The 70,106-nt window shown below is 58.7% G+C and overlaps 1 protein-coding gene across 5 annotated transcripts; it reads right to left on the reverse strand.

The window, feature by feature from the left end:
* Positions 1–3,838: 3,838 nt before the first annotated feature.
* Positions 3,839–55,695, reverse strand: ELFN2 (extracellular leucine rich repeat and fibronectin type III domain containing 2). 5 transcript variants are annotated; one of them, XM_032836603.1, is made up of 3 exons: positions 55,422–55,695; positions 45,581–45,748; positions 3,839–7,369 (listed from the first exon to the last, which is right to left on the reverse strand). In XM_032836603.1, the coding sequence occupies exon 3, from the start codon at positions 6,861–6,863 to the stop codon at positions 4,401–4,403; it is 2,463 nt and encodes an 820-aa protein (XP_032692494.1). In that variant the 5' UTR covers positions 6,864–7,369; positions 45,581–45,748; positions 55,422–55,695; the 3' UTR covers positions 3,839–4,400. The 5 variants fall into 5 exon arrangements, with proteins under 5 accessions (XP_032692494.1, XP_032692496.1, XP_032692495.1 ...); XM_032836605.1 differs by having other exon boundaries at positions 45,581–45,745; positions 55,422–55,448; XM_032836604.1 differs by lacking the exon at positions 55,422–55,695 and adding an exon at positions 54,980–55,178.
* Positions 55,696–70,106: the final 14,411 nt, after the last annotated feature.

Here is a 70,106-nt window from a genome sequence, read left to right on the forward strand (position 1 = left end):
TGGGCCGGAGGGTGGAGGGTGCTGTGCAGAAGTCTTGCTGGGGAGGAGAAAGCAGTCCTTCAGGTGGGCACACGTCAGCCCTGCCCCTGTAAGCCCCTTAGGAGCCAGACCCCCCTCCCTCAGGGCTTCTACCCAGAAAGAGCCCCGCTCAGCCACGAATGGGGTGGGATGCTGCTGAGGGCAGGCTCCCTCGGCCGGGGGTGGGGTGGGGTGGGGTGGGGTGGGGTGGGCGTGCAGAGTGGGGACACCTGAGGAGGTTCTTCGGGACATCCAGCCACCTGTCACCCTCTCCCTCTGGTCTGGTCCTCTTGGTCAGTCCTCTGGGCTCGCACCCCCCACCCCCCTCCCCCTGCCAGGGGGTCCCTGAGCCCCTCACCGCTCTGTCACCTTGTTTTAATTCTCTGCACAGTGTCCCTCACTGGGGAACTCTTCTCTGCACGGACGCCCCTTACAAGCTGGGACCTGTGACTTGTCCCCCATGCCTGGCTGCCATCTTGGACTCACGTCCCTAACTGGTTTCGAGAACCTAGAAGACTTCCTTTCTTCCCTTTTCTGAGCTTCTGTTTCCGCACTGTTAAATTTTCAGGAGTGGGGACGGACGGTGAGTGACGTCCTATCGGAAACCTTAAACAGACCCTCAGCCAGGCCCAGACTCTCCTCTGCGTCCCCGGTCTCTGGGGCTACACAGGCTTACTCTTCTTCCCAAGTGGGTCTCTCCACTCCCACTGCCCCGCAGATAGCTCCATGCCCCACCTCCCCCCAACCTGGACTCGGGCAGCCTCCATGGGCCTCCAGCACTGTCCCCTAGCAGGCGTGAGGAGGTGAGGGGCCTCCAGCAGGCAGGGGCGGGCCCTGGGACTCCTGAGGAGGTATCCAGAGGGGACTAAGTTTTTGTTTTGGTTTGGGGTTTTGTTTTTTTTTTTTCCCCCTCCAGACCTCCACATCTCACTCCAGGAAGGAAAACCATTAGCTCCAACAGACAGTTAGCAGTGCTGGCCCTCCAGGTGAAGGGAGGACCCCCCGCCCCGTGCCGCTCTCCCACAACAGGCACCCAGGAATTTCTTCTGGAGATTCTCTGACAGGGACAGCAAAGCCCAGGCAGGACCCAAGGCAAGAAGGCCTCCCCCGGGAGGCCCACATCTCCTCGGGCCAGCTTGTCCCCGATTCCTCCATCACCCCCTACTTCCCTTCTCTCCTGGCTGCCAGCCCTCCCCATCTGCCCCGGGCCCGCCGTGCTCATCGCTGTTACAAACACGGGGCCTCAGCTGGCCAGACTCTGTGACATAGGTGTTCATTTGTCTTTCCTATTTTGCTCCCTGTTGGAGAAGAATGATCCTGAAGAGGACACAGGACACAGATGCAGGAAAGCCTCCAAGGTGGGCTGCAGTGCACTGGCCCCTTTCCCAGATCAGAGCGACTGGCAGCTGAAGAAGGTCCAGCCTGGCCAGGAGGCCAGAGGCCCGAGTTCGATTCTATTCTGCCTCCAAGATTGGTGTGATCTAGGCTGGGAAGGTCAGTTCACCTCTTGGAGTGGCAAGACACTCACTGTTAAGACAGAGAACCCCAAAGAAAGATGGTCTGTGGTTTTTATAGGCCATCGTCAACCGGGAATGATGGGGGAATGGCAAGGGTGGGGGGCTTCTGCTCCCGCTGCCAGGAACCCTTTCTGTGGGAAGTGCCATCTCTGGTGAGACCAGGCCAACCTGGCCCTGGCTCCTTCCATGGGTTCTTCCCTCAGGGCCCCCAGCCTCCCCATGAAGCCCCGAGCTCTTAGCCCCCTGGATTTAGCTAGGTGACCGTGTCCTACCCCTCAGCCTGGTAGTCAAGTCACCCAGCCCTTCCCTCTTCGGGGGACCCCCAACGTCTTCATCTGAAAAATGACAGCAGGTGGGACAAAGAGGTCCCGGCACGCTCCCTTCCCTGGCAGGGAGGAGGGGAAAGGGGGAGGGTAGGAAACTGGGGGCCCCAAGGGGCAAGGCAGCACTTGTGGGCCCAACGTTCAGAGAGAAAGGAGACCAGGATGGGGCAGGGGCTGCGTTTCAGTGGCACCTGTTTTGGGTCTTCTGCAGAGCTGGACCCTCCCCAGGTTTCAAGAGCTGCTTGTCAGATCACGACAGAGGGAACGTGGGCAAGAGGGGGCGGCGGGGGGGGGGGACTGGGAGTCTAGACAAACTGGCACATATACGACAGATGTTTGCTCAGAAAAATACAGTAAAATCGTCATGCAAATATAACAGGAGTCTGCTTTCTCACACCACTGGCTTTGCCCGCTTGCTGTTCTCAGTTTTGCCAATCTGGTGTGAGGCAGGCTTGAGGGGGCAGGTTTCGGGGGTTGAGGGAGGTCTGCTCTGCACGTCCACGCTGGCCCCCTCCTCTCTACTCCCCAGAACAGTCTTTTCTTTGCAAATGTCACCCCCAAAGTGAGCCCTGGGCTTGGTCTGTCCCCCAAGTAGGTGTAAGAGAGGCACTCCTGTGAGCCTAGCAGCTCCCCCCAACAGTCCTGCCCCAGACTCTACCCCTGGCAGGAAGGTCACTAGACCCCCTCCAACCCAGGAGATGGCACTAGCTTTCCTGGTCAGCAACCCCCACACACAGTAAAGGTCTTAGTCTCACCCCAATGCCCACCCTCACCCCATAGCCATGCTCCCCAGATCTCAAGAAACCCAATGAGGTGATAAGCCAGAGGCTGGGGGGTCTCCAGCAGGGCTGTGGGGCGAGGTGAGTGGGCTCCTCCCCATCGGGAGTTGGGTGGGGAGCCAGGGAGCAGGTGGACAGGTGGCCAAGGCCATAGTTGTCCCCACCCCCACTGGCCCAGGTCCTTATCAAAGGTGAAGGGCTTCTCAGCACCCTGACAGTGAGCTCAAGACTGCAGTCTCAGGGCCCCAGATCTGCCCCACCTCCCGCCCCCACCCAGACTTGACCCTGAAAGCCCCTCGCTGTTGAGAAAGGCTGCAGCCACCTGACCCTGCTTTCCCTTACCACCCTCTGCTGCCCACACTGACAGACAACCTCCAGGAGCCCAACAGTCCCAACTGCCAGGCCCTGGGTTGCCATGGCGACAGAAGCTGGCCAGGCAGAGGGAGGGGCCCCACGAACCTGCCTGCTCCCGCCCCCTCCCACTCCAGCAAGGCAGGGGAGGGGGGTGCTCACTGTTTGTGCTTTGTTCGATGTTGGGTGGGGGTCGGCAAGCGGAGGAGTGGCCATTTCCATGGAAACATGGGAGCCCCTCTAGTCAGAGGACGGGGCAGGGATGGGCAGCTGAGAGGTGGTGGGTGAGTAAGCCTGGGAAAGCCCTCCTTCCCCTGGGCAGGCCAAGATGCTGCCTCGAGATCCATAACAGGGGATCAGGCAGGTGGGAGGCCAGGATGTGGGGACACAGGCAGGAAGACCCACCCCCCAATACCCTGCCTCCCCACTGCTCCCAGGCATCACAGTTCACTGCTGTCCTTCTGGCATAAGGAAGGGTCCTAGAGGCCAAGAGAGGCTAGGGGGCTGGGGTGAAGGGGTCTGCACCTGAGAGGCGGTGGGAGTGGGCCCACCTGCTCTCTTCTCAGACCCCAGAAGCAGCCCCCAGGCTACTTGGAAGACACTTGAAGGGGGCTGGTGGAATGGCCCTGTGCCTCTGCTCCTTTCTTGCAAGCCAGACCTCCTGTCTCTCTTGGGTGCTGGCATGGGGGGGGCATGGCGAAGGACCACCAGCGTAATCATAGCTCCACACTTGGGGGCGTGGCCATGGGGCTTTCTAGAAAGGAAAAGCACCTGCCTGATTCTCAAGTCCCTCAGCCCCAAGAGACCACAGCTCTGGAAGGGGGTGGCGAGTAGACGAAGGGGCGGGGGGACAGCAAAACTGCCTAAACTGCCATGTGGCCCTGGAGCTATCACTTTCTTTCTCCGGCTCTCAGATTCCCCAGCCATAAAAGAAAGGAAACAAGGCCTAATGTCTGTCTGGTGCTCAATCCCCAAGTGACCTGTCCCCAGAGTCCGGGGGGGACCCTCTCTCCGCCCCAGACTCTTCTGCCCCACACCTGTCCCTAGTCCCAGAGCCCCAGACCCCACACCCCCTTGGGGCTTCCTGGCCTGCGCCCCGCCCTCCCCAGCCCGGCACACCCCCGCAGAGTCCCTGGGCAGCACAGTAAAGACGACTGGTTTCGGTATCAGTGTGTAAACTTGAAGGAGAACGTGTCTCTGTTTTCCTGTCCGTTGTTGTCGGGTGGTGGCTGTTCACAGTCAGGTGGTGGTCAGGTGTGTGCATGGGTGCGTGTGTGCGGGTATGCGTGTGCGTCCGCTCCTCGGCCCGGCCCCCAGCGCCACCCCCTCCCCCCTGCCCGGCTGCCGGGCCCTTCCCCGTGGGGGCCCCCCCCCAAACCCTCCCCCGTCCGGCCTCACCGGGAAGGAGAGGGTCACAGCTTCTGCTGGGCCGAGACCCCCTTCCAGTAATCGAGGATGTCGTGCAGGTCCTCGTCCTTGGCGAACTGGACCTTCTTGCGCAGGGCGTGGCCGGCAGCCACGTACACCTCCTCCCGGGGGTGCTTCTTGTAGGGCCGGAAGCGTTCCCAGATCTTGTGCGTGCTCTCGGAGGAGTACTCGGGGCTGGAGGAGTACCCTGAGTAGTAGTGTCTGGGGGAGAGCTGCGAGTAGGCGGAGTCCCGCTTGGAGCGGGTCAGCGGCTTGAGGAAGGACACGCGCTGGCTGAGGCTGTCGGCGCCCTCCTCGTAGTACAGGGCTGGGAAGCTGTGCCGGTGCTCGCTGCAGTGGTAGGCGGGCTTCACCTCCAGGTGGTGGACACCGCCGCCCCCGCCGCCCCCGCCGCCGCCCGCGGGCACCAGCGGGAGCCGGTCCAGCGGGCTGTTGAGGGGGCTGCCCTTCTCGATGTACTTGGAGTCGCCCTTGGCCAACCCCGCGGCAGCCGGGTGGTCGGGCACGTCCAGGCTGAAGACCTTGGCGCTCTTGATGGAGCCGCTGGAGGACACGCTGCAGGTCTTGCGGGCCACGGCTGCGTCCGCGCTCAGCTGGCGCTGCAGCGGGTGGTGGGAGCTCTCCTTGTAGGGGGGCGAGAGGAAGCTGGGCCGCTCTAGCGCCCCGGGGGCGGCGGCCGAGGACACAGCAGCCGCGGCTGCGGGGAGGGACTGGCACTCGAAGGCCAGCTCGGGGTCCCCGCCGCCGCCTCCCCCCCCCAGGAACGAGGCCGAGTCCAGCTTGAGGGCATCGATGCAATTGTTAATGATCTGGTTGACCTTGTCCACCTCCTTGGCGATGGTGGAGATCTCGGCGGCCGAGCCCTGGCCGTTCTCCAGGTCCGGGAGGTCGTCCTCGGGCCGGGCCAGGCCATCCCCGCCCGCACCCGTGCGCACCTCGATATAGTTGCCCTTGGTGGCCACCTTGGGGGTGTCCAGCCCGGCCTCCAGCGCCTTGGAGGTGGGCAGCTTCTCCCCGATCATGGAAGGGATGGACGACATGCAGGACACGGGCAGCACAGGGGGTTCGCCCAGCTTCTGGGCGGCGTGGACGACAGAGCCGGCGTCCACGTCCGCCCCGTAGCGCATCTCCAGGATGGTTTTCTTGACCTTGACCGACTTCTGCTTCTCCTCCTGCATCCGCCGCTTGCGCAGACAGTAGTAGACGGCGCCCAGCACAATGACCATGCCGAAGAGGCAGCCCAGGATGGTCATGATGTAGTGGGTGGTGGTGGAGGTGCTGGGCGCCAGGTCGCCCGGGACGGGGTCCCGCGTGGTGAAGGTCAGGCAGGTGTGGTTGAAGCGGCGGCTGTTGCGCAGTGAGGTCACACAGAACGTGTACTCGGTGTGCGCCCGCAGCTTGTCAAGCGTGACAATCTCCTTCTTGTTCTTGAGCGTCATAACGTCGGAGAAGTAGCTGTTGTTGTACTGGACCAGGACGTACATCTTGCTGTAGGGGTGCGGGATGATAACCACCAGGGTGGCCGAGGTGAAGGTCACGTGGTGCAGCTTGATGGCGGGCCCCGCCGACGCGTCCGTGGTGGACGAGGCCGGGGGCTCCACCGAGAGGATCTCGTCAGGATTGAAGCCCGAGTTCTCATCGGGCTCCCTCTGGGCGTCGGTGGAGTAGGGCGTGGGGTGGCTGGCGGGCCGGGCGGGCAGCGAGCCGTTGCGGCACTTGGCCTGGAGCACGGTGATGGCGTTGAGGCTGTGGTAGGGCCGAGGCACCAGCAGCGGGTAGCCGGCGAACTCGCGCGGGGATTCGCACTGTAGGCGGTCGTAGTTCTTGGTGACGTTGTTGAAGACCACCAGCCAGGCCAGGAAGCCGAAGAGGTCGCACTCACAGTTGAAGGGGTTGCCGGCCAGCTCGCACACCATGAGGCTGGCCAGGCTGGCGAAGGTGGCGCCGTCCAGGCGGCTGAGGCGGTTGGAGGACAGGTCGATGCTGATGAGGCTTGGGCACTCGGAGAAGGCGGCGGGCGTCACCACCTCGATGAGGTTGTGCTGCACGAAGAGGAACTGCAGGCGGCCCATGCCGCGCAGCATGCCCTCCGTCAGGTTGCTGAGCTTGTTGTAGCCCAGCTGCAGCACCTGCAGACTCGACTGGCCCAGGAAAGCGCCGTCCTCGATGTACGAGATCTCGTTCTTGGTGAGGTTGAGGTCCGTGAGGTTCCCGAAGCGGTTGAGCGAGGAGTAGAGCACGGCCTTGAGCTTGTTCTCATTGAGGCGCAGGTCGTGCACGGTGCTGTTGATGTGCTGCGGGATGGTCTCGTAGGGCGGCTGGTTCTGGCTGCAGATGGCCAGCCACACGTACCCCTTGTCACCCTCGATGAGCCAGCAGTCAGCGCGCACGGAGCCTGGCCGGCACACGCACAGCAGCGCGGCGGCGCACAGCCCCAGGCGTAGCATGGCGCTGGCCACAGCCCCCCACCCCACCCTCCGGGGAAGGCCGGGCTGGAGGGGCGTAGAGAGGGGGGCCGGGGCGTGGGGGGGGAGGACCTAGCAGCGGGAGGCTGGGGCTGGCAGCACAGTCCTCCCTGGGGCCGCCACCATCTTGGGGGCGACCCCTGGCACAGGGGCCCCTGGTGAGGAAGACACGGCCGGCGCCAACCGTGTGGTGGGGGGTGGGATGGGGGAGTCCTTGGTGGGTGCTAGCAGCAGGTGCGGGCCACTGGGACAGGGACACACAGCGGGACACACCCCCACCGCTTGTCTCTGGGAAGGTGCACAGGCTCTCAAGACTTGACTTCCTCTCCCTCCTCCTCCTCCTCCTCCTCCTCTTCCTCCTCCTCTGGTTCTGGGCTCAGAACTTCAGACGATTTCCACGATTCCCACGGGCAGCTGGAGAGGGAAGCTCAGAGGAGGGAGCACGAGAGACGGGGCAGGAAGGACGAGACCCATCTGTCACCTGGCTCCTGAAAGGCAGCACCGAGAGGGGGTGACAGATCAGTGGAAACTCAGAACAGCCCCACTAAAGCTCTAGCACAGGCCCCTGTCCCTTCTCTACCCCCTCCTACTGGGGGTCCTTGGTGCCAGCAGCAAGCGGGGGGGGGGGGGGGTCTCTTTTATGTAAAAGAAGGGAGGGTGGGGGGTGGCAAGAGAGGGAGAAGGGACCAAGAGGTCTGGAGGGAAGGACACAGAAGAAACAAGTAGGGACGGGGGACAGAATTTGAGGATGGTGGGCAGAGAAGGGAGACTGGACAGTGACAGGTCAGGTGCGTGTGTGCACACGCACAGACACAACACACACACACTCCCCAGCACTCCTGTCCACACTTGTCCACCTGCCAGCACAGAGACCCACATGCCCTCCCATGAGCCAGAACACCACAGCATGCCCACGGACGGCCTTATGCTGGACAAATGGGCCCATATGCACATGACCCCGTAACGAGGCAGGAACCTTCCAATCCAGGAGAGGAATTAAGAAGCCTAGCAAAATGCCTCCTCCCCTCCATGCCCAAAGATAAATAATTCATTTGTTGTGTAACCACTCTTGTTCCAAAAATAATCCCCTTGTCTCAGCTTCCATGGGGGAGGGGGAGCAGAGCAGCACGACTGTGGGCCCCCCCAAGCTGGGGGTCTCCCACAGAGGGAGGGCACGGGGACAGCTTCTTCCACACGTGGCAGCAGAGCCAAGGGAGAGAGGACGAGAGTCTGGGAAGCCAGACACACACCTCCCAATATCACTTCCCCAAAGCGCTTTCCATTATTGGGCCCCGATCTTGTAGTACAAGGTCTCAGGCAGGCGGAGAAGCTGGCGGCATCCCGAACAGTGTGGCCGAAACCCCGCATCCCCTCTGTGGCTGGAGAGTCAGAGGCCCAGAGAGGGGCAGGGACTTGCCCCTAGTCACACAGCACAGCCTGGGCAAGGATCAAGGATCTCTAGGCACCAGGAGTCAGGAGGTCTGGAGCCCCCTCTATCCAGCCCAATCAGCCAGAGGGATGGAACCATCTCTGAACGTTCTGCCAAACTGAAGTAGGGACCAGGTCCTGCCCAGCCATCTCATGGGGAAGAAGTACGGTGAGCCATGCTGCCCGTGCCCGAGATGCAGAGAACCAGCATTGGTAGCACAGGGCTCACAGCCAGCAGCCCCTCATTTTCCGGGGGGGGCACTGAGCCCCCAACCAGGGGACACCTGCCTCAATCGCCCAGCAAGCCAGACAGGGGCCGCTCAGCTGATGTGGCCCCAGCTCCCGCACAAGGCTCCCTCGATTTGCAGGAAGAGCCCCGTGCGCCCTCCCCTCGCCCTGGGCAGTGGCCAGGGCTATGGAGACCAGACCGGAGAAATCCACATTTGGACAAAGAAAGCCGGACACCGTTCACAAGAGCCACCTCTGCCTCACGCCCCTCCTCCTGGGAAACTCCAGGAAAGAGTGCATTGAAAAGGAAAAAAAAAAAAATGTATTAAACCTTTGCTGTTAAAGCAAAACCAATTTACAGCCCGGAGCCCCAGAGGGCTGAAGAGAGGAAAGGGAAGCAAGGACGGAAACAGTCCCTGAAGAAGTCCAGGCAGGCAGTTTCTGTGGAAAAGGGGGCAAGCGAACGGGACATTCGATGACCTCTCGGATTAAAGGCAGACGCGGAAGCTGTGATGATCCGGACCTCTAGGTGAGGCCGACTCACAGCTCCCAGTCCTCTGCAAGGTTGGTTCGGGCTGAGGGGCCAGATGGGGACTGGGGGAGGCGGGGTGATGAGGGGGCACAAGGAGATCGGGCAGGGACTGGCACCCAGGCGGCACAGAGCATTTCTGTCCCTGGCTGGGCTGCACAGCTCAGCACTCCCATCTGGCGTGGCTGATGGCTCCTTAGGGACTCAAGTTTCCTCCCCTGCCACTGGCAACAAGCTTATACTGGGAGAGGCTGAGGGGCCAAGCTCGCCAGGTCAGGGAGCCCTCCGTCTGCACCTCCGGCCCCTGCTGGGAACGTCCGGGGACCGCATTTGTATGCCAGTACACGCGCAGGTGTGCACTGGCTCAGAAGGCTGGCGCAGGGGCGCCTGGGTGGCTCAGTGGGTTAAAGCCTCTGCCTTCAGCTCAGGTCATGATCTTGGGGTCCTGGGATCGAGCCCAGCATGGGGCTCTCTGCTCAGCAGGGAGCCTGCTTCCTCCTCTCCTTCTGCCTGCCTCTCTGCCTAATTGTGATCTCTCTCTCTCTGTCAAATAAATAAATAAATAATCTTTAAAAAACAACACCACCACCGGCACAGAGGTGTGCAAGCAGACGCGTGCAAGTAGACGGATGTGCAGGCAGCCGTGTGTGCACACTCATGCCCAAGCAAGAGTCCAGGATCCGTGCATGTGCAGCCTGCCACTGGGAGTGCTCTGGGGTGAAGGTGAGCTCACCTGCGTGTGGAGCAGTGGGGAAAGGTGCACGTAGGGGCATCTGCAGGGACACAGACACATACCTGCTGATATGTCAACATGTTTCAGAACGTGTGAGTTCCCCTTGTTAACGTACGTGCGCACCTGTGCAACTAAGCCACACAGAGTGTCCCCCACCCCATTCCTCACGCCCTTCAGATCTGAGCTGCTCAAGCCAGCACCCCCAGCCGGGACCAGGGGGTACAGGGCAGAGCTGAGCTGGCTGGAGCTTCTGGAAATCTAAGGCCATGCTGAGGGATGTGAAGAGGCTGATGGTGGTAGGGGGTTGCTAGGAAAAGGATCCCAGGCTTAGGGAGCAGGGCTAGTCCTTTCTGACCTCTTCCCTTCCCCGAACAGTCCAGGGTAGACAAAAGCCCCCACCCCAGCAACTCAAGGTGACCCTGCCCATGGCCCTCTCTCTAGCACCTCTTGGTCTCCAGGATGGCCTGGCCCGGGGCCCAGCTCCCCTCACCCTCCCACCCCTTCCATGACTCAGACCGAAGGGGAGGAGGCTCCCCATCACCCCTTCCCGTGTGTGCGTCAGCCACTCGGTCCTGGTCCCTGGGCCGCCTGCCCACTACCCCTTGAGGCCTGACGCAGCCAGGGAAGGGGGACGGCAAGGGGAAGAAGTTGCTGAGAGCAGGACTTGGCCCCCTGCCCGGGTGCACACCTACTTGAGGTATGGGGGAGGGCTGCTGGCTCACACCTGGAGCTGGGGGTCCTCATGGTCCTGGGGATCCCCCAGCACACATGCCAGCAGCAGGAGCAGGGCCCTACCCCCACCCCTGGGGCGGTGGCAGGGGTGGGGGATGGCTGAGGAAAAGGAAGGAGTGAGGGAGCTGCAAATAGAAGGCCAGGCAGGATAGGAAAGCAAAATACGGAGACAGCCAAGCGGGGAGAGACAGAGGATGGAGATGAATGGAGAACGAGCGTCTGAGACAGGAACCAATCAGCAGAGAGGCTCAGGGAGATGATGGAGGGCATGGAGCCTGCTGCCCACCCACCGGGGCAGAAATGCCGCCAGTGCCCAGCTCGCAGGGAGGGGCAAGCAGCCGGAAGCAGCTGCCAGAAGCAGAGGCCGTTGCTGCCCTGTGCCAGGGGTTTTAAACCTGGGAGAGCCTGGCCCAGCTTCCCCCCTTCCCAGCTGACCCAGCTTCTCCTCCCCAACCCATGCACTGGGCCTGCCCCCCCCAACCCGCCCCCCGCTCCGGCCCAGGGGGCACACTGGTGTGGCAGGAACAAGAGACCTCTGGCCCGAGCAGGGGCAGGCCCCCCTCTCTCCAGCCAACACAGAAAAGTTGGGGGGCAAAGTTGGGGGGTGCAGCGTACTGCAGAGGGGTCTTGGGGTGGGCCCCCAGTCTGGCTGGCTACAGATGTCCCTTGTTGTGGGGACACCCTGGATGGTGAGGAGGAAGGAGGGTCAGCAAGCCCTGACAGGTCTGAGGGGCACAGCTCAGCCGGGGTCTCCATTCAGAGCCACAGAGCATGAGTGACCCTCAGCAAATTCCACGCCCCCCGCCCCGTCTCTGGGCCTCGGCAACCGCCCCCAGAAGCCACTGGTTTATCCAGCCGGCCTCTATGCCCTTGTCCTCCAGGTGCCACGAGGCTCGGGGCGCCTCCATGAACTCTGAATCCTACAACTTCAGAACTGGAAGAATGAGGGGCCCTTGCTCCACCCCGTCCCAGCCCTTCCCAGAGGGGAAAGCGGACACCAGGGCCAGGGAAGGGTCCCATGCTGCTGGTGGCAGGTCAGGCTCAGGCCCCAGGGCGGCAGTGGCAGACCTCGATCTGCCAACCCCACATCCCTTCTGGGAGCTTTCTGCCCCAGAGGGGCGCCCCCCACCCAGCTTAACCCAGGACATTGCTCCAGAGGCAGAGCGCACTTTCGGGCACCCAGGGCAGCTCCTCAGAGCAACCCCTCCCTGGGCTGAGTGCTGCAGGCTGAGGTCTGCGGTGGAGGGGGGGGGGCGGGAGGTGGGGGAGCCAGGATCAGCAGGGAAGGCGAGAGGAAGGGCTGCCACCTGCGTGGGCTGCTGAGTGCCACCTTGCTATCTCACAGGGCTCCCCCGAAATCGCAGGCCGTGGCGGAGACAAATACACTGGACAGGGCAGGAAGCTACCGTGGGGACACTGCTGGAGCAGATGTTGGTGGGAGCTGGGGAACAGGTGGAGTGGGGAGGGGTGCGGTCCATGTTCCCACCTCCCAGGAGCAGGGACATGAGGGTGGACCGGGGAAATCTCATTTGCAGCAGCTGAAAGCCCTGGCCTGGATTCTTCCCTGGCCAGGCTGGCCAAGGTCCCCTGAGGTGCCATTGTCACTGTCCGGGTCAACGCCATTACCCAGGATTAGGAGGCCTGAGGACTCCTGGGACCCAGCCAGAACTCATGGGGCAGGCAGTCACCTCACCTCTGTCTACTGAAAGACAGCACCAGGCCCGGGGTCCCCTCTGCCCTCTGGGACAAAGCCTGCCATCCCTGGGGGATCTGGACAATGAATCTTGTCACTGCCTCCACCGAACTGAGGTTCCCCGGGGCACGCCGCTCTGGGCCTCAGTTGCATCTACGAAATGGGATCATTATACCTCCACCATGGAATGGCCATTTGGCCATAAACCATTTGGATTTCAGGTACAATGAGCCCCAGCTACAGGGCAGAGAGTAAGAAGTATGGATGTTGAAGGCAAAGGGTCCTGGGATTGAATGCTGACCTGTGTGACATAAGGCACATTAATGAACCTCTCGGGGCTTCAGTCTCCTCACCTATAAGATAGTCATAACTATCCCTTTGGCCGACATTGCACAGTCCTTGAATCTTCTATCAATCCTGAGTGACTAGGGCTATTGGTCTCATTTTACAGATGAGAAAACTGAGGCTCTCTCCTTCCCCGGCCTCCTCTAAAGAGCTGGGCTCATGGCAGGGACTGGACATGCATGGGCTGCCCAGGGGCTCTCCTTCCCCTTGTGTATGCACCTTCTTCCCTATTAGGAAAGTGTCCACAAGCCAAAAGAAACTTCAATCTCTCCATCATTGGGAAGTACTTATCCCAAGCCAGCGATGTTCCTCAACCCCCTCCCCCAGGCACAATTCTACCTCAGGGCCTTTGCACATGCTATTCTCGCTCCTAGAATGCTCCTCCCCCAGTGTCTGCACAGGCCACTACCCCCACTTCATTCAGGTCTCTACTCAGCTGCTCCCCTCAAGCCCACCTTCCCTGAAACCAAACCTGGCTTGGCTCCCTTCAGAGCACTCAGCAATGCCAGACATCACTTGGTAATTAATTATCAGCTGCCCTCCCCACCCCCACCCCCCCATCATGAAATCAAAGCAGGCTTTATTTTGTTCACAACTATAATTAACCTCCATGCCTGAAACAAGGTCAGACATGCAGCAGGTGCTCAGAACATGGTGTGTGGAATGAGAGCTCAGGGTTAGGGACGGGGACGGAAGGCAGACAGAGATCCTGGGGTCCCTGACTCCACTGAGTCAGGATGTCACATATCAGAAGGAGGGGCCCCACTGATGGGGTGCTCATGGGGTGCAAGAAATGCACTGAGCCTTCCTGTTAGCCTCATGAGCCCCCCTTATGCTTCTCATCTATAGATGACCAAACGGGTTCAGAGAGATACAGTGAGCTGCCCAAGACCACACAGTGGGGGAATCTGGGCCCACCTGAGCTCTTAGAACTACCAGACTTTTCCCAAATTCCTGCAGAGGTAACACTCCCCAGCTTGCATGTCCCCGGTGACAGGGATCTCAGCATCCATCGGAAGCTGCTTAAACCCTTCTTGAACAGATCTGATGGTTACAAATTTCTTCTTCTATTACAGAGCCAACTCTGACTCCTTGTACCTCTGTTCATTGGTCCAAGTGCTGTCTGGAGCCACTGAGAACAAGGCCAATATCCCCCCCTTAAAGGCCCCACCATTACCTCACACCCCTACAATCCACTTCTCCAGGCTACACAGCCTCACGTCCTCTCCTCTTCCTCCACTGGGGTTTCAAGTCCCCAGCTCTTGGATCCAGCTGCCCCAGGTCATGCTTGCTGCCAAGGACGGCCCTAAAATGTGTCACCTAGAGCTCAGCATCATGCCAACGTGGTCCGAGCTGTGATGGGCGCCAGGGCCCCCGGCCTCCCTCGGTTTGGCACCACACTTCAGTTAGAGCAGCGGGAGTGTGCACACCCGCCTTGTGTCCTCACCTCGTCCTGGATGTCACCCAAAGCCCTGGGCCCCTTCACACATTCCACCGGGGAGCCCCCGTGCCCAGACCGTCCTCAGGCAGCTCTGGGCAGTAGGAGTCTGGGCTGCCCCCGAGGTGCCGGGCTCCGTCCGTCCCCCTTCCATCACGTCTCGTTAGGCTCAGCCCTGCTCGCGGCGGTCCCCCATCTCGGGGGGGCTGGCTTCTGCCCCTTGAAACCTTGGTGCCGGCTCCCGGCTCTGCACCTTCTGGGGCTGGGCCAGCCGACCATGGCTGCATCCGTATCTGTGTCACAGGGGACACGGGGACCCACTGCCCACTCGCCCACCTTCCTGACACCTGGGCGTGAATTCACCGCACACCTACTGGGGGCCCGGCCTCGAAGCAGACATGCACGCCTTGCCTTCACCAAGCTTCCGGCTCACCTAGAAGAGCTGAAGGAGAACGCCACACCATGCCACCCCAGCAGTGAAGGCTGAGAGCTACGGGGGGGCAGGGGAGGAGGAGGGGGGGCTACTTAATTGGGTTTGCACGGCTTCAACACACAAGTACCAGCCTCCAAGCCCGGCAGCCTCAGCCAGGGAAGGGGCCTGGGCTCATCTGCGGTGTCCTGGGCGGTCACATCACACTGCTGGCTGGCTCACTGTGTGACCACGGGCAGGTCAGCGCCTTGCCCCTCTGGGCCTCAGTTTCCTCATCTGTGCAGGGGGAGAACAGCTGCGCACTGGTATCTCTCTGGTTTACCAGGAAACCATCCCCCTCCACCAAAGCCCTCTGGAAACTCCCCACCGAGTCATCACCCATGAACGCAGCTGCTCCCGGGGCTGCCATGCCCATCATTAGCATCATTAGCATCATTAGCACTGCATCGTGTCCACACCTCAGTGGGAGGAGGTAAGCAGGAAGATGGGAGGGTTTTTACCAAAAGGCTCTGGTCTTGAAAAACTACCCAGAAAAACTGACCACAGAGGCCTGACACCAGTTCTCTGGAGAGCACTTCACAGATGGGCCACTCCCTGGCACCCACTGCCCAGCCCTGAGCAGCCCAGATCCCAGACCACCTACCGCCAGGCCCTGGAGGGGAGCATGGGATCCTCCCGCCCAAAGCCAAGGGTGACCTGTGTTAAAAGTTCACCTCCTAGTCCCACCCCAGGGGTTACCTCTGGCTTTCCCAGAATCCTCCAGGCTATTCAGAGAACTGCCTTTCCCAGCTCACCCCTGCCTCCTCCAGCTGATCCTTGCCCTCCCCTGACATACCCACCTGTCCCCTGCCCCCTACCTGACCCATCCCCCAACCGACCCCTGACCCCCTCCCTGGGTCCCTGCCTCCCTGGCTGACCTCTGCCCCTGGTCCCCACCTCCCCGACCTGACCCCAGCCTCCCGACTTGGCCCATGACCCCCCCACCTGGCCCCTGACCTCCCCATACCTAGTCCCTGACCCCCCCCCGCACTGGGCCCATGAACCCCCCCACCTAGTCCCTGACCCTCCCACCTGGTCCCTGCTGGCCTCTTGAACTTGGCTCCAGCAAACCCCAGGCCCCGCTCAGCTGCAACCCCGGGCACTACTCACCAGTCTCCACTGGACCCGCTCTTTCACCAGTGCCTGCACACGCGCGGCTGCCTCTGCCTGCATGGCCTCCATTCATTCATTCAATAAACATTTATGGAGCACCTACTATGTACCAGGCACCGGCTAGGCCTGCCCTCCCAGCTCTGCCTCCTCCGCCTGCTTCTCCTCCAGGGCCCCAAGGAGTGACCAGTCCCTGCCTTCCAACACCCTCAGGGCAGTCCCAAGGTGGGGTGGCCCACGAGGAGCCCACCGGGAGAAGGGGAGGCTCCGGGGGCACCAGGAGCGGCCCACTGGGAGGCAGCCTGGCGGGGGAGGGATGGGCAGCCTGGGGCAAGGGGGAAACAGAGTCCTGGCTCCCTCCCGGGCTGGGCCTAAGCACCTCTCACGTTAGCTCATTTGCCCTCCTCTGCACAACCTCAGTTATCATTCCCACTTTACAGAGGAGGAAACTGAGGTCTCACGACTCCTACACAGGGGCTTTGACCCTCCATGGCACCAGGCTCTGGGTCAAGGGATGCTGTAGGATCCTGTTTCATCTGGATAATGCTTTAAAAACTTTTTTTTTTTTTTGTATTGAGTTGCCAATATTGAAAACTTCCGTGATTTCATTTCAAAAATCCCTGTTTCTCATGGAACAACCTGGAAGTTCTGGCTGCTCAGGATCCGCATCCCTGCAAGGACAGAGCAAATGCCCATTCTCCTCCCTGCCTGTCTGGCTGCGTTGCCCTCTGGCCCTGGCGCACTGGAGCTTGGGAGACCAGCCACAGAGGGAACCTCAGCGTGGAATAGTTAGAATCCCAGCCTTGGGGTGGGGGGATCCCATGAGCCTCCTGGTGTGGGGCCCAAGAGCACCTTTGTCCCTGCCTCCCTCTTCTGTGGCTCTGGGACAGACAGCAAACACCCCCTAGCTCTAAGCAGGCCCACGGGGGGGACCCCAAACTAGGGGAGCACGTATACACTCTCCCAGATCTGCTCGTCATCCTAGGGGACCAGCCTTCTAATGATGCTGCCTGGGTTCCTGGGTCAGGAACCTGACCCAGGTTCCTGCTGAGGTTTGAGGTTTACTCGCTCCAAACACAATTCCTAACCCATAAAACACTACCAGCTAAGCCTGCTGTGCCCACCAGGAGGCCTGAGGCCTCAGTTGCAGAAGCCACACCCCACAGACAGCTTTAAGTTCACCCCCTCCCCCCAAGTAGGGCCTGCAGCAAAGGGCTCTGGGGTTTCTGGGATGGCCACATGCTCCCACCCCTCTCCCCATAGACTTTGAGTTCCCCTAACTCTGCTCACCTAGGACACCTGCCCACCCTCCCACTGCCTGTTGCAGGTCCAGCACCCAGGGCCTGTAGCCAGCCAAAGGTGCAGCCCAGCCCAACCATGAATCAGGCAGAAGCAAGGGGACCCTCTCCTGGCCCTGGGGTAGCTTCTCTGGAGCGGGTGGGGGAGCCCCCAGGGGCCTGCAGCTGTGGCCTCAGAGAACAAGGAAGCTCTGTCCATGCTGGAAAAGCCCCGGAAATGCGGGGCAGGGTTGGGGGGGCACCCCATGACTGCCGGCTGCGTAGAAACCATGGCCCAGGGCGCGTGGCCACCAAGCCACCCTCCAACAGCATGGGCCTGTCATCTCGGGGTGGGGGGGGTCCTCTGATGGTAAGGCTGAGCCTCAAGAGTCCTATACCTAGCTACAGTTCCTTTGTCCTGAAACTCAAGGGCAAGCCAGGGACACCGGTGCCCCCTCCCATTCTGCTGGAAGGACGGGCCACGTTCAGCTCCGATCCTAGCTCTGCCACCCACCCCACATCGTGGCCCCCTGAGTCTTAGCTTCCTTTTCTGTACAATGAGACTAGAAGGGCACTCCCTCAGAGGGCGGTGAGTGAACAGCTACGGAGCAGAGTCTGGCCCACAGTAAGTGCTCAATAAACTCAGCAGCCCCTAGTATGGTCATGGCACCCTGGCTTTGGGGGAGGCGGGGGGGCGGGGGTGCCCAGAACACAGCAGGTCCTCATCACCCACTGCCCTACGGATGGCAGCCAGGAAGGGAGGAGGCCTGGCCCCCAACGGTGTCTTCCTTTCAGTCTGAAGGGCAACACACCCCTCTTTACCTGTCCCTGTCCCCTCTCACAGGTCCGGCCCCCCAAAGGCCTGCACCCACCCCCCCTTCTGCCTGCTCCCAGCCTCGGTTTCTCTCCCATTGCCAAAGCACAAGGGCTGTTATAATTAACGGATTATCTCAGTGCGACAGCTGTGGTCCTTTGAAAATTGGGTTGAATAACAAGATCCTGGCGTATGGTAATTTCTTTTCATCTCCTGCTCCCCCTTTCTCTCTCCCTCACTTTAGCCTTGTTACGCATGCAAATGCTCTTCCCGAATATCTTCCTCCTCGGGCTGGCATGGTGAGGGGACAGACTAGGTTCTGCTTGCTGGCCAATGACTTGTGGGAACTGACCCTTCTGGGCCCCTCCCGTGGGTCTGGCACTGGGCAAAGCGCCTGACACATATGACTTGTGCCCGCCCCCTCCGGGGCAGGGCAGCCCAAAGTCCCTACATCTGGCTTCTCCTCCTACCTCCCCTGCCCTCCCCCTCCACAGGGGCCTCCCCTGAGGTCCAGGTCCTGGCCCTCAAACAACCCCCCAAAGCCTGCTCCCCGCCCCTTACCCAGCATCTCAGCCCCTCCCGACGTTTCTGTTATCCCTTAGGTACTGACCAGACCCAAACCCCGCTACCCCAGCTGCCTCCTGTCCCCTTCCACTGTCCGCCCACTGCCCACTCCTGCTTCTGCCCTGAGCCAGCCAGAAGCCCACAGCTGCCCAGCCCCTCAACACCTGGAAAGCTGCTGTGTACGCCCTCCCACTGCTCTGCCCTGGCTGCCTCAGCCTCCTTCCTTGCCCAAAATGAATTTCTCAATCAGCATCCTCACTGGTCTGTCTCCAATCTAATGGCCTCCTTCAACCCATCATCCAGCAGAGGACAAGCCTCCTAAAGGCTAAATCTGAGGGTAGCACTTCCATCCTCAAAAGTCTACTGATCTGGTAAGATTCTAACAGCAGACCTCGAAAGTCAGCTCCTGGGGTCCTGCGGAGCAGGTCCCTGCTCTCCTCTCCTGCCCTCCTGCTTTCTCAGCCAAGTAAACCAGTCTGGTTAGGGTCCCTCCTGTAGGTTCCCGCAGCCCGTAGGGTTTTCTCCCATCACCACCAGAATCGGAACTGCTCTTTTTACCCCTGGGCTGAGTTCTTTGAGGGAGGGCCAGATTCCCCAGGAAAGCCGAGCACCAAAGACCCAGGAGGTAATAAATATTTAGTAACAACTGAATGAAGGAGGCCTGCCCTCTCCCTTGATAGATAAGGACACCGAGGCTCAGAGTAATTAACAACTTGCTCAAGATCACACCTTTTGTGCGAGACAAAAACCAGGATTTGAACCAGGTCTGGACTCCAACGCCAGCCTTTTCCATTTCCTAGAGAGGGCTGCAGGGGTCACCCTCTGCACAGATCTCGGGGAAACTGAGCCTCCCTCCAGCCTCCGCTGGACTATAAGAGATGGGGCTCCCTTGAGTTTGACTGTCAGCTAGCCCCATGACTCCCAGGGCCTCAGCCTGCTCATCTGTAAAGTGGGAAGGAGCCCCCCTTCACCCCATCTCAGGGGGTGACTGAGGGGGCAGAAACTCCGGTCTTGGAGAAAGCCCATCCGGCTAATAACATCTGGGGGTCTTCCCACCCTCACCTCAAACCCGACTGCGTTGCCCCTGGGAGGCACTCCTCAGAGCTTGGGGTTGGGTGGGGGTGGGGTTCCTAGGATGGGAGACATCACACAGGACAGAGAAATTCCTCAGGGAGAGCCACTGAGAAGCGCAGGGAGTCTGGGCAGCAGATCGTGACCCTGGGCGAGAGCTTCCCTCTCGGCCTCCACTTCCTCATCTGTGAACTGGGCCCATTAATGCCCACTTTACAAGGCTGCAAAGGGGACTAACCGTGCAAAGTGCCCAGCACGGGGCGGACACTGCCATGGCCACAAGGTGCTATGGAAATGTGATCGTGAAGTGTAACCCCGGGGGGAAGGAGAGGAGAGGGGGCAAGACAGAGCAGGACCATTCATTCCTGACTCTCTACCCTCAACAGCCCACAGAATAGAGCTCACACCCCAACATGTCGCCCTTGGGCCCCTCCCCCGCCCAGCTCCTACCCCATGACGTCCCTTCATAACCTGGGCAGCTGTTCCTGAGCCTGGGATGCCATTCCCGCCCTTCCCCACCCCCTGTAGCCCAGACCTCACGCCTCTTGCTCCAAGAAACCTTCAGATTTCCTCTGTGCAGGGAGAATAGTGGTCTCCCTGCTCTGCCCCCATCCCTTGATTCCATCCCCACGGAATCCAGGAAGGATCCTAGAGATCGTCTCACCCCATCTCACCTCCCTCCTGTTGTACAGATGGGTAAACTGAGGCACAGACGAGGGACAGCAGCTCTCCAGGGATACAGTTGAACCCAGGCATCTCTGCTGCTTCCAGCCCTGCACGCAGCTTCTCTCCTGGTGCCGAGCCGTTCAGCCCTTACCAGTCTTCTCCAAGCCCCACCGCCCCCAGCCCGGAGCTACCTGAGGACGGGACCCCATCTTCCTCTCTGCTCCCCAACCCCAGTGCCTAGCCTAAGGCCTGGCGCATAGTAGGCACTCAGTAAATGTCTGTTGAATTGAATTGCGCTCAGGGCGGCCAGTCGTCTCTGCTCTGTAAGAAAAGCATAGAGTTAGTGGAGCTGTCCCCGTGGCAACGGGGGTGGGAACCAAGCTGGTGGGGGCAAGGAGTCCGGCCTGCCCCCCGAGGACCCTAGGGGCCCTGAGAAGCAGAGGGGGGATGAGAAACTAAGTCCAAATTGTGCCCCAACAGGCAGCATGGCCCTGGCAAAGTCAGGGCACCCCGGGGCCTCAGTGGCCTCAGCTGTCCAACGGAGAGGACACTCTAGTCCCCCATAGGCTCTGAGGACTGTCTGGGACAAGAACCAAAAGAGACGGGAGGAGTGTAAACATTGACTCCCAGCTCACAAGCGTCCAGCACTCTGTGCCTGACACGCGAAGCCGGATGAGACTTCTACCCAATTCTACAGATGGGGAGACTGAGGCTCAGACAAGGGCCGCGTGCCCAAGGCCACGCGGCCCACGCCCCGGGGCCCATGCTGTGTACATAGTCTCTCTGCAGAGCTGGAGGGCAGTGGGGTAGAACCAGCCCCAGACAAAGACCTTGAACCCACCAAAAGGGGGCCCGAGCACAGGCCCAGACCGGCAAACATTATCCAGGCAAAAGGCCCAGCGTGAGCTCCAGAGCCGCGAAGGGCAAGATGAGAAGCCACGTTCTCCCCTCCCCATAGGGGCGAGCTCTGATTCCACAGCCCCCAGGGGGTTCAAAGCTGTCCTCAGATGCAAAGGCTGCAAAGGCCTCTTTTGCAGAAGGCCCTGGTGTTAATATAGATTGGGAGAGACTATAAATACCCAGCCAGGCCAAGCACGGCAGAGGACTGCACCGGGACCAGCCCGGTAGGGGCTCTAACCCCAGCCTTGCCCCACAGCCCTCCCCCCACCCTGGGACCTTAGTCTCCACAGGCTACACTCTGACCAGGATAGCTCGGGTTCTTTACCCAACAGGCTACAGTTCTGTGGCCCAGCCAGGCTGGCGAGGCAGGGCAGGGGGTGGGGGCGCCTTTCTGGGCCCAGAGCGGAGATGTGGGAAGGAAAAGAGGAGGCCACGAGACAGCCTCCCCCTGGATGCACCTGGGACAGCCTGGCCTAGAGCCCGGGAGCCCGAGGCAGGGGCCCAGACAGTAGCCACCCATTCAGTCCCTCCCTCGATCCGTCCTCCAGCCACCTTGAGAGTACCTCCCGCAGGGAGCCAAGGACCCACAGCCAGGACACAGCCTCGGGTGGGAGGTCTAGCGGGGAAGCCCACAAGATAAATGAGCACGCTGCCCCTGCCCCTGCCCAGGCCTGCATAGGGGCGATCCTCTGGTTCCCGTGCCCCGTCCCAGCCGGCATCACGGGACACTGGTTTTACACCTGCCTTCCGCCTGGACCATGACCTTGTCAAGGACAGAGACAGGGAGGGCCGTCTCACTCACCCTGCAAACCCTGGGTCCAGCAGGGCACCCAGGAGGCACTCCATAAATGTTCACAGGCTCAAAGGATGACTAAGGTGTCATGGGGGCACAGAAAGGGTACCCACGCTCAGGGCTGTGATGTGGGCCCAGGGGAGGTAGAAAGGCGGGGAAGGGAGCTCACTGTGCCCAGCACAGTTGTGTGCCCGGCCCGCACACTTGACACACAAGAGCCATGCTCTTATGCCCCCTGGAAGGATGAAGAGACGGAGGCAGAGAAAGGCTCAGAGATGTGTCCAAGGACCCAAGGCTACAAAGTAGCCCAGCATCCATAGCCCCCCCAGTACCTACGAGACAGGGCCGGTGCAGGCCAACTCCCAGGACAGCTGTTACAGACAATAAGAGACGTCATTTGCAGAGCCCAGGAGCCCCCAGAGGCCTGATCCAGGCAAGGGGTTAGTGTCCCATTTTCTCATCAACACGTCGAAACAGCCCCAAGAGGCAGACAGACCCTCACAAGCCAGGCAGAGACACTCTCGCTCCGAGAGGTGGTGTGGGACCCTCCACCTCTGCCTCCTCCAAGATTCACGGTCAAAGGCTGCAGACCTGGGCCCAGGCCCGACTCTGCGCCGGCCGGCTGCTGAGCTGGGCAGTGACCAGCCCTCCCTGAACCTCAGCTTCCCCAAGACCCATCTCCTCTGCCCCACGCCGCTGCTGCGTGGAGCCACGGGGTAGACAGAGGAAAGACGCTCCCCACCCCCTTACCAACTGTACAGTGCTGTCCATCATCAAGGGAATCAACTGTCACTGTTATTCTTTCCTTGGCCTTTCTCAGCCATCTCTGCCCTCCTTTCTAAAAGGCTACGAGAGTTTGTGTCAGCTGTTTGCACAGTGCCCGTCCCTATGCTCAGGGCCCAGGGACCGGGTACTCTCTTTATGCCCCTCCTGGAAATTGATTCTCAGAGAGGTGAAGTGACTTGTCCAAGATCACACAGTCAAACAGGAGTGCACTTAGCCATGACATGGGACATCTGCCCTGGAGCATCTGTAAATTCAGCCTTGGTGGCCGCTCAAGCCCTCCCTGGAGCATGAATGCCCACCTGCTCCCCAGTTTATCTGACTTGCCAGATGGATGCAATATTCATATCCCCATCAGCAGCTCACGCACCCCTCTCCAAAGCCTTGGGAGCCCCATTAATCATTCAGACACACCTGCATATTCATTAACTTCCGAATTAATACAGGGCCCCTTATTACTTCGGGCCTGCTGCCTGCATTAAAGACACTTCGACTTCATTCATTATTAAACTCCCCAGACAAATGATCACATCCCTCCTTCAGAGGGGGGCGGGGCCCAGGCCCCGAGCCAGCAGGTTTGCTCCCAGTGCCAGCTGCTGGGTGACCTTGAACCTGGCCCTCACCCTCTCTGGGCTATCTGCATGGTTACCTGGTAAAACCACGCAAAGGATAGTCTCTAAGCACTGCTAGGGCTCATCGAAGTTGGCCCCATCCCATCCTTCTGCACACTCTTCTGTCTCTTGCCTGCACTTCTGTGCCTCTCTCCAGCTCCCACGACTCACGTAACTCTAGTCTCCACGAAACAGGAGCCCATCCCCATGACAGTTTTCCTGGTCCTCCCCCACCAGTGGCCTCCCCTCCCGCCTTCTCAAGGATAAGGTCTGCCCCTGCACTGAGCTGGGTGGGCAGGCCACGACCTGCCCCAGATCAGAGAGGCCATGTCCCAGGCCTTATGCTAAGTCCTGCATCTTCCCAGCCATTTTCAAACAATCTCCACTTTACAGATGGGAACACTGAGGCCAGTGGGGTCACAGCCAGCTTCCAGGGAAATGCTGGGGCCAGCTGCAAACCTGGGCCTCTCTCACTTGAAGTCCTGGACTCCTCACCATCGCACCGGCCCCCTGAAGGTGTGATGCTTGGCCACCACTCGTGCCGGCTCCACTCTCCGCTGCCTGGTTCCTCTACGCGCCGATCCCTGCCTCTTGGAGCGGTGGGCAACATGGACCAAAGCCCCCATTCCCTGGCAGGTGCCCTGATCTATCTCCGTCACGCCTGGCGCTGGGCAGAGCCAGGGATGAAGCAGTGAGGATGTCACCGATGGCTCTGTCCTGCCTTCCGCCTCCCTGCCATGGGCGCCTCCACGCAGGGCTGCTTCCTACATGTCCCGGGGCCCAAAGCTTCGCTCCCTGACCCACCGGCCGTGTGACTATGGGCCCATTACCAAACTTCTCTGCGCTCAGCCCCATCATCTGAATCACACTTGACTCTGCCCTCTGCCTTGTCCATCCTTCACCTCCAATCCATCCTGACATCTGTCCAGGCTGCACACCTGTATATCCGAAGCCACTGATGGCTCTTACTCAGACCACAACCGCCTCCCAGGGTTTCAAGCATCCCCCAAGTTCCTCCCCGCCCCTCTGCTCAGCTGCCAGAGAGCCTCTCGAAATGCCATCTATCATGGACCCGTAGAAAGACCCTCTCTTAAAACACTTCCAGAAGCTTCCATGGTTCCCAGACTGAAGCCATAAATCCTCCTGAAGGTCAAAGCAGCCATGAGGCTTGGCTGAACTGCCCATGGCAGACCCTCCCTCCAGCTTTCCTCCAAGGCGGCTCTCCCCTCTCCCACAGTGACTCTCTCTTCATTCTTGTCCGTGGCAGGTGTCCATCCCCTCTCCACCCACCCGCCCACCCCCAGCACACTGGGGCCACCGGCAAACACAGTGTGCTCTCCACTGGGGCTCCAGCCCCACGCCGGTCAGCACAGTGATCCTGGGGCCTGAACAAACACCTCGGGCAAGTCAAGACAGCAAACCCACAGGGCTGTGGTCAGTGCCAACAGGGAGCCTGGTAGACCACAGAGGAGACCTCACCGCTCTTGGTCCATGTGCACACACAGCTCCCCACCTACCAGGATGAGAGGATAAAGCACCTCAGACCCCTTTCTCAAATGAGGAAACTGAGGCTCAGAAAGACAAAGTGGCCCCCCAGGTCACTGCTGATAAGCGGCACTCACCACATGCCAGACCCCAATAGGCCTTTTACACGAATGAACTGTCAACCCTCTCCCCAGCCTGGTGGGACAGGCCCTGTTAACTATACCCATTTGAGAGATGAGAAAACTGAGGCCCAAAGCAGTGATGCCACTTGCCCAAGGGCACAGAGCTAGGATAGAGAAGAGTCTGAGACCAAGTCGTGGCCATAGAGTCCTTCTGCCCCTCCAGCTTGGCTCAAATCCTCCCAGGCCCTCCACGGCCAGAGGCGCTCAGGGTGGGAGGCACCCATCTCCATCCCAGCTCCCTGGTGGCAAGGCCTTGAGCCAGACCCTCCCTGTCGGGCCCCGATTTCTTCACCTGGAAGGGGGTGGACGAGACGCACAGAGCAGAAGCACATTATCCACGCGCCTGTGGGCCTAGAGCTCCCCAGGCCCTGGGTCAGCAAACTGGTCTCCCTTCTGCAGGGGTAGGAGACCCGGGGTGGGACATGGTAGGGAGTTCACTCAGGGGGACAAGCGGGGTGCAAGGCCCTGCCTGTCATCCTGGAGCAGACCACAGAGCCAACAGGCGGCCCGAAGAGAGGCCAAGGAGACAGTTGGCTGCTCCCCAGATGCCGAGGCTGCTTATTAACTGGGAGGGCTTGGCGCTCAGAGGACCTGCGACCACCCATGGAGGCTGGGGATCCCCGCAGGGTGCTGCACTCTGCCAGCGGGACGGTCCACATCTACTGAGTGCCTACTGTCTACCTGGCCCGGGATTCCGGCCATGTTATGATGGAGAAACAAAGATGAGTGAGAAACTCATGCACCAGTGGGGACTCAGGCAAATGGAAAACCAACACACACACACACACACACACACACACACAAGATTACTGCTTCTAAGGAAACCCTCCTCCCAATTATTCTGTAAAATAAATAACCAGCCTCTAATTTCTCATAAAAAAAAAAAACCTCAGTTGTCACAGATTGGGGCTGTAGAGGGAGGTAACAGCCCCAGCTTTCTGGATGTCTTCTCACCACACTCCCAGAGAACTACGTGAACACACCTGGGTCCAGGACAAAAGCCACTGTGTGTGGGGACCACCCCCCTCCCCCAGTGAAACTCACTCCTTCCACTTTTTGACCCTCTGGGGGACTTCACAGACGGTCAGAGCTAGAAGCTCCCTTAGCCTATCCAGGCCCCGGGCATAGAACACAGAAGGAGACTGAGGCCTCTCCTTCTGGGGGGTCCCTTTCTGTCCCACCCACCAAAACAGGACTGCTCCTCCAGGCTGTGTCCCCGATCTAACCACAGCTGCTCTCTCTTACCCGTGCCTTCAGATGCCCCAGACCTGCCAGGCCAGGTCAGCTTCTGGAACAAGCCCACACCTGCCCACACGTCTCTTCCTGGTCAAGGTCACCACCTCCCACCAGCTTGCTCTGGACACAGACCCTGGCACTATCCTCAACTGCCTCTCCCCCCACCCTGGTAGATGATCTGCCACTTGTCCTCAAAATGTCCCACATTTGTCCTTTGCTCCCCACCTCACCAGGACTGTCCAGCTGCCCACATGGCTTTCTCCAGCCCCTCTGTAGAGCAGCCCAAAAGAGTCTTCCAGAGAGCAATGCTGAGGCTGCCTCTCCTGCTCACAGTCTTTCCGGGGCTCCCTGAAGGCCCAGGGCTAAAGCCCAAGCTCTTCGCTGGTGTGAGACGCTTCAATAAGAGGTGCTGTACATTCCCCACCTCCTGCTCCAGACTCAGCCCTCCTCACGTCCTCCACCCACCCCACGCCACCCTGGCACTGGCACCCCCTTCTCCCTGCACTCGCCCCCACACTGTGAACCCCTACCATCTCTAGCTTGGGCATCGCCTCCTCCAGGAAGTCTGCCCTGAACCCTAGGTCTGGCTTCACCATTCCACAGCAACCCTGTGTTCACCAGCACCAAGTAGCGTCCCCCTAAACGGTCACCATCTCCCTTCCAGAGGGCCAAGACAGCACCACCTCCCCTCTGTGTCCCCACTGCCAGCAGGCAGACTGATGCAGAAGAGGTGCCTGGGGTGTGGGGACTGAAAAAGCAAAAGAAGCAAAAAAAAGCAAAAGACCCGCAGAGCACCCCCCAGAGGTGCGTCACTCCCAGCTGGTCTCTGTCCCCACCCCACCACCTCCCCACTTGCTGAGGTATGCTCATTATTACTACTGCTGACAAGATAGCCTCCCAGCCCCTTACCACTGTTGTTATGACCATTAGGGCCTCTACCAACCCTGAGGCTACCATGTCCACCCTGGTCTCCGCCCACTCAAGGCAGCGTGGTCAAGCAGGTGCAGAGAAGCTGGGAAAGAAGCCCTACCGGGACCTGACAGAACAGAGCTTACGGGGCCCATGGGGCCCCATTAACAGATGAGAAAGCTGAGGCTCTGAGAACGAGCAGCTGACCTGGGCTCTCCCGCCTGGTGGGGCCAGCCAGAGGCTGACTCCTGCGCCCCATGCCCCTGTGCTGGACCCCCAGAGCTTCCAACATGGAAGGAGCAGAGTGCATGTTCACGGAGCACGCTGGGCTGGGTATCTTCGGAGGCCGCAGCCATGGAGGACAGTACATGCCAAGTCTGGAGGTCCCTTGCTCTGTACCCCTCCCAGCTGCCTGGCCTAGGGCAGACTGAACCCTCCTCGGAGCCCATTCCTCACCTGTCCCCATATTTCAAGGCTGCCCTGCAGGCGTGCGGCGTTCAATGACATGGTCATGACCACGGCCAATGAACTAGTTCACCATGGAGCGTCCCAGAAGCCCAGCAGATTCGTTCACCCAATCCTCACAGACTCCGTAAGAGGCGGGTTTGAACAGTCTCCCCATTTTACAGACAACAAAACAGAGGTGCTGTGTTCAAAGACGCTGCCCAAAGCCAAGCAGCTGGAAGCGTGGAGCCAGGCGCTCGCTCGGTGCTGGGGACAGAAAGCCTCGCTAGGGGTGGGTGCTCACTAATGATGTTAATTCCTTCCTGGCTCAGACCTTCCCTTTCATCCTCTCCCGCCTCCTCCGTGCAGCCACCTGCTGCGTCTTCTTCCCCTCCACAGAGCAGAACTCTATCATCCTCTACAACCCCCTCTTCCACGGAGCCTGCCCCGGGGCTCTCGACCGCCCTCCCTCCTCGCCTTTGCCTCTGGCTCGTGAAAGTCCCCCAGGCAGGTGCAGTCTCCTAACGGCCCACCCAGACTACCCTGCCTCCGCCCACCCTCTGCCCAGCTGCCCAAGGAAACTTCGGAGGCACAGCAGGCTTGTGGGTCACTGCCCTGCTCAGAAGCCTTTGATCGCCTCCCTGGTCCTGACTGCGGCATTCAAGACCTCTCGTGATCTGTCTTGGCCGTGTCTCCGCAACTCTGCCCTCCAACACCACCCTGTAACCCGGACGCCCGTCAGAACAAACCACTCCCGACAGCACGGCAACAAACCACACACACAGGTGCCCACACGTACACTGGGCCTCCCTGGCTCCTCTCTTGATCCCTCCTGCAGCCTTGATCCCACTACCAGCCTCTCACCCGACCCCAGAGCGGCACTGTCCGGAAGTCCCCTCCCCAGCGCCTCAGCCTTTCCCACTCTGTGTTCCGTCCTGGACACATCATCCACACCCCTGATTTCCAGTCGCCCAGCATGCTCCCCAGTGCTGGAAGGCGCACAGCCCAGACTCCTTCTCCTGGCCCGAAAGAAACTCCCAAGCCTTGCCTCCTCCCCAGTCTCCCAAATCCTCCTTCCCAAACCCCAGACCCAAGCACGTGAGCTTCTCACCCTCCTCTGAACTCAAGGAGTCTTGGCTTTTCCCCTTGAAATTCCCACAATCCCTTCTGTTTTGCCCCCACCTCATAAATGCTACTTTTTGTGCAGAATTCAGAGCCACCTCTTACAGGAAGCCCTCCAGACTGCTGGGTCATCACTCACCCTAGTCAGCCTTTCCCCTTGGCTGCACGGTCCCTGATGGCAGGAACCATTCTCGTTGACCCCCCAGACCCTCAGTGCCTTGCACAATGCTTGGCTCATACTAGATGCTTGAGAACTATCTGCCGAATAAATGCACTTCCCTCCTGTACCTTCCCGGAGCTCCAGGAGGCAGAGGGGACAAGTTCATGACCCGTGCAAATCTGCCCTCTCTCCACACCTGCGCCAGGCTCCAGCTGCACACCGGAGCTACCGCAGGGGGCGGCACCTTCCTCCCTGACACCCACCTCACCTGGCTGCGGGCTCCCACCAGGCCAGAATAAAACACACAGCCTTCCCAACTTCGTTCCTCACCTTTCTGCTCACTCCCCAGGGTCCACCCGGCCCCCCAAGGTGCTGATCTCCCCCTATTCTGCAGCCTCGACGTCCCTCCAGGAAGCCCCCCAGATGGAACAACTCCATTCAGAGAAGCTGACCCCCCCATCCCACCAGTCCTCAGGCCCCTTAGCTCTCCTTCCCCACACCCCTGTCCCTAGCTCCAGGCTGACTGCAAATTCTAACCAGAGACAGACTCCCACAGCATGCAGACAACCACCCTCATGGTCACAGGCCCAGGGACAACAGCGGGGACAGCCACTTCCTCCAGCCCTCAAGGCCCAGACACCTGTGTCTTCAGGGCCCCTCAGCCTCCTGGATAGACCAGGGCTGCGTGGATAGGGCTGGAAGATGGGTAGTCCTGAGGTCTTAAGGCTTCCTAGCAGGTGTGTGGCAACAACCCCCTACCCGAGAAGCTGAGCCCATCAGAACCAGAAGAAGCTGTAAGCCTCTGAGCTGTCACCCATTAGACAAGATGACAGACTTGGGCCTACAGAGATGCAGTGACCCCCCACTGCCTCCCCAGCTTCCTCCTAGCCCCGCTGTACCTGTCTATTGAGGGCAGCCTCTAAGTCCCTGGAGAGCGGAATCCCACCGGATTCTCCCCAAGACCCCTACTACCTCGCCCAGAGCAGGAGTTCAGAAGTTCCTGTGAACAAACAAATGAATGGGCGCTGGATTCAAATCCCCCCACTTCCACCCACTCCACCTGTAACTCGCCCTGCCTTCTTCACTAGGGGACCAAAAAGTAGAGATCAAATGAGGGCATTAGCCCAAAAGTGCTTTTAAAACCATACATCAGGGCATCTGGGTGGCTCAGTCAGTTGAGTGTCCGACTCTGGACTTGGACTTGGACTCGGGTCATAATCTCAGGGTCATGAGATCGAACCCCAAGTCAGGCTCTGCACTCAGCAGGGAGGTAGCTGGAGATTCTTTCTCCCCCTCTGCCTTTCCCCTTGCCTCTCAAATAAAAAAAAAAAAATCTAAAAGAAACACACACACACACACACACACATAAATCACGACACACCTGGAAGGGACTTCTAATTCCAAACACATGAAAACCAAGGCCGAGATGCTAGATTTCCTTCTTGTTCATTGAATGCCATCTCTCGTGCCCTGGGGCGGGCACGAGGCATCCGCAGGGATCAGAACAGACTCGGGGCCGCCTGGAGGAAGCTCACAGCTGGAAAGGAGTAGTAATTACAGGAGACCAGTAATTGCAGGGGGGACGTGGGAGAGCCTGAGACTGCCAAGGCCAGGTAGGGGTGTCCACTCAGGTCTCCTGCAGGAAGGACCATCTAGCTCTCAGGGCCATTAGAAACAAAGGGCCCCCAAGGAGCCAGGTCAATGAACAAATAGGCCATGCCACCCCACAAGCCGATGTCATCTCAGATGAGCTGTGTCACGAGCAGGACACAATCCCATGAGGTGTGCGTCTCCACCATCCCCATTTCACAGATGAGGACATCGAGGCTGGGGGAGCTCAAGCAACATGCCTCATGCCTCAGAGCTCTTGGGCAACAAAACAGGTGGTCTCTGGGCCTTCTGAGGCCCTCACCATGGAGGCAGGGAACAGGGTCTAGAACATTCAGCCTCTGACCTAAGGGCCAAGCTGCACTGCCGGCAGCCGGGTGAGCCGTTCTCAGACACAGCAAGGCCAGCCCCAGCCGCCACAGGCCAGGACAAGCACACAGTGGGCCATCAGCAGATGGCCACAGCTAGATCCGAAGAAACCCCCGCACACAGCCCAAACAAACCTTCCAGACGTGGGCACCGCCTCGAGCCAGGGAGGGGCGCAGCCGCTGGGAAGCGTGAGGTTTCCTGGTAACGACGCGGGGCCCAGGCGGCCCTCCCCTTTAATGCGTGCCAACGAAGGGCATAAATTTCTGCTTACTTAACTTCACAAATGCGAACAAGCTCATAAAAAATAAGTTATTCCTCCTCAGTGCCACAACACCCTTTGGCTGCTTAATTTTGTCTCTCCCCCCTCCCCCAGCCTCCTCTTGTGAGGGAAGCAAAAGCAGCAGGTCTGGGGGTTCCCACCCCCCAAGTGGGTCTGCCCTTCCTCCCCTCCACCCTCTGGGCTAGAAGGAGACACCTCCACAGAGGAGTCTGAAGGCACCTGGAGAGACCCTGCTCCAGCCCCCACAGCTGTGTGACCTGGGGTTCTGACTGAACGTCTCTGATACCACTGCCTCATCCACGGAGTCCGTTGGAATCACAACTACACCCTGCCTGCCTCGGCCGGCCGGTGTGAGGATCAAACAAGATAATCCCAGTAAAGTGCTTAGTTTGCTCCTGGCACCGCACAAGCCCTCAATAAATGTTAGCCCTTGTTATTATGTAAAGGAGAGTTAAATATCCCCCAGTTAATCCATTTGTCGAGTTTGCCTTCTGGGGCAAGCTGGCAGCTCCAAACAGCGCCCACAGACCAGTTTTGTTGGCCCCCACACCGGTGAGGAAAACCCGAGCTTGCTGCCATCGCAGAGCCTGAGCGCCCATGTTGACCACAGGCCCCGCCATGCCTTATTGCCTCACTCGGACCGGATTCGAACCTTTAAGTGACCTGACCCCCGTGGGCCCCTGAGTTTGCCACCCCTGGTTGCAGCCCCTCTGAATCTTTTCCAACAGGTGAGTTCACTGAACACATCGTTAGGCCAGAGGACGGATGGGGAAACAGGCTCACGGAGGGCCAACGACGGGCCCACGGTCCCTGGGGGAAGGGCTATGGGGTGAGACATGGGTTCCAGTCCCACTGTGCCAGCTCGAGAGACTCGAGAGACTCCCCCTGTCACACGGAGGAGCAAATGGCCCATCAGCCAGGGGGCAGGAAAGACAGGCTTGGCCTCCGTGAGCTCAGTGTGTTAGAGTGGGCCTGCCCTGAGCCTCACCCCAACCTGGCAATGGGTGTGCCAAGCCAGGGTGGCACTCCAATGAGCCAAGAATGACTGTGGTCATTTGGTCATTCTTCCTCTCACACCAGTCTCAGATGACCCCTTAAGGCCACTCCCCAGGCATGGCTCCCGGCTTTGCAGGTCCTGCCCCTGCAGAGCCCAGCATCAGAGGCTCCAAGGGTGGGGGATGGGGCTAGAGCTGGCCCATGCCCCTCGGGGCCCCTCCATACCCTCTTCCTTGAGGGCACCTCCAGGAAAGGCCTCGGCCAGAAATTGCAGCCCGTCCATCCACACCAGCCCCTCTTCTGACGTCTCAAAGCATAAAAAGCCACAGCCCCAAGCTGCTTCAGCCAGACCTACCACCAGCTACACCCCCGTGAGCCCCCATCTCACAGAAGTGGAAATTGAGGCCCAAGCAGGAGGAGGGATGGATTCCCTATGGTTCCACAAAGGGAGACCGGCCTTGCAAGACCTGTCTTGTGCGACCCTCCCGCCAGCACCAGCCGGGAAGATCCAGAGAATAGGGGCCCAGACTCACGCCAGAGACACCAGCCCACTGCCCCAGCTGCCCTCTCCAGGCCTCGACTTCCCCATCTGCAATATGGCTGACTCCAACACAGTGAGCCATTCTGGGAGGGAAGTCGGTGGGGAGGGTCCTCCTCACCGGTCAGCATGGTCATTCCTGCATGTGCCTCAACTTCCCCAAAGGGCGGTGGGGCTTCTGTGCCCTCTGTCTTCCCCAGAGCCCCTCTCCCTGGGCATCCCTGCATCCAGCAGTGGTACAAGGAACAATCTAGTAGTTACCAGAGACCAGACACCATACTGAGAGCTAAATAGGTACTGTTCTGCCTATTTTTCAGACATGGAAGCAGAAGCACAGAGAAGCTAAGTAATTTGCCCAAGGCTACTTGGGAAGAAAGAGCCGGTGGACTCATGGGCAGACCAAGGAGAAAGGATGGAGAACCCAAACCTGGTTATGGATGCACAGGTGAGGCAGAGGATAAGAGGAACACGGTGGGGATGGAGGAGGAGGACGGAGTCCTCAGAGGCTGCCCCGTCACTACCATGGACGACAGAGGTTAGCCGCTCCTAACAGCTCCCGAGGTGGCATACGTCAGTGGGATCTCAAGTTCAGGCCACAGTCATTCGGTCATTCTTCCTCTCGCACCAGTCTCAGGTGGCCCTTCAAGGCCCCTCCCCAGTCAGGTCTGGCCGTTGTCCGTTCCTACGGAACCAGGCATGGCTCCCAGCTTTGCAGGTCCTGCCCAAGCTCCCACCAAGCCAAGCATGGCCTACTGCAAACTCGAACCCAGCTTTTGGACAGTCCCTCCCACCCACCACCTCCTGATTTTCAGAAGAGTCCCCAAGGTACCCCCAGATGCGAAGGGGGAGAGGGTGGGGCCTGAGGCGAGAGGGGCGGGGCCATGAAAGGTGGGGGCGGGGCCTGACAGGTGGGTGGGCTACCCCCCACCCCGGGAGGTAAGGCTGGATCCTGGGTCTGGTTGCCTTGGCAACCTGACTAATTAATTCCGATTGGCACTCCATCTGTGCCTTGGCTGGATGGGCGGTTTGGGCTCGCCAGTGTTTGTTTTGAAGAGAAGGGGTGATTAATGGGAGGGGATGGGAGGCTGCGGTCCTGGGAAGGAGAGAGCCTGACGCCCCGGCCCCACGCGCACACTAGCATCCCCACCCCACAAAGGAAGAGGCAGACTTGGTCCCCAGAGACCATCCCAGACCTCCTTCTCCCAAGGGGGGTGGCTCAGCCCAGCCCAAACAACACCTGGCACAGACAACAGACGGCAGCGCCGGCGCTGCGCACACCGGCACGCACACACACGCACACACCGAGAACACGTGCTCCACAGTGAGGAGCCTTGGGATCCGACTCCAGCTTCCTGAGCCTCAGCTTCTCCATCTGCAAAATGGGCAATACCACTCCCCTAATCAAAGGGACAGCCCCAGCACACCTGCGGACCTCATTATCCTGGGGTCAGGGAAGGCTTTGTGGAGGGAGATCCTGGTGATGGAAACACCTATCAGGACCCAGAGGGTGACAGTCCAAGGAAATGGAATGAGGCCAGGAGGACTGGATCATGGCCTGTGAGAGGAGAGGGTCCCTCCAGGCAGGAGCGCTAAGGCCGGCCAAGTCCCTGCAGGTCTCAGAAGCCAGGATAAGGATTCTGGATCTTGGCTCAAGGAGAGTGCGAAGCCAGGGAAACGCTAGGGAGCCCTACCAAGGGTAGAGCGCAGAAGGAACTGGAGGGACAGGAGCGGAGACAGCAGCCTTTGCGGAGCTGCCATGAGGGTGGATGGGTGACCAGGAGACAGGAGGACCTGAGAGCAGGTCTCGGCGACGCACCGGTCACCTTCAGGATGAGGACAAGAGGCTGAATGTGGTGTTCAGGAATGACTCCCAGGGTCCAGGCCGGCAGCTGAAAGACAGCAGTGCCCACCCCAGAACAGAGAGCCTCAGAGAAGGAGCCACGGAGTCAGGATGCTGGATTAGAGCAGTCCGGGATGGAACGAGCTGAGTTTTAGGGAGATCCTCCAGAGGCAGGGCACTGTGGAGGCTGGAGGCCTGGGCACCCCACCCCCCACCCCATACACAGCTGCTGGGAGGAGCCAGGGACATACAGCGCCACCCTCAAGAGCAGAGAATGATGATCAGGCCTGGAACCTCACTCCCCTGCGACAGGCCTGTCTCCCACATGGCCTCACTTGGAGCCAGACCTCCAGGGCTCTAATCCGGGCCCCTATACCTCACCAGCCGTGAGATCCCGAGCAAGCCTCAACTTCCCCATCCCTAAAATGGACATAAAAGCAATGCCTATCCCACAGGTTGCTATGAGGAGGGCTTTCCCCTGGGTCCCCCAGTGGTGTGGGACCTCAAGGAACCTGCTCCTTCTGAGAGGGGGACAGGATACTAACTTTTTTGAGCACCTACCAACAGCCAGGCCCCCCCACAGGTGTTATAGACCTATGGTGGCGATCAAGGAGGATGGTCGAACCCGGGCCGAACCCTGGGTCCCTGCTTACTAACTATGGGACCAGGAGTGTCCCCCCCTACCACTTCAACCTCGGCTTCTGCAAATGTGAAATGGGGATAAGGAGGGTATCTGCCCGTGGCACGTGGGATTGTTGTGAGCATGAAAGATGAAAACACATGAGTACGTGTCACCTGCCTGGCACACAGGAAGCACTAACTAAATCATCATTACAGTCTTTGCTAACGTTCCTCCCAATAACCTGGGAAAGCGAACGCAGAGATCCCAGTATAACAAATGAGAAGGGCAAAGGCCTCACTTACCCTGGCATCCAGGACCCAGACTGGCCACCTTCTGATCACAGGCTCCTCCCTCCCCAGTCCAAATGGCCCTCAGCCAGGGACAGGGCCACGTGAGATTGCCTGGGTCGGAACCCTGCCCTAGCTGCTCTGAGCTGTGTGACCTTGGACAAGTCACCTCACCTCTGTGAGCCTTAAGTTCCTGCCCTAAAAAATAAGGGGTCCTATCCTTGCACAACTGAGTGAGGAGGACTCAACAAAGAGATACACAAAAGGTGTTCAGCCCAGGGAATGCATATAGCAGGCGCGCGACAAAGGACAACCATTGTGATTACTGATCGGATGGTAAGACTTGAAGGAAAGAATGATGGCCCACAAGCACTCCAGTGGGGTCCTGGGAGTGATGCCCTGCCCCCAGCCAAGCAAGCATAACCCCAGAGGGCTGCAGCCTGGGGGTCCACACCAGGTGCAAACCCCACCCCGGCATTCCTCCACCAGCCCCACCGCAGGACCCCAACCTGTCCACCCCCACCCATCACCCCCACCACCTCCACCATTGAGCACACAACCACATGGGCACCCACCCAGCCCCGTGACCAGCCCACAGCCCCTCCCTTCCCCCCACTCCGCATCTGCTCAATTAGGGAAACTGGGGAGCCAGGGAAACAAAGACTTAATTTCTGAGCTAATCAGCCTGCCTCATGCTAATTACCATCCTCCCGGGCATTAGGGCAGGCTTCCTGGGGGAGGCGGGGGAGGCTGGTCCCCAGGAATGACACCCCCTTTTCCCCCAAGCCAGAGACAGCCCAGAAATGGCAGAGCGGGGGAATCAGGATGCTGGGGCAGGGATTTCAGTGTGCCATTTGGTGTATGTGGCCAGAAGGAGGGGACACAGCAGGGGATGTGCCTGGGGCAGTGTCCCTTGGGCAGGTCCTACCCTCCCAGAACCCCCTTCCAGGATTCCTGCCCCATCCTGGGGGCAGCCACAGACGGCGGAGGCCCCAGAACAGGCATCCCATTAGGTGTCCAGCCCACGGCCTTGGCAGAGAGATGGACAGATGGATACTTTTAAGCTAGAAAATTGAGCAATGATCAGAGTGAAGCTTTTGGACCAAGGTATAGAGCGAGCGCACTGAGCATGTGACTCTGCGCTCAGGTGTGTGCATGTGCGCTTGTACGTGTGTGCGTGCACGTGCTACACGCATCCATGAGTGCAGAGAACCAGAGGGTTTGGGATCGGAAGCCAGGACGTCTGGGCTCCATTCCCCCGCTCTCCTCTGGATAAGTCCCTGCCCCTCTGAAATTCAGCCTTTACGGTGGGTGAGCAGGAAGGGCTCATTGCTAGGGTCCCTTGACCAACCAATGTGTACTGAGCGCCTACTGTATGCACACCAGGCTCCTGGCTGGGCAAGGTTTCTGTTCCCCTGGCTTCCACTGTCCAGTGTCCCATGTTCCAATCAACACAGCATGGGATGGACAGAAACCAACACAGCAAGGCACTGACCCCATAGAGACAGGCCAGGGCAACCAGGACGGGCTACCAAAGGCAGGGTTTGTCCCTGTATTTCTTAGACAAGGTCCTGCCCAGCAATGAAACTTCAGATAACTGGAACTCCCTGCGGGCCCCAGAGTAAAACCCTTCCCCTGCCTGGGCCTCGGTTTCCCCATCTGCAACAATGAGGGAGCAGAGGCTGTATCCCAGCCCCCCCCAAGCAAGGATTCTCAGTCTCCCCATCATGGCTGCGTGTATGTGGGGGACACCAGGGGTGGCGGTATGCCCCCAACACACACGCACACACAGCTGACTGTCCCAGCGCTGGGTCCAGAAGCACGATAGACACACCAGAGGGACAGGTGTGCCCAGTGATGAGGGGAGGCTGTCTGTGTGCCCCCCGGAGGCTCCCAGCCTGAAACCGCCTCCCTCTCCCCTTGTCATGGAGCCCTCACAGCTGGCCACCACGTCCTGAGTCCCTGCCACATACCTGGGGTCCCCTAGGCCTCGCCACAAGGAATTCCCACCACAGCCCTGCCAGGTAAGTACAGTGACCCTGTTTGACCAAGGTGGGAACTGAGGCTCAGTCAGGTCAAGTGACTTGCTCAGTGAGTGACGAGCTGGGCACTCAAGTCCCGCCTGACCCCAAGCTGCCACACACCGTGGTCTGGGACCACCTTTCTGGACCTCCCTCAAGGCTCAGACCAGGGCTCCGGGCTGGCCCAGACCCTGCAGGAGCATTGCTCCCTGCAGACCCTCAAGGGCTCCCACAGCAAGGTGCTTGGGGGCGAGGGCCCTGGGAGCCAGATAGCCCAGGTTCAAAATCTCAGTCTCACCACTGACTCACTCTGGGACCATAGGCAGGATCCTGAACTTCTCTGCCCCCTCAGTTTCTCCATCTGTAAAATGGGGATCATGACATTTTGTTGGATTGTTGTGAGGACTGAATTTCTATAAAGTTCTTTGAACAGTGCCTGGCTTGTGGGAAGCATTCTTTGGGCCTTGTTAAATCAAAAGAATAAATGAGTCCCTCTAGCTCTAAGGACAGCCAGAGAATTGGGTCGCCCAGAGGGCAAGGGGTACAGCTGAGATTCAAACCGTAGGTCTAGGACTCCCCGTCCAATACTCGCTCCCTACAGCACCAAGGTAGCTCCAGCTCGGCTAAGAGAATGAAGACGTCCCAGGACTGACCCTGGCTCGGGCTCCAGGAGGTAGGCAGAGGCTGTATGGAGACAGAGGTCAGAGCACAGGCTGGGAACCAGCCCTCGTGCCAACTTCTCTGCCTGACCCCCCAGCTCCAGAAAGCCAGGGCCACCCAGGGGCCCTGGGCAGCCAGGTGCCAAAGCAGCTACCCTCGGTGCCAAGGGCCTGAGGCCAGTAGTCCTGGGCCACAGCAGGCAGGGGATGGCAAGGGGTACTACGGCCTCCCAGCAGCTGCCACAGCATTCCCAATCCCCAGCATTCTGCCCCAGGGACAGCCAAGGTCCCACGGAGCCCCACCAGCAGGAATCGCACCCAGAACTGGAGTCGTCCCTGAAGCCCTCAGCCAAGAGTGGACCCAGATGTCCACACACACCCTCAGAAGCTGATCCCCACCCACGAGCCCACCCACATCACCGAGCGCCCACCCAGGTCAGGGGTGAGAGAATCTGAAATCATGCCATGTTGGTGAAAGTGGAAAATGTGCAACCAACCCAGCCCCCCAACAGGGAAATGGCCATGCAAGGGGGCCCTCAGCTAAGGCAGAGCCGGACAGGCCCCCTCTGGGTCCCCGAGAGCAGAGGTGCAGGGTGTGGAGTCGGGGGCGCGGGAAGGGGGAGAGGCTGCGAGGCGAATCCCAAGGAGGTAAGAACAGATGGCACACGTGTGTTTGCAGGGGGCCTGGAATCACAGGGAAGGACCCCACCAGGCCCCAGCTCGTCCCTCAGAGAGCACGCGTCCATTCCTTAGTTAGGAAGCGGGCGTCTACACTCACACGTTCCCCTTTACACATGCACACTGCAACACCCAACAAACACACAAGAATCACCCCGTGTGCATGTGCGCACACCCAAGCAGCCGGCCAGCCACCTTCCTCGCATGGCCCGAGGAAGGGACACCAAAGCTGCCACAGGGGAGACGGGGAGAGAAGACAGGAGACACAGATGGAGTGAGAGACGGGGAGAAGATGGGGAGACACAGATGGAGTGAGAGACAAGCGGCAGAGCCAAGAAAGCTCCGCTCGGCCCCAGGCGGGATGCGATCTGATCCGAAGCGGCCCAGGGGCCCCAGAAGAGGACAGTTCTGGGTCTTCCTGGGTTCCGCCCTCAGCCCAGCCACTCACCGCCCAGTGACCCTGGGCCAGTGCCTCTCTGGGTGTCAGGATGCCCAGGAGGACAGGGCAGGGGATGGAGACCCTGTGGGCTAGACCCTCCAGGACTCCAGGGTCCCAATCCCCTGCCGAAGCCCGGCTCCCACCTCTCCTCAGGCCCCTCACGGTCTGCAGGCTGCCCCCCGCCACGGGCCTGGGGGGGGGTCTCTGGGGACAGCCCTGTTCCTCCTCCCTGGAGCTCCCCCGGAATCTAGAATCCAGAACAGAGTGTCCGGGTCAGCTGCCGTCTTAGCCAAGCCAGGAACCCCCTCCCCCGCTGCAGCCACCAGGGCCAGCAGGATCAGAGAGGGGAGGAGCAGGCAGTGACGATGACCGCAAGTACCACGCATCACGTGTGCCTGTAGGGGAGCAGATGATGCTGCCGGCCTGCTTTGTCCCACTTAATCCTCATGAAGAAACTTGATCCCATTTTGTAGATGGGGAAACTGAGGTTCAGAGATGGCCTGCCCAGAACCACGCAGCCAGCAAGAGGACAAAGGAGCTGGCAGGGAGCGCAGGCCGCCTACTCCAAAACCCAGCAGCAACGTCCACATCTTGTCCGGCAGGTACTGGGGAGAGTGGGAGGGGCCAGGCAGACACCCCCGCATTTCCTAAACTGGCATCCCAGGCCTCAGGACACCATGCACCACAGCCCATCCCCAACAGCCTGAGAGGGGGTGGCTGGGAGGGCCGCTGAAGCCCTGTTCCCCTGTGCCTGCCACCAGGAACCCCGACAACAGACAGAGTGAGCATGTACTGAGCACACACTGTATGCCAGAAGCCGGCCCCAAGCACTTTAGAGTATCAGTCCTCGGAGGCGGGTACTATATTAATTCCCACTTTGCAGAGGCCTGGCAACTTGTTAGGGTAGAACAGGGAGTGGAACCCAGGCCTGGGACCACAGGCTTGACCACTGTGTCACCCCATCTCACAGACCCAGGACTTTCCTGCTCTGACCCACCTACCCCAAGCCGACCCTCCAGAATGTCAGACAGAGGCAAGAAGGGCCTCCTTCCTCCAGTCCCTGCTCAGCTCAAGGGCTCCCAAGCCACCATCATCTGGGGTACCTGCCCTCCTCTGCCGAGCCCTCTATGGCCCGTCTCTTCCCAGGATGCTTGGGATCTGTGGCCAGCTCCCACCTTTATCCTTAAAGCAAAGCCCTGAGCAGGGAGGGGAAGGTCTGTGTCTCCCCATAAACCTCAGATGATATCCTCGGGAAGAGGAGCTGGGTCTCAGCCTGAGGCCCAGAGAGGGTGTCAGATGAGCCAGGGTCACACAGCAAGTCAGAGGCAGGAAGGAGAGCTATGGCCCTTGGCTCCCTGTCACAGCTCAGCACAGAGTCTGCCCTCCCTCCTGTGTTTGTAAACCTTGAAGCTAGGTTGGTTGAGCTGTGACCCAGTGCAGAGGCAAAGGGGCGGGGGGGGGTGGATTTTTAGCAATTTCTAGGATGCCTCAGGCCTTACCAACCATGCAGTCCCCAGCAGCCCTATGGCCTGCTCTATGTAAATAGTCCTCGCGCAACCCTGTCTCATTCCAGGCCCTGCAGGAGCCCAGCACTGTCTGCAGGCAATGTCCCCATTTCACAGATGAGTAAACAGAGAGACTCAGGTGCACAGGACCACTCAGGATCGGGATGGAACCCACTGTGCCTTGCTTGCAACCACAGAATCTGCCTGCCTGGAGCCCCTGCCCTAAATCTAACCCCTTCCCAATCCTTAGGGACTGCTTCTTCCAGGAAGTCTTCCCGGAACTCGGGGAGCCCCCACTCAAAGGAACTGTGCTTTCCTTCTACACTAATGAAGCAGATTGAGCCTCTGCCCTCAGACTAGTGTTCCTGGGAGACGGGGGACTCCCTGAAGTCAGGGCTATGACTCCCCAGACAAGGATATTGATGGCCCAGTCTTCCCCCCACCCCCAATCCCCTGCTGGAAGACTAGGGACTCCCTGAGGCCAGGGCCACCACGCTCTCCTTCTTTCAGACTAGGAAGTAATGGGAGTGAGACTCCCCCTTCCCTCCTCCTGCACCTCCACGCACACAGCCCCCCACCCAGAATATAACACTCTGCCCCAATGGTACAAGCAGGACCCCTCCTCCTATCCCTCTCCCTCCTGGCAGTCCTCCAGGCCTGGCCCGTACCAGGCAGCCTACTCCCCTCCCCCGGGCCCTGTCCATGAATCCCACCTCTGTTGGGCACCACAGACCCCCCTTTCTCCTCCCCAAACAAATGGGGTCTTGAGTGAACCACTGGGATTGCACACAAGGCTAGATCTATTCCCTGGGCTAATGTCACTGCCAGCAGGGGGTGGGGGGGCAGGCAAGGGATGGGGGGCATGGGGGAGCAGGCTGTCCATGCCACAGCCTCTCTTGAGGTCCAGCCTCCGAAATCAGATCCTGGTGGGGCTGGGATCAACAGCTCACTCCCCGGGTCACCCCAGAGTGGACCAACCCCAGATGCCTCCAAGGTGCCTCCCCTCCCGACAGTGCAGGCAGGAGCCTCTGGGCCCAGGTCCAAATTCCTGCTCTGTGCCCCATGGAAAACTTCCCCAAACCTGAGGCAGGTCATCTGTAAAATGGGCCTAACTAGACCTACTCTGCCTGTGCTGCTCGTACTGTGAATGCGGACACAGACAGCAATGTCCCCAGCACGAACTAAGTGCCCCCAAGAAAACCAGTTTCCTTTTTTCTTCTATTTTTCTCTTTTGGGGTGGGGGGGAGACAGGCAGGGTGAGAGCCCAGGCTGGCAGGGCAGAAAATGGCCTTTTCCAAGCACTATAAACATCCCTATTCAGAAGTCAGAAGCTCAGTTCCCTCAGGAATGAGCGATGGAGCCTCCCAAGACTGGGGTAATTCAGGAGAGGCTGCTGGTCTTTCCTGGGGAAAGGGCCTTGGAGTCAAGTTTGCAAATCCAAAGCTCCAAGTCCACCTCCTCCCAGAAGCCCGTCTAGATAAGATATCATCTCCATTTTACAAACAAGTAAACTGAGACACGGAGTGGGTAAGTAATTTGCCTAAGGGCACACAGCGGCTGAACTGAAGACTCAGGCTGCTACCAAAACCTCTTCCTTATGGCAGGCAGAAGCCGTCCCTGCTTTGGAGCCTTTCTGCGGTGTTGCCTCTGCAGTCAGAGTGAAGTCCGAACTCTCCAGTTTGAAAGGCCAGCCCCCCCCCCCCCGACCGAGAGTCAGCGCGCAATTGGGTCTCCGAGGCCAGCTCAGCCACCAACTCCCCGCTGTGTCTCTGGGGCCAGTTGGCCTGGCCTCCCCAGGCTCAAGGGCCTTGTGGCTAAGATGCGAATGACAAGACTGGCAGCCCAGGGCCCCCGGCAGGGTTACCCATCCACGCTGTCATCACGTGTTGACCGAACACCTACTATGTGCCAGGCCCCGTTCAAGGCACTTGGGATAGAGGGAGGAACCCAACCAAGAAGGATCCAGCCCTCATGAGCTGACACTGAGCTGGCGAAAGGGTGGATAATAAAAAAGCAAAAAACCAAAAAACAAAAAACAAAAAGAGCAATTGGTTGTGTTAGGGGCTACCAAGAGAGGGAAGAGGCCCGGGGCCACAAACAGAGCACTTAGGAAGGGGCTCCCTGGGGAGGCAACATGGAACAGGGACAGGGGGCCAGGGGGCAGCCCAGGACAAGCCCAGCGAGCAGGTGGGAGCCCAGAGAGGGCCAGCAACTCCTGCAGAAGGACCAGCAAGTACAAAGGCCGAGGACTTCAGTGCCCCATGGAGTCTCGGGGGAGGGGCGCCCAGCACACAGCAGAAGCTCCAGAAAAAGCCGCCCCTTAAGCCCTGTGAGCTCCTTGCCCCTTGCTTTCCTCCTCTGGAAAACAGGATGCCAGGCAGCTTCGAGGGAACCCCGTCTCTTCCACACACGTGGATTCATTCTCATTCCTCCCATTTTGCAGGTAGGGAAGCTGAGGCTCCCAAGACCCCACAGCCCGTAAATGGCAACATGATGATGGGATCCGAGGTCTTATCATCCCCAACCCTAGGTCCTGCTGGCCTTATGTGGCCTCACGGGTCACGGACGCTCACTGCCTCTCCCCCAGGTGATCCCAAGACAGCACTGACCGCCAGAAAGTCTCTTGGAAGGAACGGAGGTCTATGCCCTGGTTGGTTCCCCTTCTACCACCTGGGGCCACACAGGACACCTCTCCCCTGACTTCCCGCAGATCACTGGAAAGACGCGGAAGGGCTCACGGGTTCGAAAGAGCCCCTGGTAGGCGGCAGACGCTGGGCTTTACTGTCACCCCCTTGCCGCACGCGGGTCAAATAAAGCTGAGCCCTATCACACGCATCGTACAAAGAAAAACGCTGAGGTTCCCAAAAAGGTAAGAAACATGCCCAGGGCCACCCACCTAAAAAGTGGCAGAGAGAGGCTCTGAACTCAGGTCTGTGTCACTCAGAGTCACCATGCCACTCATCCCCCAAATCCCTCAGATGTCGCTCTCTGGACATCCTTCTCCATCTGTGGCCCCTAGTAGCAGGAAGGACTTGCCCTGAATCCATTGCTCCCGGGACACCACCCGCCACTCGCCTGATAACGCTGTGCCCCGGGGCTGGGGTTAGCTGGGCAGGTTCAGGACACTTGGGGGCCCTGAAGGAAGCCAGGAGGTGGGGGACTTGGGCGGCAGCTAGGGAGCCAAGGCCTGTGTGAGGACAGCAGGCACCCAGGCCCCTGGATTAGGCAGGCAGGGAGCACGGAATGCCAAGCCAGCCACACCAGGTTCCAGCCCCGCTCAGCGACCAAGGCACTGTGTGACTCCTGGAGGCCCTTCTCCTTTCCAGCCCCACTTCCTGCGGCCAGGTCATTGCCTCCAGGGCTCAAGGGTCACAGGCAAGGATGCAGTAAGGCTGACCTCCGGTGAGACATCACCGCTGTTGTCCTCCCCGGGCATGTCAGAAAATAATTTTTCAATCATTTTTGGAAGGAATTATGTTGATGGTGGTGGGGTTGACACCTAATGGCGGCTCTGCTACGCACCAGGAACCACACCTGGGGCGTGACATACATTATCCCCAGTGACCACAAGCCCAAGAAGCATGTGCGTCGTCTCCATTTTACAGATTGGGAAACTGAGGCCCGGACCGTACAGCTGTCAGTGCCGGAGTCAGGATTCAAACCCAGGACTCTGCTGCCCCAAGCTGCTGCCTCCTGTAACTACTGAAGTGAAATGTTTGCTTCGGAAAAGGACCTGGGGACTGAGGGAGGAGAGAGACAACTCTCAGTGGGGTGGTCACAGAGGGCCAGGCCCCCAGGGGAGGGGTCAGGACCGGTGAGTTGGGTGTTTGGGGAGACAGGTACCCAGGGGTTAAATCCCAGCCTCGGTGCGTGCCTGCTGTGCAACCTGGGGCAAGTGACCTCCCCTCTCTGATGCCTCAAAGGCAAGTATCAATTCCAGGTATCCTGGAGCACAGCAAACGTGAGGTATGGGACCAAGTCACTTGGGGACAAGGAGAGAACAGGCATCCGGAGGGGGGACTTGTATGCTCAGAGGCCCTGAGGAGGAGGAAGGCTCCAGAAGGCAGAGGTGGGGGCACCTGGCCACAGACATGGGAGTGAACAGGATGAACCTGGCAGTGAAAGGCGCCGCTCGAACCCACCCACTGGACCTCCCTCCCCCTCAAAGAACCCTGCGTCAGCCCAGGAGCCCAGCAGCACCAAGCCCAGGGCCGCAGCCCCTCCCTGTAACACCGCCACCACCCCCCATGGAGCCCCCACCGCCCCACTCGCTCCCTGCATGGCCCCCCCAGAGCCTCCAGCACCGGCCCTTCCCCAGGGCCCTCAACCTCTCGGCAGCCACGGCTCCTCCACGTGGGGACCACCTCGTCCTAGAGACGGCATCTCCCTCTCCTTAGCAACCACCAACACCGCGCCCAGACAGCCAGCCTCCTCCCTCTGTCTCCTCCTCTCTCCATGGAGACCACAATGCCACAGAGGCGGCTCCCTCGCCAAGGCAACCACCGTCACTCAGCACCCGCCCGGACCACAGCTCCCTCCACGTGGCCACCACCAACACTGCCGCGGTGACAGCGACAGCCTCTCCTCTCGGGGCAGCCACCAGCCCCAGCCGAGACCAACAGCTCCCCTCTGCCCGCGGCCTCCAGCTGTCTGACTGCTCTCCCCACAGATCAGGCCCCTATCGATCCTGCCCCGCGCGTCTCAGCTCCCAGCTCTCTCCCAGCCCCTCAGTCTGCCTCTGCCGACAATGGAGAGACACCCTCCCCTCCTGAGGGAGGAAAGGAGACCCCGGAAGCCGGTCCCCACCCCAGCAGCCCCCTCCGATGCCCCGGTCCCCCACTGAGGTACAAGAGGCCAGGCCAAGGGGCAGGAGTGCGACTTCCTCCCACCCCCCACAGGGAGCCTGTCCCGGCCCCCAGAAAGGCCTGCCACTCTGCCAGCTGCCTCACAGGCCCGGAGGAAGGGAAGGTGGGGGTGCCTATAGCAGGGGTGCGGCGGGGGGCTTGCCAGGCAAGACAGGAAGGGACCAATGGGCGACAGGCTTGGCTACACCACAGTTCACAAGGCCAGGTCATGTGAGCCAGGCTCACACGCAGCCACACGCTCGCACACAGTCAGAAGGACCCTGTCCTTACCGATGTCTGCGGGCTAAGGGGGCCCTCTGGCCCACGAGGCTCTATCCCTGGCCTGGTCTCAGGGAGGCCCCTGCAGTGGCGGCGCCAGGCGGCAGCAGCAGGAGCAATGGGGTCCCGGGTCCTGGTCCAGCTCAGGCAGCGGCAGCTTCTCACCCAGGTCCTCTCCTTCTGCGAGGAAGCGAGGGGGAGAAAGGGGAGGGAGGGAGAGGAGAGGAGGAGAGAAGGAGGGGGAGGGGGCAGCAGGAGGGAGGGAGGAGGGAAAATGCTGAAGTCTTGAAGGGTACACTCACTTCTTTCTTAGGTTTCCCATGGCAACCAAATATACCACAAATGAATATCAGTGTGAAAGAGAGGGAGGAGGCCGAGAGAGGGGAGGGATGCACGGAGATGGAGGCCGAGATGGAGAGAGATGGGAGAGATGGAGGCAGGGAGGTGGAGAAATGGAGGCGGGGAGATGGGGGAGATGGAGGCGGGGAGATGGAGGCTCGGAGATGGAGGCTGGGAGACAAGAGACGAGGGAGAGGGAGGCTGGGAGATGAAGGAGATGGAGGTTGAGATATGGGGGAGAGGGAGGCAGGGAAAAGGAGAGATAGAGGTAGGGAGATGGAGGCTGGGAGGAGGGGGAGATGGATGTTGGGATATGGGGGAGAGGGGGGCAGGGAGATGGTGGAGATGGAGGCTGGGAGATGGGAGAGATGGGTGTTGGGATATGAGGGAGAAGAAGGCAGGGAGGAGGGGAAGCTGGAGGCAGGGAGATAGGGGAAAGGGAGGTAGGGAGGGGGGGAAAGGAAGGCAAGGAGATGGAGGAGAAGGAGGCAGGGAGATGGGAGGGACAGAGGCAGGGAGGAGGGGGAAAAGGAGGCAAGGAGAAGTGGGAGATAGGGAGATGGAATCGGGGAGGTCGGGAAGATGGAGGCTGGGAGATGTGGGAAATGGAGGCCAGGAGGTGGAGGAGATGGAGGAGATAGAGGGAGGGAGTAGGAGGAGATGGAGTCAGGGAGATGGAGAGATGGAAGCAGGGGAATGGAGCCTGGGAGATTGGGTAGATGAAGACTGGGAGATGGAGGCTGGGAGGTGGGGGGATGGAGGCTGGGAGATGGAGGCTGGGAGGTAGGGGAGAGGAAGACTGGGAGGAAGTGGGCAGGGAGGCTGGGAGGTAATGGGATGGAGGCTGGGAGATGGAGGCTGGAAGGTAGGGGGTGGAAGCTGGGAGATGGGGACATGGAGCCTGGGAGGTAGAGAAAAGGGAGGCTAGGAGGTGGGAGGATGGAGGCTGGGGGATGGAGGCTGGGAGATGGGGACATGGAGGCTGGGAGATGGAGGCTGGGAGGTGGGGGAGAGGGAGGCTGGGAGATGGGGAAGGCTGGGTCCCCATCCTATAGGCCCCATCGGGTTCAAGAGTAAGAGGAGGGAAGGGGCCACAGGACTTCTTTCACTCCCTCCATGGTTTCTGGAGGAGGGGCAAGCAACAAATGGGTAGTTTCTAGGAGATGAAGGGACCCCATTCCTCCCACCCCACCCCAGTCTTGCTCATGTTCCTGACTCCCTGCAGGGCCCCAGAGTCTGGAGGCTCTTCCCACGTCCCAGCCAGACACCCCACTCAGTCATGGACACACACAGCATACCCAGGTGGGGACGGTCCCCACACCCTCCCACTCCCTGTCGTCAGGTGCTCCCATACACAGCCCCTCCCTCCTCACATGGGCAACCACACCACCCTCCTGTCAGTCACCCCAACCCCAACCGGACCTACTCCTTCTACCACTGGGCCCCAGGACCTCTGCTGCAGGGAACAAGCAACCCCCCCCACCCCGTGCCATCTCTCATTGATGACTCGCACACACCCATTCTCCCAGTGTGCCCATAGCCGACGCCCTGCTGGGCACCATCCGGTCATATGCACTCATACACCCTAAGAGTAATGCACCTGCCTGACCTCCTCTGGCAGAGACACACACTATTCCGGACAGATGCGCCTCCACCCAACCTTCTCCCATCTGTGCGCACACGTACACGCGCACACACTCCCTCTCTGCCCTCAGAGGCCCCTCTCCCTGTCTGGCCCGCACCCCCCACCAACCCAGATGGTCCTCCCAGCCCGTCCTCACAGGCAGGGCCTCACACCTTGGCCCCCTCGACACTGCCATTCATAAACATACATAGACCCTTCCAGCGCGGGCACCTGGCGGCCCCGGAAGACAATTGCGCACGCGCACCTGGCGCTGCCCGGCTCAAAGGCAGAGGACAAGGACACACCAGCTGGCTCCTGGAAAGGGCTCCCAGGCCCAGGTCCCCCAGGGATACTTCCTCCACGCTTAACCCGGAGCACTGTGGCCAGCAGACACCCTGACACACACACACACACACACACACACACGCCAGCACCCACAGGACACTGAAGAGCAACTAACACCAGAATTCCACATCCCCTCAATTGGACATGTGCACAGAGACCCAGATGCACCGTCCACAGCTGCCCACAGAACCCTGATATAGCAGCGCCCACCTGAACACGTGGACTCACACGAGTGCCACCATGCTTGGGGCCAGGGCACAGACAGCCCTCAACACAAGCGTGGAAACGCACTGGCGCCCACTCCCGGTGGACCACCCGCGGCAGGCACTCGTGCTCCACCATACACACCCAGACAGACATGCCCACAGGCACGGGAGCCCCTACACGGCCTCGCAGGCCAACGCACACGGGCCCCCGGCACACCAGCGCACTGGGGACCACTCCCTGACACCCCACACCCTCCAGCACACGCAGGGCCACGCCTGCACACCCACAGCGCCGCACTCCCAGGGCAGTTCTCAGCGGCGCCCCACCAACCCCATCCTGTCCACACCCACCTGACACACACACCCGGTCGCCAACGAGTCACAGGCCCTTGATCGGGTCGCCCCTCCGCCCCCTTCCCTGGGCACACGCCTCGGCGGGCCGCCAGCCCCCTGCCCAGCGCCCGCGGGTTTACGATCCAGCGCACCGTGCCGAGCCCAGAGGCCGTGAAATTGGCTGCGGGCTGCGAGGGATGCGGCTGCAAATTCTAAGCACAGGGAAGTAAGGCAGAACCCGGCGGGCTGCGGGCCACGGTGAGGGCGGGGGTGGAGGGGGTGCGGGCGACCTGGGGAGGGGGCTCCCTGTGCGCTCTCCCGCCCACCCCGCCGCCGTGCACGTGCCTGTGCCCTGCTGGGCGGGGCCGGGGGTGGGTGCCCGGGAGCGGTGCGGGAAGAGCTGAGCGCGGGTGCACCCTGGGGGCCTGCCCCGGGTGCGCACCGGGGATGGACACCCGCTCACCGCCCCGCCCAGAGCCACCTGCGTGGGCCAGAGCGCCCACCGGATGACCCGCCTCAGGCCACAGCTTCGCGACTGTGCAACTCTGCGTTGCCGCCTCCGGGAGGCCTTCCGGGCTCTCCGTCCTCCTCTGGCTTCTCTGTTCCCACCTCCACCACCTGGCGGCCTCCAGCCTCTGCTCACAGGCATAACTCCAGGCTCAACTCCACCAGTACCCCGGCACCAAAGGAAGGGAGAGGGAGGGCGTGGTCTCGCTCCAAAACGCTGGGCAGGCCCTCGCTGGTCTCACCTCACCTGCCCCGTACTTCATGCCTTTACCAGCTGTGCGGCCTTGAACCCGAGACCGCTGACTCTGCCTCCGCTTCCTCTTCTGTGCAACAGGAACGATGCAGAGGGTCCTTCTGAGGATTTGCTGAGGGCCATTGGGCAAGCTCAGAACAGAAGCTGGTGAACACCGAGATGATTAGTACCGGCCTGGTCTTGCTACAGACCAGGGCCACAGAGAACTGACCCCAGGCTCCTCTGAAAAATGCAGGTGCCTTTGGTGCCTCCCCACCTGTGCGGAAAGATCCAGAAGACGCAGCCCCCTCAGCTGCCCTCCAACCAGCAAACATGGGCGAATTCATATTCTGGAAATGCATTAAAAATGCAGGTTCCCGGGCCACACATTGACCCTCCTGAATCAAAGTCTCAGCTGACGAGGCCTGAGAATCTGCATTTTTAACAGATTTGCCCAGAGACATTGGTGCTCCCTGACAAAAAGGATAACGTTCCCTTTCTTTTCTTTTTTTTTTTTAAGATTTTATTTATTTATTTGACAGAGAGAGAGATCACAAGCAGGCAGAGAGGCAGGCGGAGAAAAAGAGGGAAGCAGGCTCCCTGCCGAGCAGAGAGCCTGATGTGGGTCTGCATGTGGGGCTCCATCCCAGGACCCTAATATCATGACCTGAGCTAAAGGCAAAGGTTTAACCCGCTGAGCCACCCAGGTGCCCCTAATGTTCCCTTTCTTAGCTCAAAGTTGACTGTCCTGTGTAATGGAGCCCCTAATCGCATTCCAGACTCATCTTCCCAAAATCCACTCCAGGCTTTCCAATCTCCAGACCTTGGCTCCTAATGGTCTCTCCACCTGGCCTGCCCCCACCCAGAGCTGGCTGGCCATCCTTCACCGTCCTCAGGCCAAAATTAAACAAGATAATAGCCAGTGTGGAGCCCCGTGCCTGGCACCCAGCAGGTGTGCAGTCACGGGGACCCCACGGTGGGGGGGGGCGGCGAGCAGACAAACAGAAGCAGCGAGACCCAGCCTCTCCCACCCTCAGCTCTCCAGGCTGGCTCAGCACCTGCCCTTGCAGCCTCCAAGGCCGGCCCCCTCGGGGTCAGGTCACAGACAACCAAGAACCACCCCCTGTCAGCCCAGCCCTACTGTGCGTAGGCCCCACACTGGGCACTTGGCAGATGTTCCACGTGTCTCATCTCTCTTCCAGATGTTCCACGTGACTCCTCTCCATGCATTCCTGCCTGAGCCCTGGGGCACCACAGTTATCCCTGGGTGAGATACGCTTGTGCATGTGTGCACGCACACGCGTGTGTGTACTGAATGCAAAATGCATCAGTCCATCCTCAAAATAGCACAGAGGTAAGAGGAACTTGCCCAAGTCATTTTTGAGGGCCTACTAGTCTGCGCCCGTGTGGAGCTGACGACGTACTAGCGGGAGAGACACAGAGGGAACAGCTAAACCAGAACCATGAACCTCCCCACACAGCCCCAGAGCGAGAAGCGCGGAAAGCAAGGGAGGTGGCCTGCCAACCCCGCCACCTGTGTCTCTCCACCATCCCAGGAGAATTTCAGAGAGAGGGGACCCAGCCAGGCCAAGGAGGGAAACTGAGGCAGGCCTGAGTCTTGGGGCTGGGCCCGGAGCGAGCTGGTCGGGCAGCCTTTCGGAACTGCTTCCCGCTGTCCCCTACCCCCCCCCCCGCCCCAGCATGCACTGGCATGCACAGAGTCACACACATACACTTACACACATACACGCACAGGTGCACAGCAGACATGTCCAGCCCCCTCCCAGCCCCTCTGCACATTCTAGCTGGGGGGACAGGCAGCTCCCAGGCCCTTCTCACATTTCCGTGGGGTCCCCATCCTGGCTCCCGAAACAGTTTCTATGTGTCTCAGGGGGTGAACGGAGAAGCTGAAAGGAGAGGGAGGGATACACACATACACACGCACACAGCCCAGGACCCACTCCAGAGAACCAGGAATGAATAAGGGAGACAGATGGGAAGGGGGAGGGAACTCATCTAATTGACACCTACTATGTGCCAGACACAATGCTCCGCACTTGACATTCTCTTACGTAACCGCACTGGAAAAGTTAGGAACCCGGCATCGCTATCCCCACTTTATACTGAGGAAGCAGGGCCTCCTGGAAGGGAACTTACCCAAGACACACACCGTTAAAGAGACAGAATTTGGACCCTGGGCCCCTACTCTTTTGCTGACTGAGACAGGGGGAGAAGACGGTAGAGTGGCCCAAGGGGACTGTCGCTGAGGCCGTGATAGCCTCGGAACCGGAGAAGATACTAATCTGGGAGCAGCACTCCCTCCATCACCCAGGGGAGCCCCCCAAAAGACCCGCTGGGCGCCGGTGCTGTGCTCGGTGCTGGAGGACAACAAGAGAGCGTGCTGCTGGCTTCGGGGATGTCACAGGTCGCCCAGGGGTGGGGGGAGCACAGAAGGAATGTGGAACAGGCCTGAGACCCTAGAGCCTTCCTGCCCCTCTGTCCCTGTGGCCGCTGCCACACCCACAGCTTCTCCTGCTGACAGATGAGCAAGGCAAGGCCCGGAGAGGCCCCTCGCCCCGGGACACCCCAAGATGGAAAGGTCCCCTGGCAGAGATGTGGGACTTCTGGTCCTCGTTCTGCTGCTGTGTGGCCCTGAGCCAATCTGTAACCTCTCTGTGTCTTGTGTAGGAGATGAGGAATGGGAATGGCTATGTTGCAGAAGGTTTGGTGGGGATTAAACACTTACAAAGAGCTTCACCCCGGGCCTGGCTCCTGGGCTCAATGAATATTAGCTCATATCATTATTATTATTATCACTGTAATGATTGCCGCCAGCGGCACCCAGCAGCTGAAGCTTGCCAGGTGGCTCCCTAGCCCTCAGGGCCTCTCCGGGGCCTCCCAAGGGGCTGTCTGCTCACCAGAGGGGAAGGGGCTCTATTATTCCAACTCCCAGCACCCTCCACCACCTTCCCCCTGCCGGCCCGTAATAATGGCAGTGACTCTTCCCCCGAAACTCATTGAGCCACGAGAAGGTTAATTCAATAGGGGATCAGACGGGGCAGTGAGAGGCAGAGGATTGAGTTAACCTTCTGGAGTACTGGTTAAGGGGGCTCGGGCTTCCAGGCAATCCTGCTTCCTGGCTTTCTGTTCCGCACGGCCTGGGACACCACTGCAGACTGTGGGAGAACAGATCTAGGCCCAGGGGTGGGGAGGGCACTGTAGCTGGAATGGGGAGGGTGACCGCAATGGGTACCTCCCGGCCGCGGCATGGATGCCACACTTTCATACTCACTCACCGAGCTTGCAAGACTATAGCTGCCGCCTCGCAGACAGAGCACAGCGCCGCTGACCCCCGTGTCACACACAGCCGCTCAGCGGAGATGTCACTGGAACCAGTTCTGCTTCCAAAGCAGACATCCCGCAGACTTCAGGAGGCAAGGAAGCCGCACGGGGCACGGGGCAGCGGGCAAGGAGCGCGCTAGAGAAGGCTCAGTCGCCAGAAGCTTGTGGGGTAGAAGGACAAGCAAGAGAGGGCTGGGAGTGGATGCAGCCTCTATGGTGGCCAGCTACACCTTGGCCTTGGGCACTCCCCACCCCCAATGCACAGAGCTCCCGGTCTGTCCCTAAAAACAAAGACAGTGCCCTGTGGGAAGGGAGCCGCCAATCCAGTGAGTCTCCCCCGGCGGGGAGGGGCCAATTCTAAGGACTCAATCAATGGACAACTCACCTTACCCTTCAGACCTCAGTTTACTCATCTGTCAAATGACTGCATGACAGAAACCAGCCGGCCAGCCCCACAGGACGGCTCTGAGGATCCGAGGAGGGAGAAAGAAGTTCTTTACAAAGTTAGACTCCGGGCTGGGGGACAGGAAGCCAAGGGACGTGATGGGCCGAGCCCCCACCACAGGCCAGGCACCCGGCACCCCGGAGGCCCACCGTTCCCTGTGACACCCCTCACCTTTTCAACCATCCCTGCCCCAGGTTAAAGATGAGACACCGAGGCCCAGAGAGGTGACAGGAAGGCCTAAATCACAAAGCACAGAGTAGCCACACGGGACTAGAACCAGCAGGCCCATCCCCTCGGCCGTGTTGTCACATGAATTTGCACACCGTCCTTGCTCACACGAACACGTATCTCCGTGACCCGGCTGGGGCTGGTGGAGAACAGAGACTGTCGGAGGAAGGGAAGAGGCACCCCCACTGAAAGGTGGGGGGCAGAGAACAAGCCTTCAGGTAAGGGGCCCCACACCCACCTGGGGCGTCTGGAGAGGGACCTCTCCCTCAGGGACCCCATCCTCCTCCCCCTCTCACAGCTCACAACACGGGGGACAGAGGCACATGCGGCCACACGCCCTCCCCGTTGACATCACACACTCTGGCTGCTGGGGGTGACCCCTCACACTGCTATCCCAGTGACGTCACTGTCATCCTGCCGCTGATGTCACACCCAGAGGTTCTCACTGACGTCACACCCACAGGCCCATGCTGGCATTACGCACACTTCTCCCCAAGACCCCCCCGCTTTCAATTACTCCTCTTTCTTGTTGCCCAGATGCAGATGGCCCAGAGGTCACCACCCACGTACATAGCTTGAGAGTCACCACTCACTCTAGACAGGCGTTCACAGACACAGCCTGTGTGTGCGCATTCCTCATAGGACACACGTTTATGCAGGTGCGCAGGCCCACGGGCCCTGCTGATGGCTGAGACCCACTACGTCCCACAGGTGCCTGGCAGGCCAGGGGCACAGGTGTGCGAGCCCTGGACATATGTGTGCACAGGCAAAATTCCCCCCCCGCCCCACCCCCATGATGCGGCTCTGTGTATGAAAATGTCCCTCAATGACTAAATCAGGCAGCCCAGAGCTGGCAGCTTCTACCACATTCCTCCAGGTGTTGCCAGCACCCCCTCCTCCTCTCCCTGCCCCCCAGCTTCTCTCCTCCTCCGACAGCCTGGGCTGCTGACAGCAGCGACAGCCGCAGCCTGGACACACACACGTACTCCAGTCCAACACCTGTGTCTCTGCAAGGGCGGGCAGGGGGACAAGAGGACGGAGGCAGTGCCCTCCAGAGGTGGCCACTGGGCTAGGAAGGTTTCAGGGGAAGGAGCACAGCACGGAGCACAGAGCGACAGAAAGTACCCTCAAGTCCCACGTTCCTCCTGAGCTCAGCCGAGGGCCAGCGCCACCATCCCCTTCCTGTCTCTCCTTGGGCATGCCTGACACACTGTGGCTGCTTCTGTCCTGGACACACGCTCCCCAAATGCACACACGTACACGCATATCAGCTCTGTCCCCTCCAAACAGTCCAAGAAAACCCTGCTGGGCCACAGACTCTGTGTGTGTGTGTGTGTGTGTGTGTGTGTGCATGTGTGTGTGTGTGTGTGTGTGTGTACAGAGAGAGCAGGGTCCACCCCTGCACAGAGCCCTGTGTGCACACACACAGGGCACACACATCCCTCCCCACGTGCACACACTGCCCCACCAGCCAACACGCCCACCCTCCCCCCGCCCCCATCTTCTGCCAGTCGCTGGCGTGTACACACACACACACACACACACACACAGCCTGGGGCCGTGGCCCTCCCTGCCAGAGCTGCAGTCTGTGCCGATTCCTGCTGCTTCCCCGGGGCTGCCTCCCTGCTTGCCCCACACCAGCACCACTGAGAAGGGAGCAAAGCCTTTGCCAGGGTCCCCACCCACTTAGGGGACCCCACTCCCAGCGTCTGGTCCTCTTACAAAATCCATCGCCCTCCTGCGGGTAAAGGGGGTAAAGCCCCACCCTGCCTCCCTCCCCCTGGAGCAGCACCAACCAAACCCCCCTTACCAGCTACGAAGATGAATTGCTCGACTCCGGCAGCACTCCGTGAAACAGGGGGCCAGGGTCCCCGATTCGCAAGGATGGGGGCAGAGAGGTGCGGCGTGGCACTGACTGGTACAGCCGTCCACCATCGAGCCTCTGCACCACCCCCCAAAAATGCTCACCTCACCGACCGTCCTCCGCGTCCTCCCACCCCGCCTCCGCCCACCACCACCCGCACTCCCACACAGGGGGGTCCCCCGGGGGGGTCTCACAGTGATTCCCCAGACCCCGGAGCCCCTGGGGATGGCTTTCCCGGTCTCATTCTACCCCTCCAATCCTCAGCTGTGCCCCCCCCCACAACAAGCCCCACCCCCACCGGTGGAGGAGGGGTGCCCTCTGGTTCCAGTCCTCACTCCCACCGCCTCCGCCGGCCAGCGGGCGCTCGGATCCGGAGGGATTCACTTACCTCCAGCCCAGCCGGGATCCGGGCCGAGCGCCGCTTCCGGCGGCGGCGGCGGCGGCGGCGGCGGCTGCGGGGCCTGCGCGCGAGTGTGAGTGTGAGCGCGGGTGCGAGTGTGCGCGGCGCCCGGCCGAGGCTCGGTGCGTGTCGTGTGTCTGTGGCGTGGCCCGCGTGTGCGTGTGTGTGCGTGTGTGTGTGTGTCTGCGAGCGAGCGTGTGCGCGCAGACACCGCCACCCCCGCCTCCCCGTCGCCGCGCCTCTGCTTCGGCGGGGCCCGCCGCCCGGGAGGGGGCCGGGGCGCAGCGTGCGTCAGGGCCCGCGGCCGGCCGTCTGTCCGTCCGCCCCGGCCCGCCCCGGCGCCCGGCTCGCTCCGCAGGCCTCTCCGCAACAAGACCCCGCCCGCCCCCTCTCCCGGCTGGATCCTTCCACGGACACACGCGCACGCACAGACACACGGCCGCGGGCGGGGGCCGCGCCTGGCTCCAACGCCGCAGCTGCAGCGCCCGGGAAGGGGGCGGCGGCCGCGCGGACCGCGGAGCCCCAGACCCCCGGCCCCCGGCCTTGCCCCGGCCCCCATCCCGGCTCACCCCCGCGGGCTCCGGGTCCCGCCAACGCCGTCGCGAGCTCATTCAACAGCTGGAGGCAAAGTTGCCGCGGGGCGGGCCGCACGAGGTGCGCAGCGCCCCCCAGCGCACGCGGGGGGACGCCGGCGGCCCCCGACTCCCCCTCCGCGGGTGGACCCCTCCTCACCTCCGCGCGGCCGCGGGCGGCCGGCGCTCCACCGTGGGCAACCCGAGAAGTGCGGCTGCTGCGTTCCCATTTTATCGGCGAGCCAACTGAGGCTCAGGGGAGAAGAGCGACTCGCCCAAGGTCACAAAGCGAGCTTGACCGCAGAGACAGTGTTAAACTCCAAATCTACGCTTGTGCGGGGGCCCTTGGCAGCGGCTCATTACCCTTCACCCACCTCCGACCCCCAGACGTACTTCTTAGGCCCTAGCCCCTCCCTGGCTGATGCCCACACACCTGCGCCCCCGGCAAGAGGGTAGAAGCTAGGGGAGGAGGAAGGAGATGCAGAAAGAAAGCTCTAGCATCCAGGCCCATACCCCTGCACTCGGGCACACAAGCACCTGGCGGGAACACTCAGCTTGTGTCCCGCATCCACGAAGAAACGGGCGCCTTCTCTCGGCCCTCGGGATCCGCTAACCCACTCACTGAAGCCCTGCCTGGAGCGGGTCCTCTGCGTCTCCATCACTTTTTACGGGGCCGCATGCGCCCGTGCCTGTCCTCGGGTGGTCCACAGCAGAACGTCAGGTCTGGCAGCAGGAGCATCCCCTCCAGGCCAGGGATGGCAGCAACTCCCCGGAAGGAGCCACTGCCTGAGCTGAATCTCCACGGAGAAGTAGGAGTTGATCAGCTGAAGAAGGTGGAGAGGAATGTATTAGGCTGTGGGAACAGCCTGTGCAAAGGCACAGAGGCGTGAGACAGCCTGGTGTGTGTGTGCAGGGAACTCCACGGAGCTAGGCTTCACTGGAGCAGCAAGGACGTCTGGTCGGAAATTCCTCCCTCCTGTCAACGAAGAACAGGAAAGCAGGTCCGGGATGGGACTGGGAGGGCGCAGAAGAACTGGGACGCAGGCCACCTTTATCTCCCCAAGTAGGAGACGGACAACAGGGCTCCAGCTCTGCCCTCCACAACCGCACCGCAGGCTGCTGGGTACACTCCTACCCACCCTTCAAGGCCCCTCCCTGCAGATCCTAAAGTGATTGTGCTGTCTCTGCTCCTAGAGGGCAAGGGCTGTCCGGAACGCGTTGTATGCACCCCCCACACCCCACCCCCGCCCCAAGAGGGACAAGAAGCAGGGTCCCGGGCCAAAGTCCTTGCGAGAAGAACCTTCCCCCCACCGCGCCGCCCACCTAAGCCGGAGACACGGCGGCCCCTGCGCCCCCTGGCGGATGGAGCGCGCAACTGCAGAGAGCTCCCCGCAGCCCCTCGTTTATTCCCGTGACCACGGCTCTGGTGGGCAGAACCTCTTCAGAGGTGGGCACTGGTGAGGCCCACCAAATCCGCTCCGACTCAAGAAACTGAGCCATGATCTCAAGAATACCAGGCAGCGGGCGGCCAAACAGCCTCTTCTGGTTCGGCCTGGGTGACTTTCCCAGCCATCCGACAAGGGGCAGGTCACACCCCTCTGAGCCTCTTTGGTGTAATGAGAATAACAAAAGCAGCCCTGTCCCCAGCACAATGCTGGGTTCACTACCTGAGCACTCCCTTACCTCTTTGGGACCTCCAGGTCTCGCTGGTTTAGCTTTAGGGTGCTTTTGAGCTCTAAAACGTTCTAAGAGTCTCCCTGGAGACCGACCTTACAACACATAGCCTGGAAAGACTTTCAAACTTTTAACTTAGTCACTGCCACTACATAGAAGATACAGGTGGCCTGGGCTAACGGAGGGTCATGGTGGACCACACTCTCTGGACACCAGATTGTGCTTTCTCTAGACAAGTGCCATCCAATAGAGTTTTCTGTGATGGTGGAAAAAAAAATTTTAAGATTATTTGTTTGAGAGAGAGAGCAGGACCGAGCAGGGGAGGAGCAAAGAGAGAGGGACAAAGGAACTCCCCGCTGAGCGTGGCACCTGCCCCTGCTGAGGGCTTGATCACATGACCCTGAGATCATGACCTGAGCGAAATTAAGAGTCTACTGAGTCACCCAAGTGCCCTTTTTTAAAAAATTGTTTAAAGATTTTTATTTATTTATTTACTTTAGAGAGAAAGAGATGTGATGGGGGGAATGTTCTACCTGCACTGTCCAATGTCACTAACCGCGTGTGGCTGTGGAGTGCTTGAACTTGGGGCTAGTGTGGCCGAAGAACTGAGTTTATAATCTTTGTTTTATTAATTTAGATTTAAATAGCTGTATGTGGCTAGTGGCTTCCATACTGGATAGTGCAGGTCCAGAAAGACAGCAACTTCCTCACTAAAATAGAGCCCATAGGGAGCTAACGTGTACACACACACACACACACACACACACACACGGAGCTCCCCCAGCCCTCTGGCCAGGCTAGAGAGCAGGGATGATAAGGACACTGCCTAGACTCTCTCTAGGTGGACGGGTAAGGTTGAGACAAACGTGGGCAGCCATATGTCCATCCCCGTAGCCACTGTCCTTGGTCAGGCCTTGCCATCATTCACCTGGACACCCGCAACCACCTTCCTCCCCACCCTCCAGTAGCCCCCAGGCAGGGATGCCACAGGTTTCATTTCTCCTGATGATGCCAGATGATTGGCAGCAGCACCTGGGTGCTCCCTCTGCAGGAAGCATCATGATCGACTGGTGATGTCTGCCTTGGGTGCAGACAGAAGGACAAATGGTATGCCCTCTGTGCTAGGGAATCAAATCCCAGTCCTTAACTTGCCCAAAGAAGGCCCTTTGCAGTTGGGCCTTTACTTACCCCTCCAGGATCCTCTCATATCACCCCACACATGCTCTGGGGCCCAGCAACACCAGTCCCTGCCCTTTCCAGAATATGCCATGAAACTCTCACCCCATAATCTTTGCACCATCTGTGTTTTTGATGCTGCTGTTCCTTCAGCCTGCACGCCTTTCCTTTCCTCCTCTCATATCCCCTCCCCACCTGTCTACTTCCAGTCTTTCATCAGGTACTGCTCAAAGGCCACCTCCTCTGGGAAACCTCCCCTAACGACCCCTAAGTTGAGTTGGCCAAGTTACTTCTCCTCCACCAGTTCCTGGGACACTCTGTGTAGGTCTGAATGACAGCATGCATCAAATTTTACTATTTTCTTTCTCATGTGTGTCCTTCCCCAACTTACTCCTCACCCATCACCTCCATCATTGTAGCTACCGTGTTTGGTGGCTCATTAGGGACCAAGCACCATGTAGAACGCTTTTCATACATTATTTCATACATTATTTGCATTAATAAGCCACCAAAGTGGACATTAGAGGGCTTTTGTTCTGGGCATCCAGCATCTATCTCCCTTCCCACCAACACCATGTTGGCCTGTCTCCCCACCGCCATGTGCCATCTTCGTGGATTGTGAATCCTGGTGCCTCTCCCTGCCCCTGCTGGGCTAGTTAAGCCATCAGTGGAGTGATGCGTGGACAGGAAAAACCAGCGATGCAGAACCATCTCAGAAGCCTTAGTGCCAGATGACAGGCAGGTATTTCCAGCTGCCTGGACCCCTGTCCTGGATCCCAGACCCCATCTGTTCTGGAATCTCCTAGCAGTGCCCAGGAGCTCGCCTCTAACAGCCCACCAACAAGGACCCCTTTTCCCTCAGTTGACCAGATGTGTCTCACATCCAAATGAGCCCAAGGACCTGGCCACATCGCCACAAGGACAGTTTGTCCAGAAACTCTTCCTTTCTGTGGAGCCCAGAGAGCCGAGCAAGTGGTAAGAGCCAGAGGAACACAGGAATGCTAAAAGCTGCCCGCACTGTTCAAGGGGAACAGCAAGATACACCCTTTGTGCTCAGAAGAATTGTTTTTCACTTGGTCTACATGGCATTTTGAGTTGATTAAGAAAATTAGGTTAAGTGATGCTTTTAGCGAAACACACTTGTAGCAGAGGGGTCCCATTCCTGTTTCAGATCCAAACCACGAAGCAGATTTTCTGACATGCCTCTGATGCGGGAATGAAGGCTACAGTCACTGGAGACAAGACCCAGCGATGAGACGCAGGACCCAGAAGGGAAACCTGCAGCTCCGCTTCCTAAAATCTCTGCACCTCGCCCACCATGGAGCCATCCCAGTGGAACACGGATGCACGGACTGAGCTTCTCCTGAAAGGGGGGGGATTCCTTTACGTGGGAGGGTTTTCTTTTGCTAGGCACTTTGACAGGTCAGAGTAGGGCAAGGTTGAAGGCAGAGGGCAAATTCCCAGGCCTAGTAAGGATGAGAGGATGTGGGGCACCTGGGTGGCTCAGTCCGTAAGCATCTGCCTTCCGCTCAGGTCGTCATCCCAGGGCTCTAGGATCGAGTCCCGCATTGGACTTCTTCTCTCTCTCTCACTACCCCTGCTTGTGTTCCCTCTCTCACTGTCTCTCTTTCTCTTTCAAGATAATAATAATAATAATAATAATAATAAACAAAATCTTAAAAAAAAAAAGAAAAGAGAAAAAAGGAGCTGGGGTTGAGGGAAAGTGGGCAGTGGGGAGGGAAGAGGAGAAGAGATGACTGGTCAGGAGAGGAGGGATTCAGGAAAACCCCCAGAGGAGGCCTTGTCCTGAATGGATTTTGGAGAACACACACATTTCCAAAAGGGATTTTTTAAGTCCTTTTGCTGTGGAGCGTGCAACAGAACCCCCCCTCCCCACTTCTGCCTTGCCAAACACCTTCCCTGCCCTGCTCTGTCTACAGGTTCTTCATATGATCAGTACTTACAATTACCTATATATTTCTCATATTGCATTAATTCTTTTCTCTCGTGTTTTCACCTAGAATTATTTTGCTCATGGATATTTTGCATCAATTCACTTTCGTGAGCGTTTGCTATTTTCCATCTCCATACCCTTGTTTATCTGAATTCCTTGTATTTAGCTGTGAAAGAGATTTTTTGATGGTTATCAACGTCTAGGTCATTGGTTGTTTCCTTTTAGCATTATTAAAGGTGTGACACTCTTTGCTAACCAAAAAAACAGAAAAGTCTATGTGCTTATCATATTAGTCATCTGTGGCCATTTAACACATTGCCTTAAAGCTCGGTGGCTTGTATCAGCAAAAAAAAACCCCAAAAAACAAAAAACAAAAAGACAACAACAACAACAACAAAATAGTTATTGCACTGTTGCTGTGGTCAGGAATTTAGGACTGGGTGATTCTTGCTTGCATAACCTCCCAAGATTGCTGCTGGGGCCACTCTCATCTGAAGGTTGGGCTGGGGCTGGAGGAGATCTCCTACAGAGGTTCATGAATGCGGCTGGTGGGTTGGTGATGGTCGTGGGAGGGAGGCCTCCGTCTGTCCCGTGGACCTCTCAGCAGGACTGTTAGGCACCCCTCCTGGAATGGCAGATGCTTCCTCCCAGAGCAAGAGCAAAGGGGAAGCCTCAATGTCTTCTATGACCTGCTCCAAAGTTACACATTCTCAATGTTGTCAATTTCCTACTGGTTACACTGGTCTGCCCGTTCGCCGTGGGAGAGAACGACACAGGCTGTGAATTCTAAGAGGAAGGTAGCATCGGGAGCCATCTCGGAAGCCCATGGGCTTAAGATCCATCAATGATATTGGGGGAAATTGAGAAAGTTCTGCGTTCTACCTCCAGACTGCCAGAGGCGAAAACAGAATTAGGAGTACAGCTACCAGAGCTGGAGAACCTAATTCCATAGGATTTTATGATTCTGAGAGTCTCTAGCCCTCAAAGCCATGAATCAAGGGCAGCTCAAGGCTAACGGGGCAGGAAGAATGTACATAAAGTTCCTGATGAGGCTAGACTAGAGGCTGGCTGTGTATGAGGTCCTCAGGAGAGGGTGCCTATGAGGGCTAGAGCCCAGGGCTACACTCTAGAGCCCAGGGCTACACTTCTGAGTGTCCACGGGGATACACTTTGACCCACAGATCCAGTTATGGGAGGGCCCCCAGGGCAGCTCATTAAGGGTGCTGAGGGCACCCCGCTTGTCTGGCTTGGAGATGAGATTCCTGGGTGGAGAGGTTGGCCAGCCTGTGCCCCCTCCCCCCCACCACCAGTCTCAGTAAAGCAGGCCTGGAGCATACCCTGCAACAGGAAAGGAATGAGAGCCCCACCCCACCCCCATTGATATACTTGGTGACTCCCCGAGAAGGTGAGCAGCTCCCAGATCTGGCTATGTCTGACCTGGTCTGTGCCCTGGGTGCCCAGGCCTTCACCAGACACAGACCGGAGTGCCCTAGGAGGGAGAGCCCCCATGAGCTGCCCCAGTGTCACAAGGGTCTGACTGAGAGACTGAGAGTCTGCTCCGACTCAGGTAGGGCCTGCATGCGTGTGACAGACCACCTCCCCGCAGCGTGTGGAGCCAGGAGTCCCTTCTGAGTTACCCCCCAGGAAGATCCAGAAGGGGCTAAGGGGGGCCCAGTCACTGTGCCTCTAGCTGACTTTTTGCTGCCCACTAGCCAGAGTCTGCAGAGCCCCACGCTGCCAAGGTGTCTGCCATTTGTGTCTACACACCCTTATACAGGGCCTCAGAATTCGGCCTTCCAGGGACTCTGCTGGGACCTCGGGCCAGGGCCCTGCAGCCACAGCACGGAGGTGGCCTGAGTCTCCGCCAGCTCAGCAGCCACAAGGTCAGCCAGGCGGCCTGAGTTATTAAACCATCTATCTGGCTCTGCCCCGAGGGATGCTTGGGGGTGGGGGTACACTCATTTCTACTGCCTGGGTCCGGAACTGGGGCAGCCGGCAGCCCCTGGGAGGCTGGAGGTCACCAGCCTCGTTGTTGCCAGGCTCACCACTGCTCTCCCGCTGCCAGCTCCAAGGCTCAGGATACTGCAGGGACCAGGGACCGGAGAGGCACTGACTGGCTGGTTTCCTCCCATTTGTTCTCTGCTTGAACACTTCCCGGCTCTGACTCCATGGGGTAAAGCACCACCTCCTTACTCTAGCATCTGGAGTTTTCTGCAACCTGGCCGCATGCTACCTAGAATCAGAATAACAGCTCGAAATGGGGGCGTTTACTATTTCTTTCTGGCTCGATGCCAAGTGTTTCCCATGAATTAAAGTCTCAACAAACGATGACAACAGCTGTACGAGGTACTTACTGCTCTTAACACCCATTTCACTGATGAGGCCCAGAGAGGCTGAGCAGTTTGACGAAGACGGCCCAGAGGGGAAGGAGCAACGCCACGATCCACCCAGGTTTTCCTGCTGAGGGAGCCATGCTGTAGCCACAGGATGCTTGGGGTGTTTGAGGCTGGTCATCCCATTCTGAGCCTTTATACTTACTGTTCTCTCAGTCTAAAATCTGGGTGTCCGAGGGTCCCGGTGGGCGGGGGAGTAGCTGTGTGTTCCCGAGGTTCCGCAGGGAAGGGAGGGTGTGTGGCCGCTACCGATGCCTTTTTGATGGCCCCCCAGCTCCCCACAAACCTGATCCACCCAGGACTCCTCTGACTGCCTCCAAAGTGTACTGTAAACCCGGCCCCTCCTCTCCCCATCTTTGCCACGCAAGCAAGGGCGGGGTCCATCCCTGCTCCTCTGTTTGCTGGGAAGCCATCATGCCGCAGGCACTCCCCAAAACGTTTGTGGAATAAAATGATCAAGTTCACGCCTGAGGGAACAAATGAAGGAAGGAAGGAAGAGTCCTCTGAGGAGGAGAGTCGATGTTGGGAGAGTGGGAAGGTGAGCGAATTCAGCTCTGCCCTGGGGGCTAGGGTTGGGGGCACTGGGAAGAAGGACAGCGCGCCCAGGAAGAGATGCCCCAACTCTGGATGGGCCTGACAGGGGCGGAGGACCAGGCAGCGCACCCACAAGGAACAAGGCACAGAAGCGTGACATGGCCAGAAAAGCAGGGGGGAACACAGCCCAGGCCCCTATCTCTTCCATCTTTGGACTCTGCAAGGTCCTTCCCAGCCCAAGTCCGGGTGGACTCCCCTGGACCTCCCAGGCAAGGTGGCAGCTTGCCCTCTCTGCTTCCGCTGGATTTCCCCGGTGGTGTCTTCTCTCCCTTCCTGGCCCACAGCCCAGACCTCAGTTAAAAGAGCGACTTCTGCCCCGGCTCACGCACACAAATCCTTCTGATTGCTCTGCCTGTGGTTTTTCCTCAAGCTTCCCTCAAGTCTCCTGCTCCCCCACTACCTCTTGCTTGGGGCCCATGGAACCAGGTCCCCACGGCCCCATCATTCCGTCCTCACAACAGGCGCTAGACAAGCCTCCACATCCCCCAACACCAGCTACCTCTTGCTTTTACTGGGTCTGACCAGGTCAATGTGGGGATTCCCCCCTACCTCTGCGGAGGAAATTTTCTGCCAGAGGCCCAGGTCCCTTTCCTGCCCTCTGGTGCCTCTCGCAGAGCAGAGCCCAATCGGTGGCACACTCAGCTCCCAGCCTGAGAGGAGGAGGCCCCCAGCAGGGCCTGGAGGTGGGAAGGTGTGTGACGTCAGGGAGCTCTGGGGGAACCAGGAGGGGAGCCACGGCCAAGCAGGCTGGAGTTCAGTTCAGGGCAGGCCCCAGACTCCTTGGAGAGGATACCAGCCTCCTTCACCATTCACAGGGGGCCTGCTTCGTGCCCGGTTGTGTAAACCCATGGAATCCTCACAGCAATTTGAGTGGAAGGTATCAGTCAGGACTCCTTGGTTGCAAGTGACAGAAACCCAACTCGGGCCCAGTATGAACTGGCTTAAACTCAAAAGAAAGATACATTGGCTGCCAGAACAGGGCAGGCTGGGGAGGCTCTGCTGGAGGAAGACTGGGAAGGAGGAAGCCATCTTGAATGCCATCAACCTCCTCCTTCTCTCTCTCTCTCTCTCTTTCTGGCTTAGTTCTTTCAAGTCATAGTGCCCCCCCACCCCTGGCAGTGGAAACAGGAGCACCCCCTAAGCCCAGGCTGACAGCTTCCCAGACTGACCCGGAGACTGAGGGCTTTTCCTCCGGATCCAAGCTGAACAATTCTAGGGAAGGACTCTCATTGGCCCAGCCTGGGTCACATGCTTACCCCCTGGACCAATCACTGTGGCCAGGATGATGAGGACAAATTAATGGCCCAGCTTGGGTCGGGTATCCCCACCCTTGTCACCAGGGGAGGGCCTGTCCTCAAAAGAATGGAGGACGGCACTGGGCAGACAAAAGCAGTAACAGCAGGGCAGGTTGTGTTTGTTTTTAACCAACACCTTTATTTTGGAATAAATTTAGGTTTCGAGAAAAAAGGCCAAGGTAACCCAGGAGAATTGGCTGTGTCCGCTTCACCCAGCTTCTCGTGATGGTAACGTAACCACAGTCTGTTTGTCAAGACTAGGAAACTAGCGCCGGTACGCTGGGAACTAAACTCCGGACTTCACTTAGATTTGCGGTTTGTCCACTAACGTCCTCTTTCTGCTCCAGCATCCTGCCCCGAGACCATGTCGCGTTCAGTCATCCCACCCCCTTAGTCTTCTCTGCTCTGTGACAGGTTCTCATTTTTCTCTTGCTTTTCATGACCTTGGCAGTTTTGAAGGGTACTCAGGGATTCTGTACCCTGTCCCTTGGGGCTTGTCTGATGTTTTCTCACATCATGTGTCGTGGGACAGGGAAATACCGCAGAGCTGCGATGCCCTTGTCATCCCTGTATATCAGCGGGTACGTGATGTCCACGTCACTGGTGTTGCCAACCTTGAGCACTTGGGTAAGGTGGGATATACTCCCACTTAACAGATGGGGAAACTGAGGTTTGCAGAGGCTGAGCTGCTTTCTTTAGAGTGAGTAGCAAGACAGAATGTGAACCAGGTCTGTCTGACTCCCATTATCCCACAGTTCCTTGGAGTTTTAGACAGGGAAACTGAGGCAGGAGCCCAGCTCTGGGGATGGGAAGGTGAGAAAGACTGCACCATGGAATCTACATGTAAGGTTTGCAGCAAAAAGACTGAGCCCAAAAATTCTTGCGGGTTCGAGGCCCTATTCGGATTGGCCTGGGGGCCTGGAAGTCACAGCAGACTCTAGCCAGGAGGGGCATGGAAAGGACACAGGCTGGCACAAGGACCATGGCCCAGCCAGGTAGGAAGTATGACGGAAGGAGGGAATGGCAAGTCTGACTAGGCAAGAGCAATCCAGGAGGGCTCCCTGGAAGAGAAGACTGAGATTGTAGGAATAGTCGAGAAGGCAGCTCGCATGAGAGGTCTGTCCCAGGCAACAAGAGAGCAAAGTGTTTAAGACCAGGTCCCATGAAATCCAACAAGACTGGGTTCAGTTTCTTGTGCTATCACTGCCTGAAAAGTGGTCTTGGGCAAGTGACCCCTTGCCTCTGGCTCCCAGGCTTTGCCTGCCCTTCTCCCCTGAAACGCTCATTCCTGCGCCAGACCTCTCCATCCTGGACCAGTTTCACCCTTTGCAGGCTCCAGTGACAAGTGAAAATGTGGAACCCCTCATTCAGAAAGGATTTCAAGCAGTGAGACAGGACATTAAAGTATGGGATCCTTCAAGGCAAGAGTGACCGCACGGGTTACATGCCCATGAAACTGACCCAATTCTCAGCCCTCAGTGACCAGCCGGACCCTGTGATCTGATGGCCGTATTTTCTCTACGGGTCCCCAGCCATTCATCACCAGCTTCCCACTGGCACCACTGGGACCATCCCATCGAGCGGTTGCTTTGCACATGGCTTGTCCTTGTCTTCCCCCGGGTGGAAGGCTGAAGGAGATGAACTCCAAGGTGCTTCCAACAGTTAAATTGGATGTCCTTTAATTTTATGGCTTTAATATTTTTTTGTCGAGAAGCTTCTCAGCTCCCACACCTGAGATGCTACAAGGCGAGGGGTCAGGGTTTCCCTCATGCAGTCTCAAAACCCTGACGTCCCTAGGCGGCGTGGAGGTTTTAGAGGAGAAAAGAACAAGTGGAAGAATTTCGTCCACTTACATTGTGCAAATTTGAAATGTGAAATTAATCACGATCTTTCTAGAAATCTCTGGGTTCTTAAAAGTGCTGTGTTTTCCGAAGTCCATCCATCGGGGATGGTGGGTCCAAAGGGACCCACCTTCCCTCAACAGAGTGCTGTTAGCCTGGCCGGCCCACATTTTTGCATTTTGTGTGTTACTACTCGTTTGTTAACTTTGCTTCCTCATTCCCTTATGGTCAAGAGGCAGAATATTTGAATCAGCCGGCCAGCACACGTCTCTTTCCTCGGCCGTGAAAACGTGTGCAACTTGCTTTCTCTCTCTGGGGTTCCGTGTCTTTACCTGAAAATTTGAGACTAAATTAGTTCTATGTCTTCGGTTCCTTTTCTGGCTTAAAAATTCTAGTGGTGGGGGAAAAACCCAACAACCCATAGTTTTATGGGTCAGGAATCTGGGAAAAACCCCAAAACCCATAGTTTTATGGGTCAGGAATCCGGGAAGGGCTCAGCTGAGCACCTCGTGCTTGGGGTTCTCATGGGGGTGCCGTCAGATGCATTCTGGGACCGCTGTCATCTGATGGCCCAGGGGAGCTGTGTGGCATGTCCAGGATGGCTCACTCACACAGCTGGCGCCCGGTGTCTGCCCTAGGTTGGCAGCTAGCTCTGCTGAAGCTGGTGACCGAACTGCTTACCTCCATCATGGCAGCATCAGGAAGCTGGGCTTTCTCCAGAACAAGCGTCCCGGGAGAACCAGGCAGAAGCTACACCACCTTTTCCTACCTGGCCTTGGCAATCACAAGTCATCCCTTCCCCTGCTTTCCACTGATGACAAGTGAGTCGCTAACACCAGCCCAGATTAAAGGGGAAGGGACATAGATGCCACTTCTTAATAAAAGTGTCCCCCAAAACTGGGAGCATGTTTTCAAACCATCACAATATATACAAAGCCCTCAAAATAGCGCTTGGTGCGTAAGAAGCCCTTGAACGCATTTGCTGTTGGCATACCACCCCAGATAACAAAAATGGATTGGTAAGACAAAAATGGTGTGTCGGACCAATCAAGTAGGGATGAAACTATTAATGAAAATTCTACATTCCCCAATAAGGCATAACCATCCACCATGACTCGGATTTTGATGTGCCTATGGAATGTGCTGGGTTGGAGAGGTAGGATTTTGCACAAGGGAAAGAGGAAAAGTAAAAATAGAACGTACAACCGAAATAATTGGAACTGAAACCACGTCATGCCTACGGCCAGCATGGGGTCTCTCATGTCAGCGTGGCCGACGGTGGCGAGGAGCCTCTGAAGTTTGCCCATCTTTCCCCACACAAAACAATCAAGCCATCGCTCTGGGGAACCATTGGCGTGTTTCTAGAACAAGCACGAAATAAAGCTTTCCAGCACAAAATTGATGACGTCCGTCCCTAAAGGCAGAGAAGGGACCAAAAGCACAGAGGCATTATTCATAGGCGCTTGCCTCGTAGAGACGTCTCGCTCTTTCTCTTAGCTGAACCAGGGGCAATGCGTCCAGTGCTCAGCCCATCCTGAGAATTCTGATCCTGATTTCCCAGCCTCCCTTGCAGCTAGGGGTGGCCAGGCAAGCCTCTTCTGACCAATGAGATCGAAGCAGAAAGCCGCTGGTGGGTTTCCAAGGAAGTTTTTTTTTTTTCCTTTTAAAGAAGTCTGATGCTTGGTGGGCCTTTCTTCCACCGTGTCCTCGCCTGGAACACTGACATAACGCTGGAGCCAGCTGTGGTAGTCACCTTGTCCCACCTCCGGGCTTCTTGTTGGGGGAGGAAAACAGCCAGTGGACGCAGCAGACCGCTCCCTCCTCCTCAAAAGACTTCTCCTCTCGCTGTCCTCCCATTCGAGGGTCAAGACCATGAGAAACAGGATGTTCGTTGTCTTGTTTGCTGCTCTATTGTCACTGCTGTGGGGGCTCAACCCTATTCATTAGATGAATGAAGAGACCTCTGGTTGTCCCCTAATATCTACTCTCTTTTTCTTCTGCAGAAATAGAAATGTGGGGGCACCTGAGTGGCTCAGTCAGTGGACTGTCCGACTCTTGATTTTGGTTCAGGTCATGATCTCAGGATCATGAGATCGAGCCCCATGTTGGGCTCTGCGACAGGCATGGAAGCTGCTTGAGATTCTCTCCCTCTGCCTCTGCCCCTCCCTATCCCTCCCCACTACTTCTCACATGTAACTCCTACACACCCTCTCTCTAAAATAAATAAATATACGTATATGTTTATATGTATATATATTCCATATATATATATATATATATATATATATATATATATATGGAAATTTTGCTGAATACATAACCGCCCAGATAAAGACTACATTTCCCAGCTTACTATGCAGATGGGTGTGGCCATATGACTGGATTCTAGCCAATGAAGTGCGAATGGAGACGAGGCATGCAATTTCCTATTCAAGCACTCTAAAGGAAAAGTGCATACCTCTCCTTTGTTTTTCTGCCCTTCCCACAGGCTGGACTGTGGCTGCAATGGCAGGAGCTGGAGCAACCTTATGAAACCAGACAGCGGAGCCAACTGCAGGTTGAGGAAGGCAGGTAATACAATGAAAAACTGCAACCAATCAGTACTGGTCACATCATGCCCAGACTGTCATATCTGAGAGATATAAACATCTATCTTATTTAAATCTCTGTTATTCAGGCTTTTTTTTATAACAGACCTATATTCTCAGGAATGCATCTTTATTTATTAAAACATCTGTGGTTGGATTTTTTCCAACAGCCACAGCCTGATCTGTACGTATATGAGGAAGACGTCCTCCACAATGTTTCTGGTCCTGTCCATCACTTAACATTGGTGCTGCAGAGGAGTCCTCCTCTGTCCTCCTCATTCCTTGGTTAAGTTCATTATTTGTGAGCCACGACGTGGACTGGAAGGGGCCACTGAGATGAGGACCGACTCTCCGTTGCCATGTAGGCTGCTAGGAAGGGCAGAGCTACGTGGATGGAGGCACTTGCTTGGGAATGCCAGTGCTCAGAGCTGATTCACAGTGAGCAGCTGGCAGGCAACAATGTGCTTCCAGATTTTCATTCAGTGCCGAGAGAAATTGAGAATATTACAAGTGCAATCAAGCCAAGGCCACTGAGTGGACGTTTTTTTAGCCAGCTGTCAAAAGAGATGGGCTGAACGAAAGTCTG

This window comes from Lontra canadensis, unplaced genomic scaffold, assembly GCF_010015895.1.
Source record: "Lontra canadensis isolate GAN:19392208 unplaced genomic scaffold, GSC_riverotter_1.0 scaffold93, whole genome shotgun sequence".
In the NCBI taxonomy this organism is placed as follows: domain Eukaryota; kingdom Metazoa; phylum Chordata; class Mammalia; order Carnivora; family Mustelidae; genus Lontra; species Lontra canadensis.

Bases quoted from the DNA above. Each gene is read 5' to 3' on its own strand.
- ELFN2 (XM_032836606.1), bottom strand. From the start codon at position 6,863: ATGCTACGCCTGGGGCTGTGCGCCGCCGCGCTGCTGTGCGTGTGCCGG.